The sequence below is a fragment of the Hirundo rustica genome, chromosome 4 (genome assembly GCF_015227805.2).
Source record: "Hirundo rustica isolate bHirRus1 chromosome 4, bHirRus1.pri.v3, whole genome shotgun sequence".
Lineage (NCBI taxonomy): Eukaryota > Metazoa > Chordata > Aves > Passeriformes > Hirundinidae > Hirundo > Hirundo rustica.
In genome coordinates this window covers 3,056,418-3,126,716 of record NC_053453.1, presented here as the reverse complement: position 1 = coordinate 3,126,716, position 70,299 = coordinate 3,056,418, and the positions used below count along the sequence as shown (strand labels likewise).

At 47.7% G+C, this 70,299-nt stretch overlaps 3 protein-coding genes across 3 annotated transcripts; all 3 read right to left on the bottom strand.

Moving 5' to 3' along the window:
• Positions 1-17,174: 17,174 nt before the first annotated feature.
• Positions 17,175-20,048, bottom strand: LOC120751377 (endonuclease domain-containing 1 protein-like). The gene is made up of 2 exons (XM_040061038.1): positions 19,764-20,048; positions 17,175-17,720 (listed from the first exon to the last, which is right to left on the bottom strand). The coding sequence occupies exons 1-2, from the start codon at positions 20,046-20,048 to the stop codon at positions 17,175-17,177; spliced, it is 831 nt and encodes a 276-aa protein (XP_039916972.1).
• Positions 20,049-36,663: 16,615 nt separating this feature from the next.
• Positions 36,664-38,841, bottom strand: LOC120751376 (endonuclease domain-containing 1 protein-like). The gene is made up of 2 exons (XM_040061037.1): positions 38,560-38,841; positions 36,664-37,203 (listed from the first exon to the last, which is right to left on the bottom strand). Exons 1-2 carry the CDS (start codon positions 38,839-38,841, stop codon positions 36,664-36,666), a joined length of 822 nt encoding a protein of 273 aa, XP_039916971.1.
• A 13,834-nt stretch (positions 38,842-52,675) lies between these two features.
• LOC120752467 (endonuclease domain-containing 1 protein-like) lies at positions 52,676-59,104 on the bottom strand. The gene is made up of 5 exons (XM_040063581.2): positions 58,820-59,104; positions 58,617-58,704; positions 58,139-58,238; positions 55,828-56,143; positions 52,676-54,488 (listed from the first exon to the last, which is right to left on the bottom strand). Exons 4-5 carry the CDS (start codon positions 56,107-56,109, stop codon positions 53,949-53,951), a joined length of 822 nt encoding a protein of 273 aa, XP_039919515.1. The 5' UTR covers positions 56,110-56,143; positions 58,139-58,238; positions 58,617-58,704; positions 58,820-59,104; the 3' UTR covers positions 52,676-53,948.
• Between the last annotated feature and the right edge of the window lie 11,195 nt (positions 59,105-70,299).

Here is a 70,299-nt window from a genome sequence, read left to right as displayed (position 1 = left end):
AGGCCTTGTCCTCTCATTGTCTCACTGCTTCCCTGGGGGAGAATGCTGACCCCCACCAGGCTACAGCCCCTTTTCAGGGAGCTGTAGAGAGAAATAATCTCTCAGAGCCCCCTCTTCTGGGCTAGAGAACCCCAGCGAATGGTGATCCAAGAGATGGGAATGATTGCTCAGATGCAAATAGTTGGTTTATTGATCACAAAGCTTTAGGATAGATACCTTTCCAGCTGTTGCTAAAAATTGCTGCTCACTTAAGCAATAATAACTGTAACAAGCCTATCTTATATTTCTTAATATCATTGCTTAACTATAGGCAAGCACAGACCCATACAAGCTTGTACGGGCTTACCGTTAAGCTAAGCATAATCAGCATATCATTATCTTCTGCTTCCCTCTTCAGGGTACAGTCTGCCACGTCTGTACGGCCTGCCAAGGGCCTACCAATGCTCACCTGTGCACTTCTGTGATGAGCTGAGCAGAACTCTCTGTCCTGCTCTATAGCTGCATCTTTACATCTCACCCTTCTTTTTCAACCACTCAAATGTCTTCTGTGGGCTTATCAATCTATCACTGAGTGTGCTGGAAAACACATGGCAAGCAAGTCATCATGAGAGACAGTGTGGCTAGTGCATAAATTCCTGTTTTGACTACAGGCTTATGCCAGCCGGTAATTCACCATGCTCCACATATATGTCCAAGCTAGTTGCTATCATCTACAACTCTTAATCTGGTAATACTTTCTCGAAGGGCCAGTATGCTAGCATAGATAGACTGGGAGTTTTCAGATAGGTTCATAAAGCAAAAGCCTTCAAAAGCATCATCACAATGTCCACGTGCCAAAAGCAAAAAATCTATTGCAGCTCTGTTGTGCATTTCAGCATGTCTCATATTATCTATGTCTGTTCATAAGCCTGTTAAAGCAGAGCTAATAGCATTAGCTTGTTCTGCAAGCCAACAGGCAAGGTGATTTGAAGATTTTACTGCATGTGCTGTGCCAATAGATGGAATGATTGAAGCAAATAATCGGGCTCCGAGGTCCCAAACATTGACATTATCATTACAACTGGGGCTATAAGTGTGTGTACTACATTTTGCTCACACTAACTCATGCAAAGGTGGTAAGTTTCGCCTAAAGAGTGGTTAGTCGGCCAAAAGTATAAGGACCTCCTGCAGCCCTTTCTGGTATTCCTTTCCAATCTCTGTTTCCACATATTAAAAGTATGTTGTCTAACAATCCAATATACTGATTCCCAGTATAACTGGTGCTGGCAAGGAATGATTACACCAGGCAGAAATGTTGGCTTCAGTTCCTGTACTTGAAATATTAAGGCCAAATCTTCTCTCATTATAGGGACTGGCAGTATAATTTAGAAAGAAATGAGCAAAAGACTGCATAGATCCAAAAATATCTAATTCTTGAGGCTGCATGGAAAGGGGTGGAAAGCTCCCAACCGCATTTACCCCAGAACCACCGTTGTTAGAAAAATACCATCCTGCTGGTTCATCTGCTTTTTTACGCTAACTTTGATTGCACCACCACGTAGGCTCAGTTTGACCTGGAGCAGTACTTCCCTTTTGAACTGTGAAGTTGTATAAAACATCCCATTCACTTTTCTGTAAAGGCATGGCTATTAAACAAGTTTAGAAAGAATCACTGGGGGGGTGGGGGGGGGGAGGGGGGGCAGGGCATGGATAGGCAGAATGTAGTTTCATTTAAAGTTTCAGCTAGCATAAGCCAAACATTATGATCTAGAAAGGGTGGCATTGCTACCACTTCTCCATTGCTGAGGCTGAGTCCTACCAAAAGGACTAGCTTGAAAAGGCAAATCTGACCCCCAGTAATGCCAATACGGGAGCCAGCCATACTCCTGCCCACACACAAATCATAAAACAATACGATCACCATACAAAGAGCATAAAGGATCACACTGCCGGCAGTTACAATGGCGGCGATTAGAGATGCAATACCATCGTTTGTGACACTATCAACACTGGCACAAAACCCACACTTGATGAGAATAGTCTCTGCAAATAAAGCAAGGAATAGGGTTGCTCTCAAGTTCAAGTCTCTCCTTAAACTTTTTCAACTGCTATTCATGAAGAGAGGCTTGTTCTGAAATGATGGCTTTTACTGTCTCTGGAGTGAGTTGGCCATGGAATTAAAAGAGCAGTGTAAAATCAGTGAGTCTTCTCGAGTCAAGTAGAAGTTGGCTGAGATGGCAGAGTGGCAGAGACAGCCTCAGGGAGTCTCTGGAACTGAGGCTACCGGTGCCTGGGATCACTGGTGTTGGAGTGCCAGGGAGATCAGGATTCTTAGGAGTGGTATTCTCAGAAAGGAGTTTCTGAAAGGTCTCACATTTTTGGCTTGGATCCACCTCAGACTGCTGTCTGTGGAAACACAAGCAAAATCTCTTCTCCATGTGACAAAGGGATAAGGACCCAAAGTCTCACTGGTTTCTGGGTCTCTAATAAGGACTGGAGCCCTCTGTTCAGCTTCTATCTGGGAGTTGTTGCTAAAGTGCCTTACAACTGGAGAATTAGTATCCATTAGGGAGCAATTAATAAAATTAAAAACATACAATGCCTTCTGTAATCACTCAGCTGGGGTAGCATTCCTCATTCCCCCTTTTTGTTGTAATAACAGATTTTTACATGAGCTGTGGGGACTTAAAATTTCCTGGTCTGTGGAGAAATGAGGAATCTTTGTTTTGTGTGTTACCCCCCTCAAAGGCAAGGAAATTAAAGACCCTTTGGGAAATGTATGCTAGGCCATTGTCAGTTGTGATTTGTGAGGGAATTCCCAGGACTGCAAAGGCACTTGCAAAATGATGGCAAATGTCTTTCGCTGAGTCGCCTGTGTGACCATAAGCAAACAAGGTACCTGAAAAAGTGTCTATAGAGAAGAGAATAAATTTAACTCTGCCAAATTCAGGAAAGTACAAAACATCGGCTTTCCAAACTTGAAGGCTTTGGAGTACTCTAAGGTTAACACCTCCAGCAACAGAGGGAAAGAAATTATTTTGATAGTCTGGGCACACAGACACCATGCTAGAGGCTTAGCAGTGATTCAAATCACAGGTACGTGCCAGCCCAGCGTGCTGGTGAAAAAAAAAAAAAAAAGAGTGACTAAGTTTGGCTTGAGAAAAACAATCAGGTAACACCTGCACAGGTAACGTTAGTAAATCTGCTTGTCGGTTCCCTTCTGCAATGAAAGCGGGTAAAGTTGTATGAGACCTAACAGGCATAACAAATGAGGTGTGTTTCCTGGCATCTAAAAGAAAAAGAAGTTGTTGTAACCTCTGAAATAATTCTTTGTTGGATGCATTTTTCAGTACAGCAGCTTCAGCCCTCTCAACAATTCCTGCAGCAAAAGCAGAGTCTGTTATTAGGTAGAAAGGGATAGAAAATGGCTGAAAGGCTCACACAGCAGCTGCCACTTCAGCAAACTGAGGAGAACCTGAAACAGTTGTTACATCTGAATCCCATCAGTTGTGATCTGCATTCCACCAGAGCATCACTGACTTGTGGCTGCGTCCAGATCCATCTGTAAAGACAGTTACAGCTTACAACACAATCTCTCTTCTTTTGGGCCACGTCAGGAGATTAAAATCACCTGCTATGAGCTTGTGCTTTGGGGGACGAATAGAAAGTTGTGCAGAAAAGTCAGTCAGGGCTATTTGAAATGCTTCAGATTGTTGTAATAGCCATTGGAAATAAACAGTAGTAACAGGTGAACAGATTGAACAGAAATCTACACCTGCAAGTGTAATTAACCTTTGTCTAGCTTTACAATAAGCAAAGCAATCTTTTCATGCTGGGTGCTTATAGTCTCAGACATATGGTGTGGACAAAATATCCACTCTATGATCAACAAAGGGTCTGGTGCATTAGTGTCCCACTGGTAAATTAAAGCATGGGGTTGTTTAGCTGGGTTCAAGATTATCAAAGAAAACGGTAGCTTAGGGGCCCATGTAGCCACTTGCTGATTTGAGATAGTATCAGCTACTTGTTGCAGTGCTTGGCAAGTTTCTGGTGTAAGCTTCCGGGGTGGTACAAGGTCTGGCTCAGCCTTTAACAGATGAAACAAAGGGCTTAGATCTGCATTTGAAATTCCTAGTAAGGAATGAAGCCAGTTAATGGTCCCTAAAACTTTTTGGGTGTTATGCAAGGCAGAAATGTCTGTTTGAATTTGCAAAGGCTGAGGTGAAATAGGCTGGGCGCTATTTCGCCAGCCAAGGTATTTCCAAGGGGGATTGACACTGGATTTTTTTCAGGAGCAAAAAGTTGCAATGCCACCCCTTCTAGTTTTAGGAGCAGAAGGTTTGAGAGCCCTCTTTGGGTTGCAGCAGCAATGACAAGGGCTCAGGCTTCCTCCATAACCTCTCATTTTGTTGCTGCAATCAAAATGTCATCCATGTAGTGATACAAAAGGACATCAGTCATTTTTTGGCAAATGGGACTGAGGACCCTTGCAACAAACCACTGACAAATAGTGGGTGAGATTTCATTCTTTGAGGTGGAACTACCCAGAGATACCTTTGCAAGGAAGCTTGCATATTAGTGCTTGGAACAGAAAAGGCAAATTTATGAACATCATCAGGATGCAGAGGGGTGTTGAAAAAAGTCTTTGAGGTCAATGACTGTTAAATGCCAGTTACGGAGGATCATGGTGGGAGATGGGAGACCTGGCTGAAGGGATCCTATGTCCTCTATTACTGTGCTGATTTTGCAGAGGTCTTGGAGCAAGCACCACTTGCCAGTTTGTTTTCGGATTATAAATACAGGAATTTCTGATTATAAATTCCAGGGACTGGTAGAGGGGATTATATGTCCCTTCTGAAGTTGTTCTTGGACACTTTCAGTGACCATGCTTAACATAACTAGCAGCAGGGGCCATTGGTCCACTGAGACAGATGTCTCAGTTTTTCAGGTTAATTTCAGGGTGTTGCATGCCACAATGGCCCCAAATGAAAATCCAATTGAATTTTGAAACCCCATCGAGGAAGTACATCTTGTTCCCGCAACATGTTAAGCACGGGCAAAACAAGCAGCTTTACAGAAGCTATGTGGCCTTCTGGTCCCATCACTTGAATGAGATGGTGACTTTGGTAACTGCGACTGCTTCCCCCAGTCCCAGTGAGGGCCAGGGGCACCTCTGTGAGGGCCCAGGTGGGGGGCCACTTGGCTTGAGTAAAAGACAGTCACCTCAGCTCCGATATCTAAAATGCCAGTGAGCATTATCTGTTGCCCATGTAACAACAGTTTACATTTGCAAGTGGGATGTTTGTCAGAAATTTCTTGCAACCATATAAGAAATTTCAAATCCCATATATTTGTGGTGTTCCTGTAGAGCCCAATCCTCCCACCCTCATGTTGCACTCATGTACAGGGATAATGAATCCTGTGGAAAAGGAATCAGCTGTGCAACATGGGTTTTTCCTACCCTGTACTGTTCCCTGGGGGACAGTACAGGGTGGAAAAGGGGTCCATGCCATGATTTTAATTTCATCATTAGAGTTTGAGTTTATGACTTCGGGGAGCACTAAAAGTCTGGAAGGGTAGTTGAAGATCTCCCTACAAGAAGGGCACTATTCTGGGGCCCTGGTTGTCCAAGAATTCCTGTAGGAAGTAGATGAACAGAAGAATCGACAAATGTTACTGTAATTGAGGTTGCCAAGTTCAATCTGGTGCTGCTTGCAATTGCTGGATGAAGACTTGAGGTGACCCTCCACTGGACACCTGAGGAGTTGGCATCTGTGGCAGCAGCAACTGCAGCTGCTGAGGCATTTGTGTCTGAGCACGGCACCTTCCCACGCTCCGGTTCTGGCTTCCCTGGATCTGGCAACCTTTAGAATCATATGTCAAGCGACACTGGTTGGAAAAATGAAGTCTCCTACGGCATCATGGGCACATGACTGTGGATTTGAGCTTTTCTTCTTTTCAAGCAGGGAAGTCTCTTTTTGAATGGCCCAGTTTATCACAGCCAAAACAAACTTCTGCAGTCCTCGAGGGACCTCTAATGGCTGCAAAAGCCATGGCCATGGCTTCATATTGATGTCCTAATGTGCCAATACGGTTACACGTTACAACCATTTCAATGAGGGTTGGGTCTTGGTTAGGAAAAGACTTAAAGTAGTTTTTACAGTCTGTGTTTGCATTTTCAATTGCAAATTTTAAAAGCAAAATTTCACAAGCCTCTGGGTTATAAATTTGATGTTCAAATGCTTGCTTAAGGCAGTCCATAAACTGCATATAGGGTACCTGGGGTCCCTGGACAATGGTTGTGAATGCTTTCTGAGGTGTTTCTGCATCAGGGACCTTAGAAAAGACAGACGAGCTGCATTCCGGACTTCCTCAAGGGCTTCCCTTGGGCAATTCTGAGCTTCGTGAGAGGGATCTGAGTACGGTCCCATTCCTATAAGTTGTCTAATTGTGAGACCTGCTAGGGTCGGATTAACATGACCCATATAGGAAGGTTCTGCAACCTTTTCTCCCACTCCTTTTCCCATCAAGCATATTGAGTCAGGCTTAGTGTCCTAGGGTAACTTTATGATGCTTGTATCCCCAATCGTCTGTTCTGTTTGTGCTGTATATTTAGTCCTGTGCCTTTAAGACTGGTTCTAAGAGCAAAGAGAAGCAAGGAGTCTGTTTTGAGAAAACTACCTGACTCCTCCACATTCTTCTGCAGACGGGGTGTTCGGCAGAGGCTTAGAGAAGCTGCAGGACAGAGATTTTTTTTGCTTTTAGTTAGTTTCAGCTAGCTAGGGCAGAGAAGTTCCCTAGACTGGTTTTTTTACTTTTTCTTGGAACTGTTTAAACCTGCTCTGGACTGAAAACCCAGGGGAGCACTGGGGGCTGCACCTGCGGCCCACCGGGGCCTGGACCTTGGCATTTTCCAGCAGCACCGGAGGGACTGGGACTGAGGAGAGACTGAGAAAGAGCCAAGCTACACCCACGGCAAGGACTTTCTCAATTTGCCATCTCACTTTAGGGGAAGTTTTATTGTTTCATATTATTCATTCTTTACACTTGTATGCACTTCATTTGTTTAGTAAAGTAGTTTTTTCCACTTTTCTCCAAAGAGGTTTTTTACCGGACCAGTTGGAGGGAAGGGCCACTTAGGATTGCTTCCTTAGAGGGATCCTATACAAGGGTTTTCTTACAAATTTGTCCCAAACCAGGACATACTTCTAACTGGCGCCCACTGCGGGGCTCGAGAGAGTAGAAAAAACTTGTATTGATATTATTAACTGCATTTTTTGTTGTCCTTTGGGTGGGGATTAAACAGTCAGTGATCATGTTGCTTCTTGAATTCCTAATGTCTCTTAGAATGGAGTCTTTTCTGCATTTCTCTTCCCTAGGCTTTTTTGAAGTCTTAATACCTTTCTGGTCTTTAGGTTTGTTTTCTTACCCAGAAATAGTTCCAATATTGTCCCTAACATACAGCTTTTACACTAGGGATGCACAAATTAGAATAGTTATTTTGCTGGTTTACAAGAAGCTTATAAAGATACTGGAATTTGTTCTGGGTATGTTCAGTTTATGGTTTTCTCGTCCTACCCTGCGTCCTAGTTCCAGCAGCAAGTTTTGGGGATTTATCAACAATTGCACCCAGTTTGTTAGAGGATGAGGCTCTTCAGCCTCTTCTTTCCTTCTTCTCTTTTGAGTCAGTTACATCACTTTTGGAGAATGTTCAGGGTCTCCTGAATGGAAAAGACACCACCTTCCTGGTATTTCACCTTGTGAGCTTCCTCTATATAATTTATAGCTTTTCTAAAATGAGTCATACACTGCTAAACACTGTAGGGCAGCTGTAAAGACAGGGGGTGTTAAGCAGTTAAATACCTTGCCTAGACTATCAGGGAACCCATCTGCTATAAGTCTTCTGAAAGTAAAAGAGCAACAAGTGCCAATTGCCACTTCAATAGTGCATCGCCGACAGTACAGAACAACTCGAGATGCTGTAATTCCCATCCACAAGATGATCCGTGAGCTAGAGACTCAAAGTGTAGTCAGCAAAACCCACTCACCCTTCAACAGCCCCATCTGGCCTGTGCGCAAGTCTGACGGAGAATGGAGATTGACTGTGGACTACCGTGACTGGAACGAAGTGACTCCACCATTGAGCGCTGCTGTGCCGGACCTGCTGGAACCCCAGTACGAGCTGGAGTCCAAAGCAGCAAAGTGGTACGCCACAATTGACATTGCTAATGCATTTTTCTCCATTCCTCTGGCTGCAGAATGCAGGCCTCAGTTTGCCTTCACATGGAGAGGAGTGCAGTACACCTAGAACCAATTGCCCCAGGGGTGAAAACACAGCCCCACCATCTGCCATGGACTAATCCAGGCTGTACTAGAAAGGAGTGAGGCTCCAGAACATCTACAGTACATCGATGACATCATTGTGTAGGGAAACACAGCAATGGAAGTGTTTAAGAAAAGAGAGAAGATCATCCAGATTCTCCTGAAAGCTGGCTTCGCTATCAAGAAGAGCAAAGTTAAGAGACCTGCTCGAGAAATCCAGTTTCTGGGAGTAAAGTAGCATGATGGAAGGCGTCAGATTCCCACTGAAGTCATCAACAAGATCACAGCAATGCATCCACCAACCAACAAAAAGGAAACACAAGCTTTCCTAGGTGCCATAGGTTTCTAGAAGATGCACATTCCTGAGTACAGCCAGATTGTGAGCCCTCTCTACCTAGTCACCCGCAAGAAAAATGATTTCTACTGAAGCCCTAAACTGCAACAAGCCTTTGCCCAGATCAAGCAGGAAATAGCTCATGCAGTGGCCCTTGGCCCAGTCAGGACGGGACCAGAAGTGAAGAACGTGCTCTACTCAGCAGCCGGGAACAATGGCCTGTCCTAGAGCCTTTGGCAAAAAGAGCCTGGGGAGACTCGGGGCCGACCACTGGGATTCTGGAGTCAAAGCTACCGAAAGTCTGAAACCAACTACACCCCAACAGAGAAAGAAATCTTAGCTGCCTATGAAGGAGTCCAAGCCGCCTCAGAAGTAGTAGGCACTGAAACACAACTCCTGCTGGCACCTCGACTACCAGCGCTAAGATAGATGTTCAAAGCAAAAGTTCCCTCTACCCACCATGCCACCAATGCCACATAGAGCAAATAGACTGCCCTCATCACTCAGCGCGCCCGCATTGAAAACCCAAATCGCCCTGAGATTTTAAAAATAATTACAAACTAGCCAGAAAGTGAAAACTTTAGTCTCATAGATGAAGAAGAGCAAGAACAAGTGACACGTGCTGAAGAAGCTCCACCATACAACCAACTGCCAGCAGAAGAAACACGCTATGCTCTTTCCACTGACAGTTCCTGCCACATCGTTAGAATGAAACGAAAGTAGAAAGCAGCTGTATAGAGTCGCACAAGACAGGCTGCACAAGCCACTGAAAGAGAAGGTGGGTCAAGCCAACTCACTGAGCTCAAAGCTGTTCAACTGGCCCTAGACATTGCTGAAAAAGAGAAGTAGCCAAAGCTCTACCTCTACACTGATTCGTGGATGGTAGCCAATGCTCTGTGAGGATAGCTAAAGAAGTAGAAAAAAGCCAACTGGCAGCGTAGGAGAAAACCTATCTGAGCTGTTGATGAGTGGAAAGACATTACCACTCAGGTAGAGAAGCTACCTGTCAAAGTCCGTCATGTAGATGCCCATGTCCCCAAGAGTCAGGCTAATGAGGAACATCGAAACAACGAGCAGGTAGATCAAGCTGCAAAGATAGAAGTGTCAAAGATAAACTTAGATTAGCAACACAAGGGAGAGTTGTTCCTAGCTCAATGAGCCCATGATGCCTCAGGCCATCAGGGCAGAGATGCCACCTATAAGTAGGCACGAGACCGAGGAGTGGATCTAACCATGGACAGTATTTCTCAGGTTATCCATGACTGTGAGACATGTGCTGCCATCAAGCAGGCCAAGCGGGTGAAGCCCCTAAGGTATGGAGGGCGATAGTCCAAGTATAAGTACGGGGAAGCCTGGCAGATTGACTACATCACCCTTCCCCAAACCTGCCAAGGCAAGCGCTATGTGCTCACAATAGTAGAAGCCACCACAAGATGGCTGGAAACCTACCCTGTGCCTCACGCTACGGCCTGTAACACCATTCTAGGCCTTGAAAAACAAGTTCTTTGAAAGCATAGTACCCCTGAGAAGATTGAGTCAGACAACAGAACTCATTTCAAGAACAGCCTCATGAACAACTAAGCTAGGGAACATAGCATTGAGTGGGTGTACCATATCCCCTATCATGCACCAGCTTCAGAGAAAGTAGAAAGATACAATAGACTGCTAAAAACCACCCTGAAAGCACTGGGTGGGGGATCATTCAAAAACTGAGAGCAGCATCTAGCAAAAGCCACCTGGTTAGTTAACACCCGAGGTTCCACCAACAGAGCAGGCCCTGCCCAATCTGAGCCCCTACATACAGTAGATGGAGAGAAAATCCCAGTAGTACGTGTAAGAAGTTTATTAAGGAAGACAATTTGGATCAATTCTGCTTCAAGTACAGAAGATCCCATCTGTGGGATTGTCTTTGCTCAGGGACCAGGCTGCACATGGTGGGTAATGCAGAAAGATGGAACCACACGATGCGTACCGCAGAGAGATCTGATTGTTGAGTGAGAACCGTGTGTAATTATCGCTGTGTGCTGAATAGTACTGCCACTGTAGGTAGCTGTATATTGCATATTGTTTTTATATAGATGTATGTGTGTGTAGAGCTAGAGTATATATTAGTTTTAGTAAATTGAAGATATAGGGATAAGGGGTGGAATGTCCTAGGGTAACTTTATGATGCTTGTATTCCCAATCGTCTGTTCTGTTTGTGCTGTATATTTAGTCCTGTGCCTTTAAGACTGGTTCTAAGAGCAAGGAGAGGCAAGGAGTCTGTTTTGAGAAAACTGCCTTACTCCTCCACATTCTTCTGCAGACGGGGTGTTCGGCAGAGGCTTAGAGAAATTGCAGGACAGAGATTTTTTTTTGCTTTTAGTTAGTTTCAGCTAGCTAGGGCAGAGAAGTTCCCTAGACTGGTTTTTTTCCTTTTTCTTAGAACTGTTTAAACCTGCTCTGGACTGAAAACCCAGGGGAGCACTGGGGGCTGCACCTGCGGCCCACCGGGGCCTGGACCTCGGCATTTTCCAGCAGCACCGGAGGGACTGGGACTGAGGAGAGACTGAGAAAGAGCCGAGCTACACCCACGGCAAGGACTTTCTCAATTTGCCGTCTCACTTCAGGAGAAGTTTTATTGTTTCATATTATTCATTCTTTACACTTGTATGCACTTCATTTGTTTAGTAAAATAGTTTTTTCCACTTTTCTCCAAAGAGGTTTTTTACCGGACCAGTTGGAGGGAAGGGCCACTTAGGATTGCTTCCTTAGAGGGATCCTATACAAGGGTTTTCTCCCAAATTTGTCCCAAACCAGGACACTTAGCTGCATGTGGGCTAGTGTTCTTAAATCATTCAGCATCATTATGTCAGCACCAAACACAGAATCTATCAAGCTCGTAAAATATCGTGAACTGACACCGTGCTCTGTGACTGCCTACCAGAGCTCTTTGAGCTCTTGGAAGGATTCTGTTCCCAATGGGCAGTTAGTTTTTGTGGTGGCAAATATATGACCAGTGCAACAATTCTTTGGACAGTGTCCAAGTCCCCTCCCTTAAGGCCTTACTGTTTCAGATGAAGCCAGGTGTGATTGGGATTGGGATCAGGGGGATAAAGGTCTGGCTCTTTTTCAGGGTTGACAGGTCCTGAGTCAAAAGGATCCCCTTCATTGTCTTCATTGTCATCTGAGCAGTAGCCAGCAGCAAATGCCCCTATGGATTTTGAGGAGTCCTTTGCCCTCTTAGTTACAAGAGGGGAGGCTAAAGGTTGTACCAGGAGAGACACAGTTTCTTCAGGTTGTAAAGAACTCTGAGGATGTGCTGCAGAGGGAAGGTAAGCAGCAGCCCCTTTATCTTTAGCATGGAATTTTTTGGGGGGCTTTTAAAGCCTCAAAAACACACTCCAGGAGGGGAGTAATTGTGCAGCTGTTTTATCTCCCTTCATTGTGGTCTTCCACGGATTATCTCCCATATTATCCCACAAATCTGCAGTAAAGATTGTGGACAAGGTAATTTTTGGGAGTTGAGATGCTATCCATTTGAGCATAGCTTTTAAATCTTGTGCAGGCAGAGAATAGCTGTGCTTGTCCAGCAGCTTTGTAGTAAGTTCAAATACATCTTTCTCATGGGCAGAAACCTCCTGCCCCATATTTCCCCACAGCTCACATCTCTTTCCACCGAGCTGACCATTGCCAGCCAGGTTTTCGCTTCCTCTCTGCAGTCACTGAAGCTCCTTGGAGCATTCCCACCTGGCATTCATGTTGAATGGCCCTCCTCACAGAGTGGGCACCAATTAAAGGGGATCCAAGAGACGGGACTGATTGCTCGGATGCAAAAAGTCGGTTTATTGATCACAAACATTCAGTATACCTTTTCAGCTGTTCCAAAAACATTGTTCTTCCCTTAAGCAATAATAACTGTGGGAAGCCTATTTTATGTTTCTTAATAACATTGCTTAACTATAGGCAAGCACAGACCCATACAATCATGTACAGGCTTACCGTTAAGCTAAGCATAATCAGCATATCATTATCTTCTGCTTCCCTCTTCAGGGTACGGTCTGCCATGGCTGCACTGCCTGCCAAGGGCCTACCAATGCTAACCTGTGCACTTCTGTGATGAGCTGAGCTGAACTCTCAGTCCTGCTCTCTGGCTGCATCTCTACACCCAGCTGCCTCAGCTGCTCCTCACAGGCCTTACCCTCCATGGCCTTCCCCAGCTTCATGGCCTTTCTCTGCACTGGCTGCAGAGGTGGCCTCGGCCCATGGATCCAGCCTGTCCAGATCCCTCTGCAGAGCCTTCCTGCCCTCCAGCAGGCTGAGTCTCCCACCAAAGCTGCTATCATCCGTGATCTTCCTGAGGGTTCACTGGATCCCCTCATCCAGATCATCAGTAAAGGTATTAAATGGGACTAGGCCCAACACTGATCCCTGGGGGCCACTGCTTGTGGCTGGATGGCAGCTGGATGTGGCACCATTCACCAACACACTCGCGGCCTGGACATCCAGACAGTTCCTGTCCCAGCCAAGAGAACACCTCTGCAAGCCGTGGGCTGATCGCTTTTCTGGGAGAATGCCATGGGAGACCGTGCCAAAAGCTTGGTTGAAGTCCAGGCAGACACTTGCACAGCCTCTCCCCTCATCCACTGGGCTGGTCATCTGGTCATTAAAGGAGATCAGGTTTGCTAGGCAGGACGTGCCTTTCCTAAAATTCTGCTGGCTGGGACTGATGCCTTGGCTATCCTGAATGTGCCATGTGATCACACTCAGGACAATCTGCTCCATAACCCTTCTGGGAAGCGAGGCCAGGTGGACACGCCTGTAGTTGCCCAGATTCTCCTTGCAGCCCTTCTTGTGGCTGGGTGTCACAATGGCCAAACTCCAAGCATCTGGGATGTCCCTAGTCAGCCAGCACTGATTAGAAGTGATGGAAAGCAACAGTGCTCATATCTGAAAGAAGGCAGAATCCAAGGTGATCCTTTTCTCTCTTGGGCTGCCCATGTATTTTGCAAGCTTGCTGTGGATGGCAGGGCATTTCTGATTCCTGCCAGTGGTCAAGGTCCTGGGACGAGCCTGGGAAGCTGATAGCGGTGGCACTAATGGGCTTGGTGAGTTAGTTTTGCACAGTTTGGTTTTTGGTTCCAGGGGTGCCACAAAGGTGCTTTCTGTGAGAAGCTGCTTGAAGCTTCCACCACATCTGGTAGATCCAGTGCCTGATGGCTCTGAAGACGGACATGCTGATGACCACAGCCGGGCCAATTAGCAATGTTGGTAACACCTCTGCAATAACATATTTAAGAAGGAAGTCAAAAGAAATTGTGGTGTGCAGTTTTAATTCCAGCCAGAGAAGAGGAGGGGTTGAGAGCATGTGAGGGGAACAGCATGGAGACACCAAGGTCAGTGGAGAAGGATGGGGAGGAGGTGCTCCAGGCACCAGAGCTGAGATTCCTCTGCAGGCCATGGTGATGATCATGGTGAAGCAACCATGCTCCTGCAGGCCATGGGGATCCAAAGGGGATGCCCAAATCCACCCACAGCCCGTGGGGATCCATGGGTGGTGCAGAGATCCACCTGCAGTCCATTAGGGTGGTGCCCACTCAGGAGCACGTGGATGCCTGGAGAATTTCATGATGCAGTGGGAGACTGGGTGGAGAGAGGGATCCCCTGCTCCGAGGCTGGAGCAGCCTCTCCATGGAGGACTCCACCTTTTGGAAGAATGACCCATGCCACAGCACAATTGGGAGCACTGTGTGCCTGTGGCAGGGACTCATGTTGCAGTGGTTTTGGTTGGACTGCTGCTTCTGAGAATGGAGCCATGCTGGAAAAGTTCAGTTTCCCATGAGGGAGTCCCCACAGTGCAGCTGGGGAGGGACTCCTCTACCTGAGAATCAGAAGAAACCATTGGATGATGAACTGACCAAATGTCACACACTCCATCTCCCTGTGCTGTTTGTGGGAAGGAGGGAAGGGCTGCACAAAGAAAAGTGTTTTTAAGGGCTATTTTACTTCTCATTATCCTCCTCTGAATTTGCGAGTGATAAAAGTCCCTTTCTATCTCTAAGCAGAACATATTTTCCAATGGGAGAATTTTCTCCCAGTCCCTATCTCAACTCACGGACCTTTCTTTATTTTTTTTCTCTCTTTTCTGTCCTGCTGTGGCAGGGAAGGCTGAGTGTACAGCTTTTGTGGGTGGCTGGTGTCTGGCCAATGCCAAACCTTGACAGTTGGCCAAGCAGCCAGTGGTTCCAGAGCCTGGAAAGTGATGGCATGGGATGAGGAGTGCTGAGGATGAGTGTGGTCTCTAGCCCCAGCTGGTTTCATGAAGTGGGTGAGCAAGTCAGAGGGAGTCCACTGAGATACAGTGGAGATGTCTGGAGATGTGCCTCAGCCTGAAATCACACTGATATTTTCATCTGATCAAGACCTGTGTCAGCGTTTGATCCCAGGAAAATAAATCCAACCAGGCAGAGTGCCTGGGGTCACAGGAGCTGTCCAGACAAGTGGGTGAGAATGATGTCCTCACTCTGTACTCCTAAAAAGCATATTCTTCTCCTAGGTGTCTGTGCAGCCCAGCTGGCACAAAGAAGGGCTCTTGCTGCTCTGGCAGTGGGAGCTGACAGGAACAGAACTCCAGGGTGCTCCCAGGCAGTGCCCCGTGTCTGTACTGGGATCTGGTTCCCTCTGCTCAGGTGTGCATAGCCCCCAGAGCTGCCCCTGGGGAATGGGCCTGGCCTGTGGCTGCTGGCCCAGGTGGGGCTGGGTGTTGTTCAGGATTCTGCAGCACATCAGGCAGCCCCAGTGGGGCTCTCCAAACCTCAGGGCAGCTGCAGTGGCCCAGGCTGCATCACTTTATACAGCTGAGGCCGGCCTGGAGCTCTGCTGCCTGAGGTCAGAGCTGGGACCCCAGCACAGCTGGAGACACCTGCATGGGGCTGCCTCCCTCTGCACCTCCACCAGAACCTATGTTTAGTGCAGCTCCCAAACAGGTTGGTCCTGAGACCCCGTAGGACAATGAGCAACAGCTCCTGAGCTGAGAAGTCCAGTCCCAAGCTGGCACCTCTGGAAGTGGCACAGCTTGCATGAGCTGTTGGCACCCTGGCCCACTTCATTCATGCCCATTCCCTGGAGAATAACTGGTGTCTGATGCTGACACTTGTGGCATCTTTAGATTGCATTTGGCCAATCAATGTCCTGCAAGGGTGCTGTGGGCACTGGGACATTACTGGTGGTGATAGAAATTTCAGTGAGACACAACTTGGGGTCTATATAAGACATGACACTTCAATCCAGCACTGCAGCAGATAACTTTTATTGTAAGCTCTTGCAGACTCAATGATGTGGCACACATTGATCTTTTACAACCATTGAATACATTGGCCCAAATCAGTTTCCCCTAAATCTGCAGAACAGCTTCAGAAGCAGAGCAGAGAATGAAGATATCCAGACAGTGCATCCCAGGAATTGAGCTTTGGCTGCTCAAACTTTCTGTATATCTGATGCCAAAGCCTGCCTGTCTGATACATCAGGTGCTGCTCTCAAGATGCAGTTTCCAAAGCAAGCAAACAAAAGCATGTCCCATGATCACAGAATCACTGAATTGTTGTGTTTTGGAGGAACTTCTCAAGATCTTCTAGTCCAGACTCCAGTCTCAAGCAAGATCAGCTCAAGCAGGTTGTCCAGAATCATGTATTATTGGGGTTTGGGTATATCCAGACACAGAGCTGTACAGACAAGATCTCTGGGCAATATGAGGCACCCTGGTCCCACAGCCTTCCTAAGGAGGTGAGGGACAAGTCAGGTGCACACTCTCGGGGACAGCTAAGGAGGACAGGACTCATTGCTGAGAGCTGTCTCCTGAGATGGGCAGCAAAGCAAAGCAGCTGGAGACTGTGCCCACATCTTTTTGCCTTTGAGCAGAGGAGGAGGTGCCCTGAGGGACAGAACTGGAAACACACCAGAGAAGGAAGCAGCACAGACGCTGCAGAGGACATTTGTCCCTCTCTGCTCTGCTCTGCTGAGACCTCACCTGCAATGCTGCCTCCAGCTCTCGGGCCCCCAGCAGAAGAAGGATACAAAGCTGTTGTAGTGGAGTCCACAAGAAACCGTGAAGGTGCTCCGAGGTCTGGATCATGTCTGGTGTGGAGAGAGAGTGAGAGAGTTGGAGATGTTCAGCCTGGAGAAGACTCCTGGGAATCCAGTGCCTAAAGGATCCCTAAGAGGGCTGGAGAGGGTCTTTGGACAAGGCTATGGAGTGATAGCATAAGAGGGAATCGTTTCACACTGATGGAGGACAGGGTGAGATGGGATCTTCTAAAGATGTAAATTCCCATGAGCAGGCTGTGGTTTGAGCAAAAGTTATCATGGAAACATTAAAGGCCAGGCTGGGGAGGGCTTGGAACAACCTGCTGTAATGGAAGGTGTCCCTGTCCATGGCAGGCAGGTCAGAATGAGATGATCTATAAGGCTTTAAGGTCCCATCAAAACCAACCAATTCTGTGATTCTGTGATTCTATGACATATGGCAAAAGCCCCATAGCCTTTTCCATCCAGGTTGTGAGGCTTATTTCCGGGGACAGGCTTTGCTGAACAGAGTAACTCTTTCCCCCTCGTAGATCTCAGTCAACCTGGCCTCCAGCTCCCCCAGGCTGAGGATCCGGATTTGGTCGTGGTCATTCTCAGCGATGGCTCCCCAGGCCTTTGTGGGATGTGTGCCCACCAAGCAGCAGGCAGCTGACCAGATGTGGCTGGGTCTGTTAACCCTCCCTTGAGCGACATAGCTGTTCCCAGGCACAGCACCCGTGATGACGTAGGTGGTTGTACAGCCCTTGCTCTTTTCTGGCATCCTCGTAAACTCGTAGTGTTTCCACTGACCAATGTACAAACTGCTGTCCTGGGGCACTATGTTGGTGAGGGTGAAGGTAGCCTTCCTGCTGTCTCTGCTATCATGATGGCCACTGGGGTTCAAATAGCCACGTTCCAAACCAAGCAGTTGATTGTAGTCTTCAAGAACAGCCTGGCTTGCTTTGATTTGGTCTGAAGTGAAATTGTAGCGTTCTATAAGGACCAACTCAGTTTCCATGTCTTTAAGATCGTTGTCACCTATCAGCTGGACAGGGAAAGAGAAAGAGGTGTTAGAATGGGGAATGGGAGTAATGGAGAAGACTGCCCTGGAGCAGAAGACTCTGGTGGTCAAGATCCCATTTTTTGTCATCTCAGTGTACCAAAATGTATGAATCTGAGAGAAATCATACACATGCCCCTCCTGAATGCTCCACAACAGCTTTAAAGAGAAAGCAGCTCAGAATCTGACTGCTCTCCTTTTGACTTGTGCCCTTTGTGATCCAGCCTGTAGCCTGTGCTGGGAGCATGGATGGATGCATGAGACAAGGAGCATTTTCCACCTCTAGGATTGAAAGGTGACTTTGGTGAGAAATCTCCCCTGCCAAATCTGCTTCCCTTTCCTCCTGTCTCCATGGCCCAAATCTGCTCAGAGCTCTCTCTGGATCCCCTCATGCCATGCTGTGATTCTGTGACTCTCTTGTGTTGTTGCTACACACAGAAATCTATCCCACTGCTGGAACACCAGAGGTTGCCTCCCCTAATCCCATACACAGGGAGATGTGTCTGGAAATCATTCCTGGAGCTGAGGATTCACTGGGAGGGCTACAGTTTGTTCAAGGATGAACATTTTTGCTCAGGAAGCAAAAAGATCTCAATGTAAGTCGAATCTGTTACAGCAAGGCTAAGAATGTGTCTCAGAGCTAATCTGGGCCAGGGAGCGTCTTCTGCAGCATCACTGAAAAGAAGTTACAAATGATCAGCCTCTGAGAGTGGCCTGCAAACTCAAAAGAGTCCTGGGGAAATGAAACCTTCCAAAAAGGCCTCTGGAGAGTTAACAAAATCCAAGATTTTTGGGGGTGGCCAGAATCCAAGGTCCAGGAGGAAAATGCCAGGTTGGATAGGGCTTAGAGCATGCTGGGTCTAGTGGCAAGTGGCCTGGAACATGCAGGGGAGCTGGATTAAGATGGTCTTTAAGGTTCCTTCAACACAAACCATTCTATGACTCTACAAAAAGAGAGAAGATTTTAATCCCTCACTTTTGTGGAGGCTGTAGTGGTGCAAGACCAGATTAGTTGCTTGAGATCCTGTGTCTAATGAGATGAAATGCATATTTCTTTCATAACATCAACATCTTTTTGTTGATCTTTAGGGAAACATATTTAGCCTTCCTCTGGAGTAGGGCATGTGGCTTCCTTCTCTGGATCACCTTCCCCCAAATGCCTCCCTGCTACTCTGTCCTTAGCAATGCCAGGAATTGCCTCTTTCTCACATCTGCAATTGGCCTGGCCTGGTCTACTGAAGTTTGTCTGAGAGACATTTGGGAGGGCTCTATAGCTTGTAGAGTTCTGTCTGTCAGCTGGATCCTTCTGGACCAAGCCTGAGCCAGAGGTGCTCAGGGGTCACTGCCCATGGACGGAGATCACGGCCTTCCGACTGGACTGACACGGATGTTCCTCACTTTTCACTGCCTGAAATGTCACTCCAGAAATCTCTCCGCAGTTAACCTGACCCTTGCATCTTCAGTGCCTTTTCCCCCAAGCCTTTGTTCCTGGGCCATCTCACCCCATTCTGCGTTTCACCTGACAACTCATACACCACTCACAAAGGTTGTTTGACTCTTCACTGGGAGCGGATAAGCTCTGTCAGAGATACAAAACAGGTCAGGGCAAAGTGGGGATCAGCTCCCAGCAGGACTCTTGGGCCCTCAGGTGCAGCCTCTCTTGGATGCCTTTCCCCCATCACTTGGTCACCCAGCACAGCACAGGGCAGAGGGATGGGAATCATTGGGCTTTGTCATGTAATGCCAAGCAATTGGATTTGCTGTTCCTGTCAGGCCAAGACAGAAAACTGGGCACCTTTGGGATGTGATTCATCTCATTCTCCTGCTGATGTCTGAGATGCAGAAGAGGAACCATGTGGTGTAGGTGTTTGAAGTACAAGGAGAAAATTCCCATCCAGTGTGTGTCCATTTGCATGTGTGTATTGGGGAATAGAAGTGGTAATTGAAAAGCTGCAGCTCATCTCTGAGGGGCTGGAGGGTGATGTGCTGTAATGTGATGAGATGTGCTGTGATGTGAGAGACACTCACCTGGGGCTCAACAAACCATGATGAATCATGTATCTTTTCACTTAAAGGCCGGTAGATGTAAGCAGAGTATACTGGAATTCTCCTCTCTCGGTCGTACAGGGTGGCATAGTGATAGGAGCTGCTGTAGCGCTGACAGATCCAGGCTGGGTTCTGTGGATTCAGGGCATCATTTGGGCTGGTTTCCTCATAGAAAAACTGAGGACAATCTTCAAAGGATGTCACCACCTCACTGTGTCCCAGCCAGAGGCTGCTGGCCAACACCTGCAGAAGCAGCAGCCACAGCATCGTGGCAGGATTTCAGTGAAGGGCTCTCGCTCCCCTGGAAGGCAAATGCAGAGGGACACTCAGCTTGGAGAGAGCTGGTCAAGGCCTAGAGCGTTTGTGTGCAGAGGAGCAGAGCTGTCAGAGGAGGGGATCAGGAGAGACCAGAAAAGCAGTCATTTCTGTTCTCCAGGATATGGAAAAATCGTGAGGGCAATAAGGGTGAAACCTAAACCAGGGTTTAGGTGCCCTGAGCAGGCAACAGTGGGACAAGTCAGCCTGTAGGAGGAAGGGGCCAAACCCACCAGGAATGTCATCAGCTCTCACATTAATGTTAACTTGCAACAGAGGTACAGCGCTGGGACAAGCTCACCTTTTCCCACCTCCCACTTGCATGACCCACTCCATGAGATTAAAATCTATCCACCTAACTTAATATCCAACTTAATAGACATAGAGAAAACACCTACCGAGAGAAAGAGCAGCACAAAATTCTGTCCGCAGGCCCAGTGTGCCAGAGGACCCTCAAAATGCCTCTGCTGGAGTCTCAGATTCTCTGGGTTTATATGCTCTGCAGGAGGAGACCGTTGTTCGATTTCCCAAGCAGAGATTAGAGTGCTGACCACACTTCTGGTTTTCTAGAGGGTTTTGCAAGGTCATGGGTGGAGGTTTGGTACTCAATAATTTCCTGCTTCCTTCTTTTTAAACAGTTTGATGTTGATTTTCCAGTGAGCTGGCTTGAGTTTCATTCCCAAACCATTCCTTCTTTCCTTGCTGTCCTGACTGATGGAAAATACCCAGTTATAAATTTGCCTCTTCCCATAAACAGGGAATTCCACATAAAAAAATAAGTTTTCTGGGTTGTTTTTAAGGAGTTTGTTCATATCTTCCCTGAAATTGATTGACTGTTTTTTCATAGTTTCTGCAATATTTCTCCAAAATTTGCAGACTTGGAGCAAGGTGTATCAGGATCAGTTAACGGGGTCTAGTGACTTCCTTGATCATTTCATCAATGCCACCAGCTGCAGCTGCTGCTGCTCCAGCACCTACATGTGTTTCTATTCCCAACAGAACAGCTCTGGTGACATTAGATGGACTGGCCTGTCTTTGACAACACTCAGATATTCACAGGTTGCTCTTCTGCAGCCTCCCATTGCACCATTCCTATGGCCAGGCTACAAATCTTCTCCTGCCTGAATGCCATGGCTTTGTAACAGCTTCATCCCAGCAGCCTGGGAAGGAAAAGGCTCTGGGGATAGCTCAGAGCACCTGCTGGTGCTTCAGGAGTCTGCAGGAGAGCTGGAGAGAGAGACTTTGGACAAGGGCATGGAGTTGATCGGTGTGCTGGGTACAGAGTTAATTTTCTCCACAGTGGCAGGTTGCGGGCTGTGTTTGGAGTTGTGCTGAACACAGAGCTGATAACACAGAGATGTTTTTGTTACTGCACAGAGCCAAGGCCTTTTCTGCCTTTTGTACTGCCAGTCTGGCAAGGAGGCAAGGTGGTTGGGAGGAGACCCAGCCAGGATGGGTGACCCCAGCTGGCCACAGGGATATTCCAGACCATGTGACATCATGCTGAGCATATCAGGTGAGGGGAAGAAGGAGGAAGGATAGGACATCTGGAGTGGTGAGTTTTGTTTTCCCAGGTAACTGTTAGTGGGATGGGACCCTGCTGTCCTGGCGGTGGCTGAACACCTTTCTATCCATGGGAAATGGTGAAAGAATTCCTTGTTGTGCTTTGCTTGTGTGCAGAGCTTTTGCTGTCCCTGTTAAATTGTCTTTATCTCTCCCCACAAATTTTCTGGCTTTTACCCTTCCAATTCTCCTCCTCATCCCAACAGCAGGGGAGTGAGGGAGCGGCAGCGTGGGGTGTTTGTGCTGGCTGGGGTTAAACCACGACAATAGGACAAGGTTAAAGGGCTTGAAATGGAAGGAGTGAAGGTTTAGATTGGGTATTTGGAAGATATTCATTGCTGTTGGGGAAGGGAAGCCCCAGGAGCAGTTGCTCACCGAATGCAATCCCTGAAAGTGTCCAAGGCGAAGTTGAATGTTGCTTGGAGATGCCTGGGATAATGTAAAGTACCCCTTGTGCAAGGAAGAGTGTGGAATTAGCTGGTCATTAAGGTCCTTTCCAGCTGAGAATGTTATGTTATTCAATGATCCTTCATTCACTCAAAACTAAAATGGACTCATTTTCTTCTATTTCCAAAAGTCCAGCAATGTTAGAAAAATATGTTGTTTGTTACAACCAGAAATATACAGAAAATTCTGTTAGACTAAAGTTTGTTTAAACAAACTGGTTGAGTCCTGTGGTTTCTTTCATCTTTGTTAAATTGGGACTGATGCCTTAAAGCAAGTGGGGTTTAGCCAGGATCAGGGAGAAGGCCAAGAAGAAGCAGATCTGGTGGAGGTGGGGCAAATTCCTCCTTTCTGATGAGGCCCAACTGACATAACAAAGCAGGGCCCAATGGTGATCACATCATTTGAAGAGGCCATAAACCATCAAAGAGCCTCCAAATGCTCCCCTATTACACAGTGCTGCATGACACAGTGTAAAAGCCATCCCAAGGGAAAAGTGGGGCAATCCCACATAATCCGGAATGCACAGAACCCATTGAACTCTTTCTTGTGCCAGTCCCCACCCCCAAAGGATGAAGAGTGAGGACATCAAAGTTGCAAGTCCCACTGCTGGAGCCATGGGGATATCTTGTATGAGCTGTTGGCCCCCTGGCCCACTCCGTTCATGCCCATTCCCAGGAGAATAACTGCTGTGTGATGCTGACACTTGTGTGGGTGTTATGGCATCCTCAGATTGCATTTGGCCTCCCAATGTCCTGCAAGGGTGCTGTGGGCACTGTGACATTACTGGCAGTGGTAGAAATTTCAGTGAAAAGTGACTTGTGATTTCTGTAAGACATGACCCGGCAATCCAGCACTGCGGCAATTAACTTTTGATGTAAGCTATGGAAATCTAAATGATGCGGCACAAATTGATCTCTTATGACCATTGAATACATTTGCCCAAATAAATGTCCCATACATCTGCAGAAAAGCTTCAGAAGAAGAACAGAGAATGAAGGTATCCAAGCAGTGCATCCTAGGGATTGAGCTTTGGCTGCTCAAAACTTTCTGTATATCTGATGCCAAAGCCTGCCTGTCTGATACAGCAGGTGCTGCTCTCAAGATGCAGTTTCCAAAGCAAGCAAACGAAAGCATGTCCCAGGATCACAGAATCACTGAATTGTTGTGCTTTGGAGGGACTTGTGAAGATCTTCTAGCAGAGATGCAAGGATAAGGTAGAGCAGGTTGTCCTGAATATTCTCGGCTGCATCTTCAGGTGTGTAGCACACTTGAAGTGTTTTGTCAGCAGCATTCCTGGACACCTCCTCACCTGACTCCCTACAGCAAGGGGCATTTTGCCCAGGTAGAGCAAGTGAGAAACCTCAGTGCAGGACATGAAACAGAAAAACCCACCCAGCACAACAGAGAAGAGGTTCCTCAGAAATCAGAGGTGTCCGCTCACCATGTAACCTTATCAAAGTTGCCTGAGAGGAAGGTTTGGCTCCTGGATGGACCAAAGATGCTCCCAGGCTGCGCTCTCAAGCAGGGGCCTGAAGATGTCACTGTCTTGATTCTTCTGTTTTTCTTTTGGGACAGCACATGGCAACATGCTGAGTCCACAGAATGTGAACCCTTGGTGTTACTGGAAAGGACTAGACAACTACATGGCCAAGACACTTTGCAGTGAAGTGGCCTTAGGTCTCAGTGTCTCCTCACAGCTCCCGGCAAAAATAATTTTTCCTTCGTGTCTAAAATCCCTGTGACACACTGGGGCCCAGAACTCTCCACAAAAATAGACTGACATAAAAGTGCAAAATTACCCCCCCATGTCAATGCAACTGCATCTTCCCAGGGAACAGAAGTGCTTCCCACCCTACCAAGGGCATGGACAAGCTCTGGGCTCAGCAAAGGGCTGAATGTCTGTTCCCCATTCACATTAGGCTCAGCAGAAAACAGAGGCAATCCCAGGTGAAGGTGCCTGGCAGCATGCTTGTGGAGCTGAGGCAGCCCTCTGCACAGCTCCAAGCTGGGCTCCTGTGAGAAGCACAGAATCATTTCTGTTGGAAAAGGCCTCTGAGATCATGGAGTCCAACCTTGGACCAATCCCCACCTGGTCGACTGGAACTTGGCACTGACTGCCACCACTTCCACTCTCCAGGGACTGGGATTCCACCACATCCTCAGGCAGTCCATTCCAATGTTGAATCACCCTTTCTGTGAAGAAATTCCTCCTGATGTCCCACCAGAATCTCCCCTGGTGCAGGTTGAGGCCTTGTCCTCTCATTGTCTCACTGCTTCCCTGGGGGAGAATGCTGACCCCCACCAGGCTACAGCCCCTTTCCAGGGAGCTGTAGAGAGAAATAATCTCTCAGAGCCCCCTCTTCTGGGCTAGAGAACCCCAGCGAATGGTGATCCAAGAGATGGGAATGATTGCTCAGATGCAAATAGTTGGTTTATTGATCACAAAGCTTTAGGATGTATACCTTTTCAGTTGTTACTAAAAATTGCTGCTCACTGAAGCAATAATAACTGTAGCAAGCCTATCTTATATTTCTTAATATCATTGCTTAACTATAGGCAAGCACAGACCCATACAAGCTTGTACGGGCTTACCGTTAAGCTAAGCATAATCAGCATATCATTATCTTCTGCTTCCCTCTTCAGGGTACGGTCTGCCACGTCTGTACAGCCTGCCAAGGGCCTACCAATGCTAACCTGTGCACTTCTGTGATGAGCTGAGCAGAACTCTCAGTCCTGCTCTATAGCTGCGTCTTTACATCTCACCCTTCTTTTTCAACCACTCAAATGTCTTCTGTGGGCTTATCAATCTATCACTGAGTGTGTTGGAAACCACATGGCAAGCAAGTCATCATAATAGATAGTGTGGCTAATGCATAAATTCCTGTTTTGTCTAAGGGCTTATGCCAGCCGGTAATTCACCATGCTCCACATATATGTCCAAGCTAGTTACTATCATCTACAACTCTTAATTTGGTAATACTTTCTCGAAGGGCCAGTATGCTAGCATAGATAGACTGGGAGTTTTCAGATAGGTTCATAAAGCAATAGCCTTCAAAAGCATCATCACAATGTCCATGTGCCAAAAGCAAAAAATCTATTGCAGCTCTGTTGTGCATTTCAGCATGTCTCATACTATCTATGTCTGTTCATAAGCCTGTTAAAGCAGAGCTAATAGCATTAGCTTGTTCTGCAAGCCAAGAGCCAAGGTGATTTAAAGATTTTACTGCATGTGCTGTGCCAATAGATGGAATGATTGAAGAAAATAGTGGGGCTCCGAGGTCCCAAACATTGACATTATCATTACAACTGGGGCTATAAGTGTGTGTACTACATTTTGCTCACACTAACTCATGCAAAGGTGGTAAGTTTCACCTAAAGAGTGGTTAGTCGGCCAAAAGTATAAGGACCTCCTGCAGCCCTTTCTGGTATTCCTTTCCAATCTCTGTTTCCACATATTAAAAGTATGTTGTCTAACAATCCAATAGCACTGATTCCCAGTATAACTGGTGCTGGCAAGGAATGATTACACCAGGCAGAAACGTTGGCTTCAGTTCCTGTACTTGAAATATTAAGGCCAAATCTTCTCTCATTATAGGGACTGGCAGTATAATTTAGAAAGAAATGAGCAAAAGACTGCATAGATCCAAAAATATCTAATTCTTGAGGCTGCATGGAAAGGGGTGGAAAGCTCCCAACCGTATTTACCCCAGAACCACCGTTGTTAGAAAAATACCATCCTGCTGGTTCATCTGCTTTTTTACGCTAACTTTGATTGCACCACCACGTAGGCTTAGTTTGACCTGGAGCAGTACTTCCCTTTTGAACTGTGAAGTCCTATAAAACATCCCATTCACTTTTCTGTAAAGGCATGGCTATTAAACAAGTTTAGAAAGAATCACCGGGGGGGTGGGGCATGGATAGGCAGAATGTAGTTTCATTTAAAGTTTCAGCTAGCATAAGCCAAACATTATGATCTAGAAAGGGTGGCATTGCTACCACTCCTCCATGGTTAAGGCTGAGTCCTACCAAAAGGACTAGCTTGAAAAGGCAAACCAGAAGCCCAGTTATGCCAGTGCGGGAGCCAGGCGTACTCATGCTCACACACAAATCATAAAACAATAAGATCACCATACAAAGAGCATAAAGGATCACACTGCCGGCAGTTACAATGGCGGCGATTTGAGATGCAATACCATCGTTTGTGACACTATCAACACTGGCACAAAACCCACGCTTGATGAGAATAGTCTCTGCAAATAAAGCAAGGAATAGGGTTGCTCTCAAGTTCAAGTCTCTCCTTAAACCGTTTCAACTGCTGTTCATGAAGAGAGGCTTGTTCTACAATGATGGCTTTTACTGTCTCTGGAATGAGTTTTCCGTGGAATTAAAAGAGCAGTGTAAATTCAGTGAGTCTTCTCAAATCAAGTAGAAGTGGGCTGAGATGGCAGAGTGGCAGAGACAGCCCCAGGGGGTCTCTGGAACTGAGGCTACCGGTGCCTGGGATTGCTGGTGTTGGAGTGCCAAGGTGATCAGGATTCTCAGGAGTGGGGTACTCAGAAAGGAGTTTCTGAAAGGTCTCACATTTTTGGCTGGGATCCACCTCAGACTGCTGTCTGTGGAAACACAAGCAAAACCTCTTCTCCATGTGACAAGGGGATAAGGACCCAAAGTCTTACTGGTTTCTAGGTCTCTAATAAGGACTGGGGCCCTCTGTTCAGCATCTGTCTGGGAGTTGTTGCTAAAGTGCCTTACAATTGGAGGATTAGGATCCATAGGGGAGCAATTAAAAAAATTAAAAACATACAATGCCATCTGTAATCGCTCAGCTGGGGTAGCATTCCTCATTCCCCCTTTTTGTTGTAATAACGGATTTTTACATGAGCTGTGGGGACTTAAAATTTCCTGGTCTGTGGAGAAATGAGGAATCCTTGTTTTGTGTGTTACCCCCCTCGAAGGCAAGGAAATTAAAGACCCTTTGGGAAATGTACGCTAGGCCATTGTCAGTTTTGATTTGTGAGGGAATTCCCAGGACTGCAAAGGCACTTGCAAAATGATGGCAAATGTCTTTCGCTGAGTCGCCTGTGTGACCATAAGCAAACAAGGTACCTGAAAAAGTGTCTATAGAGAAGAGAATAAATTTAACTCTGCCAAATTCAGGAAAGTACAAAACATCGGCTTTCCAAACTTGAAGGCTTTGGAGTACTCTAAGGTTAACACCTCCAGCAACAGAGGGAAAGAAGTTACTTTGATAGTCTGGGCACACAGACACCATGCTAGAGGCTTAGCAGTGATTCAAATCACAGGTACGTGCCAGCCCAGCGTGCTGGTGAAAAAAAAAAAAAAAAGAGTGACTAAGTTTGGCTTGAGAAAAACAATCAGGTAACACCTGCACAGGTAATGTTAGTAAATCTGCTTGTCGGTTCCCTTCTGCAATGAAAGCGGGTAAAGTTGTATGAGACCTAACAGGCATAACAAATGAGGTGTGTTTCCTGGCATCTAAAAGAAGAAGAAGTTGTTGTAACCTCTGAAATAATTCTTTGTTGGATGCATTTTTCAGTACAGCAGCTTCAGCCCTCTCAACAATTCCTGCAGCAAAAGCAGAGTCTGTTATTAGGTAGAAAGGGATAGAAAATGGCTGAAAGGCTCACACAGCAGCTGCCACTTTAGCAAACTGAGGAGAATCTGAAACAGTTGTTACATCTGAATCCCATCAGTTGTGATCTGCATTCCACCAGAGCATCACTGATTTGTCAGTGTGGCCAGATCCATCTGTAAAGACAGTTACAGCTTACAACACAATCTCTCTTCTTTTGGGCCACGTCAGGAGATTAAAATCAGCTGCTAAGAGTTTGTGCTTTGGGAGATGAATAGAAAGTTGTGCAGAAAAGTCAGTCAGGGGTATTTGAAATGCTTCAGATTGTTGTAATAGCCATTGGAAATAAACAGTAGTAACAGGTGAACAAATTGAACAGAAATCTACACTTGCAAGTGTGATTAACCTTTGTCTAGCTTTACAATAAGCGAAGCAATCTTTTCATGCTAGGTGCTTATAGTTTCAGGTATCTGGTGTGGACAAAATATCCACTCTATGATTAACAAAAGGTCTGGTGCATTAGGGTCCCACTGGCAAATTAAAGCATGGGGTTGTTTAGCTGGGTTCAAGATTATCAAAGAAAACGGTAGCTCAGGGGCCCATGTAGCCACTTGCTGATTTGAGATAGTATCAGCTACTTGTTGCAGTGCTTGGCAAGTTTCTGGTGTAAGCTTCCGGGGTGACACAAGGTCTGGCTCAGCCTTTAAGAGATGAAACAAAGGGCTTAGATCTGCATTTGAAATTCCTAGTAAGGAATGAAGCCAGTTAATGGTCCCTAAAACTTTTTGGGTGTTATGCAAGGCAGAAATGTCTGTTTGAATTTGCAAAGGCTGAGGAGAAATAGACTGGGTCCTATTTCGCCATACAAGATATTTCCAAGGGGGATTGACACTGAATTTTTTTCAGGAGCAAAAAGTTGCAATGCCACCCCTTCTAGTTTTAGGAGCAGAAGGTTTGAGAGCCCTCTTTGGGTTGCAGCAGCAATGACAAGGGCTCAGGCTTCCTCCATAACCTCTCATTTTGTTGCTGCAATCAAAATGTTATCCATGTAGTGATACAAAAGGACATCAGTCATTTTTTGGCAAATGGGACTGAGGACCCTTGCAACAAACCACTGACAAATAGTGGGTGAGATTTCATTCTTTGAGGTAGAACTACCCAGAGATACCTTTGCAAGGAAGCTTGCATATTAGTGCTTGGAACAGAAAAGGCAAATTTAGGAACATCATCAGGATGCAGAGGGGTGTTGAAAAAAGTCCTTGAGGTCAATGACTGTTAAATGCCAGTTACGGAGGATCATGGTGGGAGATGGGAGACCTGGCTGAAGGGATCCTATGTCCTCTATTACTGTGCTGATTTTGCAGAGGTCTTGGAGCAAGCACCACTTGCCAGTTTGTTTTCTGATTGCAAATACAGGGATTTCTGATTATAAATTCCAGGGACTGGTACAGGGTACTATATGTCCCTTCTGAAGTTGTTCCTTGACACTTTCAGTGACCATGCTTATTATAACTAGCAGCGGGGGCCATTGGTCCACTGAGACAGATGTCTCCATTTTTCAGGTTAATTTCAGGGTGTTGCACGCCACAATGGCCCCAAATGAAAATCCAATTGAATTTTGAAACCCCATCGAGGAAGTACATCTTGTTCCCGCAACATGTTAAGCACGGGCAAAACAAGCGGCTTTACAGAAGCTATGTGGCCTTCTGGTCCCATCACTTGAATGAGATGGTGACTTTGGTAACTGCGACCGCTTCCCCCAGTCCCAGTGAGGACCAGGGGCGCCTCTGTGAGGGCCCAGGTGGGGGGCACTTGGCTTGAGTAAAAGACCTCAGCTCCGATATCTAAAATGCCAGTGAGCATTATCTGTTGCCCATGTAATGACAGTTTACATTTGCAAGTGGGATGTTTGTCAGAAATTTCTTGCAACCATATAAGAAATTTCTAATCCCATATATTTGTGGTGTTCCCGTAGAGCCCAATCCTCCCACCCTCATGTTGCACTCATGTACAGGGATAATGAATCCTGTGGAAAAGGAATCAGCTGTGCAACATGGGTTTTTTTCTACCCTGTACTGTCCCCCAGGGAACAGTACTGTCCCCCAGGGTGGAAAAGGGGTCCATGCCATGATTTTAATTTCATCATTAGAGTCTGAGTTTATGACTCCAGAGAGTACAAAAAGTCTGGAAGGGTAGTTGAAGACCTCCCTAAAAGAAGGGCACTGTTCCGGGGCCCTGGTTGTCCAAGAATTCCTGTAGGAAGTAGATGAACAGAAGAATCAACAAATGTTACTGTAATTGAGGTTGCCAAGTTCAATCTGGTGCTGCTAGCAATTGCGGGATGAAGACTTGAGGTGACCCTCCACTGGGCACCTGAGGAGCCGGCATCTGTGGCAGCAGCATCTGCAGCTGCTGAGGCATTTGTGTCTGAGCACGGCACCTTCCCACGCTCCGGTTCTGGCTTCCCTGGATCTGGCAACCTTTAGAATCATACGTCAAGCGACACTGGTTGGAGAATGAAGTCCCTACAGCATCATGGGCACATGACTGTGGATTTGAGCTTTTCTTCTTTTCAAGCAGGGAAGTCTCTTTTTGAATGGCCCAGTTTATCACAGCCAAAACAAACTTCTGCAGTCCTCGAGGGACCTCTAATGGCTGCAAAAGCCATGGCCATGGCTTCATATTGATGTCCTAATGTGCCAATACGGTTACACGTTACAACCATTTCAATGAGGATTGGGTCTTGGTTAGGAAAAGACTTCAGGAGTTCTTTACAGTCTGTGTTTGCATTTTCAGTTGCAAATTTTAAAAGCAAAATTTCACAAGCCTCTGGGTTATAAATTTGATGTACAAATGCTTGCTTAAGGCAGTCCATAAACTGCATATAGGGTACCTGGGGTCCCTGGACAATGGTTGTGAATGCTTTCTGAGGTGTTTCTGCATCAGGGACCTTAGAAAAGACAGACGAGCTGCATCCCAGACTTCCTCGAGGGCTTCCCTTGGGCAATTCTGAGCTTTGTGAGAGGGATTTGAGTATGGTCCCATTCCTATAAGCTGTCTAAGTGTGAGACCTTCCAGGGTTGGATTAACATGACCCATATAGGAAGGTTCTGCAACCTTTTCCCCCACTCCGTTTCCCATCAAGCATATTGAGTCAGGCTTAGCTTCATGTCGGCTAGTGTTCTTAAATCATTCAGCATCATTATGTTAGCAGCAAACACAGAATCTATCAAGCTCGTAAAATATCGTGAACTGACACCGTGCTCTGTGACTGCCTGCCAGAGCTCCTTGAGCTCTTGGAAGGATTCTGTTCCCAATGGGCAGTTAGTTTTTGTGGTGGCAAATATATGACCAGTGCAACAATTCTTTGGGCAGTGTCCAAGTCCCCTCCCTTAAGGGCTTACTGTTTCAGGTGAACCCAGGTGTGATTGGGATTGGGATCAGGGGGATAAAGGTCTGGCTCTTTTTCAGGGTTGACAGGTCCTGAGTCAAAAGGATCCCCTTCATTGTCCTCATTGTCATCTGGGCAGTAGCCAGCAGTAAATGCCCCTATGGATTTTGAGGAGTCCTTTGCCCTCTTAGTTACAAGAGGGGAGGCTAAAGGTTGTACCAGGAGAGACACAGTTTCTTCAGGTTGTAAAGAGCTCTGAGGATGTGCTGCAGAGGGAAAGTAAGCAGCAGCCCCTTTACCTTTAGCATGGAACTTTTCTTGGGCTTTGAAAGCCTCAAAAAACACACTCCAGGAGGGGAGTAATTGTGCAGCTGTTTTATCTCCCTTCATTGTGGTCTTCCGCAGATTATCTCCCATATTATCCCACAAATCTGCAGTAAAGATTGTTGACAAGGTAATTTCTGGGAGTTGAGATGCTGTCCATTTGAGCATAGCTTTTAAATCTTGTGCAGGCAGAGAATAGCTGTGCTTGTCCAGCAGCTTTGTAGTAAGTTCAAACCCATCTTTCTCATGGGCAGAAACCTCCTGCCCCATATTTCCCCACAGCTCACTTCTCTTTCCATTGAGCTGACCATTGCCAGCCGGGTTTCCGCTTTCTCTCTGCAGTCACTGAAGCTCCTTGGAGCATTCCCACCTGGCATTCATGTTGAATGGCCCTCCTCACAGAGTGGGCACCAATTAAAGGGGATCCAAGAGACAGGACTGATTGCTCGGATGCAAAAAGTCGGTTTATTGATCAAAAAACTTCAGTATACCTTTTCAGCTGTTCCAAAAACATTGCTCTTCCCTTAAGCAATAATAACTGTAGGAAGCCTATCTTATGTTTCTTAATAACATTGCTTAACTATAGGCAAGCACAGACCCATACAATCATGTACAGGCTTACCGTTAAGCTAAGCATAATCAGCATATCATTATCTTCTGCTTCCCTCTTCAGGGTACGGTCTGCCATGGCTGCACTGCCTGCCAAGGGCCTACCAATGCTAACCTGTGCACTTCTGTGATGAGCTGAGCTGAACTCTCAGTCCTGCTCTCTGGCTGCATCTCTACACCCAGCTGCCTCAGCTGCTCCTCACAGGCCTTACCCTCCATGGCCTTCCCCAGCTTCATGGCCTTTCTCTGCACTGGCTGCAGAGGTGACCTCGGCCCATGGATCCAGCCTGTCCAGATCCCTCTGCAGAGCCTTCCTGCCCTCCAGCAGGCTGAGTCTCCCACCAAAGCTGCTATCATCCGTGATCTTCCTGAGGGTTCACTGGATCCCCTCATCCAGATCATCAGTAAAGATATTAAATGGGACTAGTCCTAACACTGATCCCTGGGGGCCACTGCTCATGGCTGGATGGCAGCTGGATGTGGCACCATTCACCAACACTCTCTGGGCCTGGACATCCAGACAGTTCCTGTCCCAGCCAAGAGAACACCTCTGCAAGCCATAGGCTGATGGCTTTTCCATGAGAATGCCTTGGGAGACTGTGCCAAAGGATTTGTTGAAGTCCAGGCAGACATTTGCACAACCTCTCCCCTCATCCACTGGGCCGGTCATCTGGTCATCAAAGGAGATCAGGTTCTCTAGGCAGGACGTGCCTTTCCTAAATCTCTGCTGGCTGGGACTCATGCCTTGGTTATCCTGTATGTGCCATGTGATCACACTCAGGACAATCTGCTCCATAACCCTTCTGGGAAGCGAGGCCAGGTGGACACACCTGTAGTTGCCCAGATTCTCTTCGCAGCCCTTCTTGTGGCTGGGTGTCACAATGGCCAAACTCCAGGCATCTGGGACATCTCCAATCACCCAGCACTGATTAGAAGTGATGGAAAGCAACAGTGCTCATATCTGAAAGAAGGCAGAATCCAAGGTGATCCTTTTCTCTCTTGGGCTGCCAATGTATTTCATAAGCTTGCTGTGGATGGCGGGGCATTTCTGATTCCTGCCAGTGGTCAAGGTCCTGGAAGGAGCTTGGGAAGTTTATAGAGGTGGCACTGATGGGCTTGGTGAGTTAGTTTTGCACAGCCTGGTTTTTAGTAGCAGGGATGCTACAGAGGTGGTTTCTTTGAGAAGCTGCTTGAAGCTTCCACCACATCTGGCAGATCCAGTGCCTGATGGCTCTGAAGATGGACACGCTGATGACCACAGCTAGGCCAATTAGCAATGTTGGTAACACCTCTGCAATAACATATTTAAGAAGGAAGTCAAAAGAAATTGTGGTGTGCAGTTTTAATTCCAGCCAGAGAAGAGGAGGGGTTGAGAGCCTGTGAGGGGAACAGCATGGAGACACCAAGGTCAGTGGAGAAGGATGGGGAGGAGGTGCTCCAGGCACCAGAGCTGAGATTCCTCTGCAGGCCATGGTGATGATCATGGTGAAGCAACCATGCTCCTGCAGGCCATGGGGACTCAAAGGGTATGCCCAGATGCACCCACAGCCCATGGGGATCCATGGGTGATGCAGAGATCCACCTGCAGACCATTAGGGTGGTGCCCACTCAGGAGCACGTGGATGCCTGGAGAATTTCATGATGCAGTGGGAGACTGGGTGGAGAGAGGGATCCCCTGCTCTGAGGCTGCAGCAGCCTCTCCATGGAGGACTCCACCTTTTGGAAGAATGACCCATGCCACAGCACAATTGGGAGCACTGTGTGCCTGTGGCAGGGACTCATGTTGCAGTGGTTTTGGTTGGACTGCTGCTTCTGAGAATGGAGTCATGCTGGAGAAGTTCAGTTTCTCATGAGGGAGTCCCCACAGTGCAGCAGGGGAGGGACTCCTCTCCCTGAGAATCAGAAGAAACCATTGGATGATGAACTGACCAAATGTCACACACTCCATCTCCCTGTGCTGTTGGTGGGAAGGAGGGAAGGGCTGCACAAAGAAAAGGTGTTTTTAAGGCTTATTTTACTTCTTATTATCCTCCTCTGAATTTGCGAGTGATAAAAGTCCCTTTCTATCTCTAAGCAGAACATATTTTCCAATGGGAGAATTTTCTCCCAGTCCCTATCTCAACTCACAGACCTTTCTTTATTTTTTTTCTCTCTTTTCTGTCCTGCTGTGGCAGGGAAGGCTGAGTGTGCAGCTTTTGTGGGTAGCTGGTGTCTGGCCAATGCCAAACCTTGACAGTTGGCCAAGCAGCCAGTGGTTCCAGAGCCTGGAAAGTGATGGCATGGGATGAGGAGTGCTGAGGATGAGTGTGGTCTCTAGCCCCAGCTGGTTTCATGAAGTGGGTGAGCAAGTCAGAGGGAGTCCACTGAGATACAGTGGAGGTGTCTGGAGATGTGCCTCAGCCTGAAATCACACTGATATTTTTATCTGATCAAGACCTGTGTCAGCGTTTGATCCCAGGAAAATAAATCCAACCAGGCAGAGGGCCTGGGATTGCAGGAGCTGTCCAGACAAGGGGCTGAGAATGATGTCCTCACTTTGTACTCCTAAAAAGCAAACTCTCCTCCTAGGTGCCTGGGCAGCCCAGCTGGCACAAGGCAGGGCTCTTGCTGCTCTGGCAGTGGGAGTTGACAGGAGCAGAACTCCAGGGTGCTCCCAGGCAGTGTCCCGTGTCTGTGCTGGGATCTGGTTCCCTCTGCTCAGGTGTGCAGAGCCCACGGAGCTACCTCTGGGGAATGGGCCTGGCCTGTGGCTGCTGGCCCAGGTGGGGCTGGGTGTTGTTCAGGATCCTGCAGCACATCAGGCAGCCCCAGTGAAGTTCTCCACACCTCAGGGCAGCTGCAGTGGCCCAGGGTACATTTCTTTATGCAGCTGAGGCAGGCCTGGAGCTCTGCTGGCTGAGGTCAGAGCTGGGACCCCAGCACAGCTGGAGACACCTGCATGGGGCTGCCTCACTCTGCACCTCCACCAGAACCTATGTTTAGTGCAGCCCCCAAACAGGTTGGTCCTGGCTGAGCAATGAGACCCCGTAGGACAATGAGCAACAGCTCCTGGGCTGAGAAGTCCAGTCCCAAGCTGGCACCTCTGGAAGTGGCACAGCTTGCATGAGCTGTTGGCACCCTGGCTCACTTTGTTCATGCCCATTCCCAGGAGAATAACTAGTGTCTGGTGTTGACACTTGTGTGGGTGTTATCAGACTGTATTACCATATTGTCTTATGGTTTATCCTCAGATTGTATATGGCCACCCAATGTCCTGCAAGGGTGCACTTTGACATTACTGGTGGTGGTAGAAATTTCAGTGAGAAGCGACTTGTGGTTTCTGTAAGACATGACACTTCAATCCAGCACTGCAGCAAATAACTTTTATTGTAAGCCCTTGCAGACTCAATGACGTGGCACACATTGATCTTTTACAACCATTGAATACATTGGCCCAAATCAGTTTCCCCTAAATCTGCAGAACAGCTTCAGAAGCAGAGCAGAGCATGAAGGTGTCCAAGCAGTGCATCCCAGGAACCGAGCTTTGGCTGCTCAAAGCTTTCTGTATATCTGATGCCAAAGCCTGCCTGTCTGATACAGCAGGTGCTGCTCTCAAGATGCAGTTTCCAAAGCAAGCAAACAAAAGCATGTTCCAGGATCACAGAATCACTGAATTGTTGTGTTTTGGAGGGACTTCTCAAGATCTTCTAGTCCAGACTCAAGGCTAAACCAGGATCAGCTGAAGCAAGCTGTCCAGAATCATGTATTGTTGGGGTTTGGGTATCTCCAGACACAGATGTGCAGACAAGATCTCTGGGCAACGTGAGGTGCCCTGGTCCCACAGCCTTCCTAAGGAGGTGAGGGACAAGTCAGCTGCACACTCTCGGGGACAGCTAAGGAGGACAGGACTCATTGCTGAGAGCTCTCTCCTGAGATGGGCAGCAAAGCAAAGCAGCTGGAGGCTGTTTCCACACCTTTGTGCCTTTGAGCAGGGGAGGAGGTGCCCTGAGGGACAGAGCTGGAAACACACCAGAGAAGGAAGCAGCACAGACGCTGCACAGGACATTTGTCCCCCTCTGCTCTGCTGAGACCCCACCTGCAGTGCTGCCTCCAGCTCTGGGATCCCCAGCAGAAGAAGGATACAAAACTGTTGGAGTGGAGTCCAGCGGGGGCTGTGAAGGTGATCCGAGGTCTGGAGCATGTCTGGTGTGGAGAGAGAGTGAGGGAGCTGGGGATGTTCAGCCTGGAGAAGACTCCTGGGAATCCAGTACCTAAAGGATCTGTAGGAGGGCTGGAGAGGGGCTCTGGACAAGGCTATGGAGTAATAGGACATGAGGGAATGGTTTTACACTAATGAGGGGCCGGGTGAGCTGAAATATTACAAAGAAGCAAATTACCAAAGTGAGTAGGTTGTGGTAAAAGTAAAAGTTATCCCAAGATATTTTGACTGCCCCATCCCTGGAAGCATTCAAGGCCAGGCTGGGGAAGGCTTGGAACAACCAGCTGTAATGGAAGGTGTCTCTGCCCATGGCATGCAGGTCAGGATGAGATGATCTTTAAGGCTTTAAGGTCCCATCAAAACCCACCCATTCTCTGATTCTGTCATCCCATGACATGCGGGAAAAGCAGCCAAGCCTTTTCCATCCAGGATGTGAGGTTTGTTAGCGGGGACAGGCACTGTCGAAGAGAGAGACCTTTCCCTTCCCATAGAGCTGGGTCAAGCTGGTCTCCAGCTGGGCCAGTGTGAGGTTCTGGACCAGGTTCCTGTTGTTTTCAGCAATGACCGCCCAAGTCTTCATGGTTGTTTTGGTCTGGCAGCAGGCAGCTGACCAGATGTGGCTGGGTACATTAACCCTGTTATTGGAGATGTAGGTGTTCCCAGGCACAGCACCCACAATGACATAAGTGATATTACAGCCCTTGGTCTGGAAGGCCATTGTCTTGGTCTCATAGTCATTCCAGGTACCCTGGTTAAGTGTGCTGTTCTGGGGCACTATGTTGGTGAGGGTGAAGGTAGACCACTTGCTGTTGTTTCCACTTTGGTGGCAGCTGGGGCTCAAGTGACCACGGTTCAAGTCCTTGAGGTTGTTGTAGTCTTGGTTGATAGCCTGACTCTGGCCAATTTGCTGTGGAGTAATGTTGTACTTATTTTGAAGGAAATACTCTGTACTCATATTCTTGGGATAAGTTGGGTTGATCAGCTGGACAGAGTAAGAAGAGGAAAAGATGTCAGTACTGAGGATTGATGTAATGACACAGATTCCCCTGGAGCAGACATCTCTGATGGTCAAGATCTCATTTACATCATCTCAGTGTTGGAAAATGTATGAATCTGTGAGCAATCATACACATGCCCCTCCTACATGAACACAAAAGCTTTAAATAGAAAGCAGCTCAGAATCTGGCTGCTCTCATTTTGACTTGCGCCCTTTGTGATCCAGCCTGCAGCCTGTGCTGGGAGCATGGATGGATACATGAGACAAAGAGCATTTTCCACTCCTAGGATTGAAAGATGATGTTGGTGAGAAAGCTCCCTTGCCAAAAATGCTTCCCTTTTCTCCTGTCTTGACAGTCCAAATCTGCCCAGGGCTCTCCCTGGATCCCCTCACACTACACTGTGATTCTGTGATTCTATGATTCTGTGATTCCTTTAGGTTGCTGCTAGAATGATCCCCAGTCCTGGAAAACCAGAGGTTGACACCTCTAGCCCCATACACAGGGAGATGTGTCAGGAAATCAGTCCTGGAGCTGAGGCTTCCCTGGGAGGGCTACACATTGTACAGGGATGAATATTTTTGCTCAGGAAGCAAAAAGATCTCAATGTAAATTCGAATCTGCTATAGAAGGGCTAAGAATATTTCTGAGAGCAGATCTGGGCCATGCAGCATCTTCTGCAGCATCACTGATAAAAAGTTACAAATGATCAGCCTCTGAGAGGGACCTGTAACTTCAAGAGTGCTGGGGAAACTAAACCTTCCAAAAAGAGCTCTGGAGAAAGTTAACACAATCAAAGATTTTTTTGGCTTTGTCCCTGGGTCATCTCACTCCCTTCTGAGTTTCTCCTCACTTCCCTCATGCCACTCACAAAGCCTGTTTGACTTTTCACTGGGAGCAGATCAGCTCTGTCAGGGATCAAAAATCAGCTCCGGGCAAAGTGGGGATCAGATCCCAGCAGGACTCTTGGGCCCTCAAGTGCAGCCTCTCTTGGATGCCTTTCCCCCATCACTTGGTCACCCAGCACAGCACAGGGCATAGGGATGGGAATCCTTGGACTTTGTCATATAATGCCAAGTAATCAGATTTGCTGTTCCTGTCAGGTCAAGACAGAAAACTGGGCACCTTTGGGATGTGATTCATCTCATTCTCCTGCTGATGTCTCAGATGCATCAGAAGAACCATGTTGTGTAGGTGTATGAAGTTCAATGGGAAAATTCCTGTCAAGTGTGTGCCCATTTGCATGTGTGTAGTGGGATGGAATGAAATAGAAAAGTTGGGTTAAATGCTGTAGTTCATCATTTAATGACTGAAGTGTGATGTGCTGTAAGAGAGACACTCACCTGAGGCTCAACAAACCACGATTTAGATCTGGCACCAGGTCCGGGCTTGTATATGTAAGCAGAGTAGGCTGGAATTCTCATGCCTTTGTTGTAGAGGGTGGCATAGTGATAGGAGTTGTTGTAGATCTGACAGATCCAGGCTGGGTTCTGCGGCTCCAGGACATTATTCGGTGGGGTCCCCGCATAGAAAAACTGAGAACAACTTGCAAAGGATGTCACCACCTCACTGTGTCCCAGCCAGAGGCAGCTGGCAAATACCTGCAGCGGCAGCAGCCACAGCATTGTGGCAGGATTTCAGTGAAGGACTCTTGCTCCCCTGGAAGGCAAATGCAGAGGGACACTCAGCTTAGAGAGAGCTGTTCATGGCCTGGAGCGTTTTTGTGCAGGGGGAGAAGAGCTGTCAGAGGAGGGGATCAGGAGAGACCAGAAAAGCAGTCATTTCTGTTCTCCAGGATATGGAAAAATCAGGAGGGCAATAAGGGTGAAACCTAAACCAGGGTTTAGGTGCCCTGAGGAGGCAGCAGTGGGAGAAGTCAGCCTGTAGGACGAAGGAGCCAAACCCACCAGGAGTGTAATCAGCTCTCACATTAATGTTAGCTTGCAAGAGAGGCACAGCCCTGGGACAAGGTCATCTTTTCCCACCTCCCTCCTGCTCTGAGCACCTTCCCACAGCAGACACCTGCACCTGGGCAGGGACTCTGCTCAGCCCCCTGCAGTGCCCAGCTGGCCTTTCATCTCATGGGGCATTGGGCAGGGAAGAAACAGCAATGCTGCACTTCCTGCACGTCTCTGGCCCCATCCAGGTTCACAGAGACACATAGCTCTTCCAGTCAGAGCCAATACTGAACCCCAAATGATCCACTTGGGGTTCTGCCTCTCAGCTGACATTGGGCAATGAGGGTCCTGCTGCCCACCTTGCATTTCCACAGTATCCAACCCCAGACTCTGAACTTGCAGAGACATGGAGAGAGAAAATGAAGGGGCCAAGCAGATGGTAGCAGCAAGCATGGGGGATAACACCTCTGTCTTCTCAGCACAGTGGTAATTCTGCAATGCAAGCACTGAGGGGCACATCTTCCTCTGGTTGCTTGGGATTCCTGCTGATGCCCATCTCAAACTTTGATGCTTCATTTTCCGGTACAGTGAGAGGCACCATTGACAGAATTTCTGTTTCTTGGACAGCCACTCGTCCTCATTTGTCCTTCTCAGTGCTTATATGATTTTCAGCAGGCAGCAAGATCATTCCTCTATGAGAAAACTGCTGAAAAGCTCCCTGGGATGCTGGCAGCCAAGCAAGGGGCTCTGTCTCCTCTCAGAAGCAGCCCAGGTTTGGGATAGCAGGGCTGCTTCCATTTGCATTGCCAGACACTCAGTGGAATGATTTCATATCATCAGCATCTGGAATAAGGCAGCTGGGACAGGCAGTTCAAAGGGCTCCTGGGAGAGAAAGCTGCCACAGCCTGTGCAGCATAAAGCCCACCTTTGGCTGGGAAGGGTCTGTGCTGAGGACTGCTGAAGGCTTGACACGTCACTTTGCACATTTGCTCTTTTCTTCTTCTCCTCCCTGACCCTCATCTCTCCCTTTGCATTGCATTCAGGATGTTGAGCTGCACACAGCCCTGCTCTGACCCAAGCTCTGTGGTCCTTTCTCTCTTTTTCAGCCCTGGATCAGGAAGGTGGTGACCAATGAGCTGGAAACTGAGAACATGAACTGCAAGTAGAGACTTTTTACAGTACTGGGCAGAGCATGCCCATCGCTGCCCCAAACCAAGGAGAGACGTGTCTGAAAAGTCCTTCTGCATGACCCAGTCCATGAGATTAAAATGTGTGTAACTAACTTAATATCTGACTTAATATATTGAGAGAAAGGACCTACCGTGAGAAAGAGCAGCACAGGATTCTGCCCGCAGCCCCAAAGTGGCAGAGAACTCTCAAATGCCTCTGCTGACACCTCAGAATGTCTGGGTTTATATATTCTGTCGGAAGAGACAGTTGATAGATTTCCCAAGCAGAGATTAGAGTTCAGACCACACTTCTGTTTTTCTAGATGTTTCTTGCAAGGTCCTGGGTGAAATTTCGGTACTCAATAATCTCTCGTTTCCTTCTTTTTCAACAGTTTGATGTGAATTTTCAGGTGAGCTGGCTTGAGTTTTGTTCCCAAATTATTCCTTCTGCCCTTGCCCTCCTGAGTGACAGAACATACTGAAGTGCTGCAAAATTCAGTGCATGCATAAGCTCCGATTGCCCCTTGAAGCTCTACAACTCCTGCCTAGGCTTTGTCCATATATATTTATTCCAAAGCTCAGGAGAGACTTTGAATATTGGAGTCAACGGTGAGGAAGGAGCAAGAGCTTACCTTCAAGCAGTGTCTCAGAAGTGGCAGCCGAACCATTCCTTCTGTCTTCTCCCTGGAGAAAGGACTGTTGGAATCCTCAGGAGTGCCACTGTAATATATAGCCAGCCAAAATTTTGCCTCTTCTTATTAACTAAATATTCCACACACAAGAGGAGTTTTCTGTTTTTAGTTTGGGGAGTTTGTTCATACCCACCGTGAAATGTGTTGACAGTTGTTTGTCATCGTTTCCTCAGGATTTCTCCCAGATTTGCTGACTTGCAGCATGGTGTGTCAGGATCTGTCAACAGGGTCTGGTGACTTCCTTGATCATTTCATCAAACCCACCAGCTGCAGCTGCTGCTGCTCCAGTACCTACATGTGTTTCTGTTCTCAACAGAACAGCTCTGGTGACATTAGATGGACTGGCCTGTCTTTGACAACACTCAGATATTCACAGGCTGCTCTTCTGCAGCCTCCCATTGCACCATTCCTATGGCCAGGCTACAAATCTTCTCCTGCCTGATTGCCATGGCTTTGTAAGAGCTTCATCCCAGCAGCCTGGGAAGGAGAAGTGTTGTAGTGCATTATTTGAGTTTATATTACATTTCATTTTATATTGGGTTTTGTAATGGTTTCTTCTCTACCTCCTGTTCTCATGGAAAATGTATCATGAGGTTTGTCCCTGCTCCTTCTCCTCACCCATCCTCCCATGCTGGAATGTAATCCAACTCTGTTCCACTCCCACCTTATCCCTGATTGAGTAGTGGCTTGTCTCTGCGTCTAGCCCCTTCCCTCCCAGATGAAAGCCTTGGGACAATGTGGAAATCTCTTGAACTCTTGGGACCAGGACAGCAATGGGAACTGTGCTGGGCTCCTGACTCTGTGGAGGCAGGAGCAGAGATTGAATAAAGTCGTGACTCCCCCTGAACCAAGGGTAGACTCTTTTCTTTTGCCATCGACGGATGCCTGCTCTCTCTAAAGGAAAAGGTTTCCAGCCTCTCTGGGACAAGGGCGTGGAGGTGATCAGTGTGCTGGGTACAGAGTTAATTTTCTTGACAATGGCAGTTTAGGGTGCTGGCTGTTTTTGGAGTTGTTCTGAACATAGGGTTGATAACAGAGTGATGTTTTTTGTTATTGCTGAGCAGAGCTTGCACAGAGCCGAGGCCTTTTCTGCCTTTTGTACTGCCAGTCTGGCAAGGAGACTGGGGTACTTGGGAGGTTGGGAGCAGACACAGCCAGGATGGGTGACCCCAGCTAACCACAGGGATATTCCAGATCATGTGACATCATGCTGAGCATATCAAGTGAGAGATGAAGGAGAAAGGAGGGGCCATTTGGAGTGGTGAGTTTTGTTTTCCCAGGTAACTGTTAGGTGGGATGGGGCCCTGCTGTCCTGGTGGTGGCTGAACACCTTTCTATCCATGGGAAATGGTGAAAGAATTCCTTGTTGTGCTTTGCTTGTGTGCAGAGCTTTTGCTGTCCCTGCTAAACTGTCTTTATCTCGACCCACGAGTTTTCCAGCTTTTACCCTTCCAATTCTCTCCTTGATCCCATTGGTCTGTAAATGAGGGAGCGCCTGAGTGGGGCGTGGCTGCTGGCTGGGGTTAAACCAAGATATTAGTGCAAGTCACAACAGCTTGAAATGGAAGGAGTGAAGGTTTAGAGTGGGTATTCAGAAGATTTTTGTTACTGTATGGGTGGTGGAACCTCAGCAGTGGTTGCTCACAGAGTCTGAGACTGCCCCATCCCTGGGAGTGTCCACGGCCGGGTTGAACGGGGCTTGGAGTGACCCAGGATAGTGGAAGGCATCCCTGCCCATGGGAGGGCACAGAACCAGTTGGTCATTAAGGTCCTGCCCAGCCAAGAATTTTCTGTGATTCAATGATCATTCATTCACTTAAAATTAAAATGGACTAATTTTCTTCTATGTCTGGAAGTCCAGGAATATTTGAAAAAATATGTTGTTTGTTAAAACCAGAAATATACAGAAAAGTGTGTTAGATCAATTTTGTTTGAACAAACTGGTTGGGTTCTGTGGTTTCTTTTGTCTTTGTTGATGTGTGACTGATGCCTTAAGGCAAGTGAAGATTAGCCAGGATGAGGGAGAAGGCCAAGAAGAAGCAGATCTGGTGGAGGTGGGGCAAATTCCTCCTTTCTGATGAGGCCCAACTGACATGACAAAGCAGGGTCCAATGGCGATCACATCATTGGAAGAGGCCATAAACCATCAAAGAGCCCCAAAATGTGCCCCAATTCCACAGTGCTGCGTGACAGAGTGGAAAAGCCATCCCAAGGGAAAAGTGGGGCAATGCCAAATAATCCTGAATGCACAGAACCCGTTGAAGTCTTTGTTGTTCAGGCCCTCACCCCCAAAGGATCAAGAGTGAGGACATCAAAGTTGCAAGTCCCACTGCTGGAGCCATGGGGATGTCTTGTGTGAGCCGTTGACACCCTGGCCCACTCTGCTCATGCCCATTCTCAGGAGAATAACTGATGTCTGATGCTGACACTTGTGTGGGTGTTATGGCATCCTCAGATTGCATTTCGACACCCAATGTCCTGCAAGGGTGCTATGGGCACTGTGACATTACTGGTGGTGGTAGATATTTCAGTGAGAAGCGACTTGTGGTTTCTGTAAGACATGACACTGCAATCCAGCACTGCAGCAAATAACTTTTATTGTAAGCTCTTGCAAACTCCATGCTGTGGCACACATTGATCTTTTACAACCATTGAATCAGTTTCCCCTAATCAGTTTCCCCTAAATCTGCAGAACAGCTTCAGAAGCAGAGCAGAGCATGAAGGTATCCTAGCAGTGCATCCCAGGAGCTGAGCTTTGGCTGCTCAAAGCTTTCTGTGTATTTGATGCCAAAGCCTGCCTGTCTGATACATCAGGTGCCGCTCTCAAGATGCAGTTTCCAAAGTAAGCAAACAAAAGCATATCTCAGGATCACAGAATCACTGAATTGTTGTGTTTTGGAGGGACTTGTCAAGATCTTCTAGTCCAGACTCCAGGCAGGATCAGCTCAAGCAGGTTGTCCACAATGAGCTTGGCTGCATTTGTAGTTGTGTGGCACTCTTGAAGTGCTCGGTCAGCAGCATTCCTGAATGCCTCCTCACCTGACTCCCAACAGCAAGGGGCATTTTTTCTAGGCACGGCAAGTGAAGTGAGACCATCAGTGCAGGGAGTGTAACAGACACCCACCCAGATTCACTACAGATAAACAGTTCCTCAAGAATCAGAGGTGTCACCTTACAATGTGACCTCATTAAAGTTGCCTAAAAACTAACATAGGAAAGTTTCGCTCCTGGGTGGATCTTTGCCAACTGCTCTCTCAAGCAGAGTCGAGAAGATGCCACTGCTTGATTTTCTTGTCTCCTTCTCTTTTGGGACAGCACATGGCAACATCTCCAGTCCACAGAATATGAACCCTTGGCGTGATTGGAAAAGGACTAAGCAAGGTGCATGGCACAAGCCACTTTGAAGTGAAGTGGCCTTAGGTCGCAGTGTCTCCTCACAGCTCCTGGCAAAAATAATTTTTCCTTATGCTGTGTGTCTGAAGTCCCTGTGATGCACTGGAGTCCAGAGCTCTCCCCAAAGATGGACAGACACAGAGCAAACTGCAAAATTACCCTCTCATGTCAGTGCAGCTGCATCTTCCCAGGGAACAGAGGTGCTTCCCACCCTACCATGGGCATGGACAAGCTCTGGGCTCAGCAAAGGGCTGAATGTCTGTTCCCCATTCACATCAGGCTCAGCAGAAAACAGAGGCAATCCCAGATGAAAGGTGCCTGGCAGCATGCTTGTGGAGCTGGGGCAGCCCTCTGCACAGCTCCAAGCTGGGCTCCTGTGAGAAGCACAGAATCATTTCTGTTGGAAAAGGCCTCTGAGATCGTGGAGTCCAACCTTGAACCAATCCCCACCTGGTCAACTGGACCATGGCCCTGACTGCCACCATATCCACTCTCCATGGACTGGGATTCCACCACATCCTCAGGCAGTCCATTCCAATGTTGAATCACCCTTCATGTGAAGAAATTCCTCCTGATATTCCACCAGAATCTCCCCTGGTGCAGGTTGAAGCCTTGTCCTCTCATTGTCTCACTGCTTCCCTGGGGGAGAATGCTGACCCCCACCAGGCTACAACCCCTTTTGTCCTAGGGTGACTGTGTATCCCCCAGTCATCTATTGGGTGCAAAGGGGAGGGGAAGTGCGGTTTGCTTTTCCCCAGGAAAACTCTGCTCCTCAGAGTGACCTTGAAGCGGGGGAGTTTGAACATTGCAAGACGAAAGAAGCTCTGTTTTTTTCATTTTTTTTCCCCGGGAGTTAGTTAGTTAGTTTAGTGCTAGCGTAGTTAGACCCTGTAAAATAGGTGTAGTTTTTTCCCTTTTTTTCCTTTTTTTTCCCTTTTTTTCCCATTTTTTCCCTTTTTTTCCCTTTTTTTTCCCCTTTTTTTCCCTTTTTTTTCCCTCTCCTCGGAGCTGTTCCAATCTCTCCGGACTAATGACCTGGGAGAAGCACCGGGGGCCTCCACAGGGGACCCACCCCACCAAGACCAGCCCTGCACATCTCCTTTTCTGCCAGCGCCAGCGGAGATAGAGCAATGGAACACAGTGACTATCTTTAAGAGGAGACCTTCTCTTTTTGAGTTTGTTATCCCTCTGTAAGTGGCACGAAGCTCTTGTCATCCGGTATTGTGCTGGGAGTGCTTTGCCTGTTTAATAAACAGGTTTTTTCCACTTCCCTCTGAGGAAGTCTTTTCCCGAAATGTTTTGGGGGAGGGGAGGGGGTCCCGTGGGAGGGTTTCTCCCAAATCTGCCTGAAACCAGAAGACCTTTTCAGGGAGCTTTAGAGAGAAATAATCTCTCAGAGCCCCCTCTTCTGTGTTAAAGAACCCCAGTGTACGGCAATCCAAGAGATGGGACTGATTGCTCAGATGCAAAAAGTTGGTTTATTGATCACAAAGCTTCAGGATATATATCTTTTCAGGTATTACTAAAAATTGCTGCTCACTTAAGCAATAATAACTGAATGAAGCCTATCTTATGTTTCTTAATAATATTGCTTAACTAATGGGCAAGGGCAGACCCATACAAGCATGTACAGGCTTACCGCTAAGCTAAACATAATCAGCATATCATTATCTTCTGCTTCCCTCTTCAGGGTACAGTCTGCCATGGCTGCACTGCCTGCCAAGGGCCTACCAATGCTAACCTGTGCACTTCTGTGATGAGCTGAGCTGAACTCTCAGTCCTGCTCTCTGGCTGCATCTCTACACCCAGCTGCCTCAGCTGCTCCTCACAGGCCTTACCCTCCATGGCCTTCCCCAGCGTCATGGCTGTTCTCTGCACTGGCTGCAGAGGTGACCTCGGCCCATGGATCCAGCCTGTCCAGATCCCTCTGCAGAGCCTTCCTGCCCTCCAGCAGGCTGAGTCTCCCACCAAAGCTGCTATCATCCGTGATCTTCCTGAGGGTTCACTGGATCCCCTCATCCAGATCATCAGTAAAGATATTAAATGGGACTAGTCCTAACACTGATCCCTGGGGGCCACCGCTTGTGGCTGGATGGCAGCTGGATGTGGCACCATTCACCAACATTCTCTGGGCCTGGACATCCAGAGAGTTCCTGTCCCAGCCAAGAGAGCACCTCTGCAAGCCATAGGCTGATGGCTTTTCCATGAGAATGCCATGGGAGACTGTGCCAAAGGCTTTGTGGAAGTCCAGGCAGACATTTGCACAACCTCTCCCCTCATCCACTGGGCCTGTCATCTGATCATCACAGGAGATCAGGTTCTCTAGGCAAGACTTGCCTTTCCTAAATCTCTGCTGGCTGGGACTGATGCCTTGGCTATCCTGTATGTGCCATGTGATCACACTCAGGACAATCTGCTCCATAACCCTTCTGGGAAGCGAGGCCAGGTGGACACGCCTGTAGTCGCACAGATTCTCCTTGCCGCCCTTCTTGTGGCTGGATGTCACAATGGCCAAACTCCAGGCTTCTGGGACGTCCCCAATCACCCAGCACTGATTAGAAGTGATGGAAAGCAACAGTGCTCATATCTGAAAGAAGGCAGAATCCAAGGTGATCCTTTTCTCTCTTGCGCTCCTATGTATGTCACAAGCTTGCTGTGGATGGCAGGGCATTTCTAATTACTGAACAAGGTAGAAGTCCTGGGAAAACCCTGGGAATTTGATAGAGGTGGCACTGATGGGCTTGGGGAGTTGGTTCTGCACAGCCTGGTTTTCAGTAGTGGGGGTGCCACAAAGGTGGTTTCTGTGAGATGTTGCTAGAAGCTTCCGCCACGTCTAGCAGAACCAGTCCCTGAAGGCTCTGAAGATGGACAGGCTGATGACCACAGCCGGGCCAATTAGAGATGTTGGTAACACCTCTGCAATAACATATTTAAGAAGGAAGTCAAAACAAATTGGGTTGTTGTGGGAGATTAGGGACAGGCGGTCGGAAGATACCGCGCTGTACGGGCAGACAGAACTCCTCCCTCAACTCTTAGTTGGTTAGTGTCCTTGATAAGGTAAGCAATACCTAACTTGTAACGTAAGCAGACGGATGTGATGTAGCAAACAGAGGTTTTATAACTCCATGTAACCAGTTAATAAACGCCATTAGCCGTCCACCACACTGGTGTCTGTGAGCTGATGGACCGAGCAGCCTGGGTGTGGCTGCCGTGTCGTTCCTGAACCAGGTCGCTACACCTCAGCAGAGGTAGCAAGTGGTGCCGAAAACCCCGGGAGTCGCCCGGGAGAACGGGAGTCGCCTGGACGGGTGAACGACGGCCGAGCGGCTGGTCCAGCTCGGCGGGAGGGACGCCTCCGGACCCACGCAGAGGATGGAAGCTCTCGTGAAGGTCGTTTCTCAGATTCATAAGCAGTGGGGAATTGATTGTAAAGCAAAAGATTTTACCCTCGCAGTGATGAGGCTTTTGCAACTTAGTATTATTGATCGTCCGGTGGATATCCTCCACCCAGATGTTTGGGATCAATGTACTAAAGCTCTTGCCGAAGACACAATGTCTTCCAGCTCAGGGAAAAATCTTAAAGCATGGGGAAGGGTCGTAAAATCATTACAGAAAGCGTTGCAGGAACAAGACACCTGGAGAGCTGCGCGAAATTGTTTAAAGGTTTCCCCCCAATTAGGTATCGCAGCAGCAACGCAAACTTTCTCAGAGGGAACTGTTGTTGAGAATTTTCAGAATGTAAAAGAACATACTCTGAATGTTAGTGATAATGCTCAGAGTGTTAATGAAGTCGGTTTGGCTGAATGTATGGGCTCGGGCTCAGAAGGTCAAGAGCTTGCTTCGAGGCCCCCGGGCTCAAGGCCGCTCACTGAAGAGATAAAACAGATGCAGTCATTTTACAACGGTCTAGCTGAAGAAGCTAGGAATGCTGAAAAAGTGGGGGAGGGACCTCCACCTTATGCGCCTCAAGATAGCGCTGAAAACAAAGAGAGCTCGTTTGCGAATGCGGGGGCGCGCGAGCAGAAAAAGGGAGGAGAGCGCAAAGAAAGAGCTGAAGCTAATCTTTGCCAAAAAGCGCGTTTTTCTAAGGCAAGAAGCTCCCACAGCAGGAGGCGGGGGGAGCGCAGGTGCAGGAGGCCCAGGGGGAAGGAGTGGCCCAGCCCTGAGGGAAAGGGGCGGGGGCCAAGAGGGAAGGGACGGCCCAGTCCTGAGGGAAAGGGGCGGGGGCCCAGAGGGAAGGGACGGCCCAGTCCTGAGGGAAAGGGGCGGGGGCCCAGAGGGAAGGGACGGCCCAGTCCTGAGGGAAAGGGGCCGGGTCGGAGCCCGACCAAAAGGCTCCAGAGCCCGGAAGCAGCCAGTCAGTCGACTTCCGGCTCTGAACCGGACTTCAGCTGGGACTGGGACAGCCAGTCCTCTGCTGCCGGCTCTGACTCCGGCTCTGACAAAGAAGAAATAACAGTATATAAAATTAGTAACAACAATGTTTCTACTTGGGCTGAGGGGAAGTCAGAACAAACTCCCCTCACAGACTGGAAGAAGATAAAAATGGCATGCTTTAAATGCAGCCAGGCATTTAAATTGGGCAAACGTGCAAATTATTAGACTCCCACCTTCAGTGCCCCAGTCATTCAAACCCTATCAGAATCTCGCAGCACGCAGACAAAAGAGGGAAGCCACATCTGGCACCTCCTCCTCATCCCGTCCTTTAGCTATCTACCAAAAACCTAAGTCAGATCCTTACAATTTGTTTCTTAGTGTGTTAAATGCTACCTTTTTGTCATTGAACCAATCCAATCCGAACTTTACAAAATCATGCTGGTTATGTTATAATGCAGAACCTCCTTTTTATGAGGGTGTCGCCCTTGATGCTCCTTTTGAATACTCTGTAGCAAACAATCCACACAACTGTAAGTGGGACACACCCCGGAGAGAAATTACCCTGAGTCAAGTCACAGGCCGAGGCAAATGCTTTGGCAGTGTAACCGTAGCAAAGCAGATGGGAAATATCTGTACTGAGTTCATCCAACCTAGCCAAAAGACTGATAAGTGGGCAGTTCCGTTCCTATCAGGAATGTGGGTCTGTCAACAAATTGGAATAACTCCCTGTGTATACCTTAACAAATTCAATAACCTTGCTGACTTTTGTGTCCAAGTTCTGATTGTTCCTAGAGTCCTGTATCACCAAGAAGAAGAAATGTATCTCTTTTTAGAAGAAACCATCCTGCTCCGCAAAAGAGAAGTAATAACAGGTATAACCATTGCAATGCTCCTTGGCCTAGGAGCCACTGGCACAGCCACAGGTGTTTCAGCTCTCGTGACCCAACATCAAAGACTTTCTCAGCTGCAAATGACAATTGACGAAGACTTACTGAGAATTGAAAAATCCATCTCCTCTCTGGAAAGATCTATCTCCTCGCTTTCAGAAGTCGTCCTGCAAAACAGGCGAGGACTGGACCTCTTGCTCATGCAGCAAGGAGGCCTGTGTGCTGCCTTGAGAGAAGAATGCTGTTTTTATGCAGACCACACCGGAGTCGTGCGAGACTCCATGGCCGAACTGAGAGGAAGACTGGCCCAGAGAAAGAGAGAGAGAGAGGCCCAACAAGGATGGTTCGAGTCATGGTTCAATCAGTCCCCATGGCTGGCCACCCTTGTTCCCACATTAATAGGCCCTCTCACCATGATACTCCTGACATTGATTTTTGGGCCTTGCATTTTGAACAAGTTAGTGTAGTTTCTTAGAAGATGTTTAGAGAAAGACGTCATCCTATTTGTCGAACGCATGCAATTATCGTGAAGTGTGTTTGTTACTAACATTTTATATTATTTTTGTATTCTATTATACTAACTTTAACAGCTTTTGTATTTTTATGACATTTATACTTTTATGACATTTATACTTTTATAACATTTATACTTTTATAACATTTATACTTTTATACTTTTTTATTTAGTCATGGGGGGGGGGGGAAATGTGGGAGATTAGGGACAGGTGGTCGGAAGATATCACGCTGTACGGGCAGACAGAACCCCTCCCTCAACTCTTAGTTGGTTAGTGTCCTTGATAAGGTAAGCAATACCTAACTTGTAACGTAAGCAGACGGATGTGATGTAGCAAACAGAGGTTTTATAACTCCATGTAACCAGTTAATAAACGCCATTAGCCGTCCACCACACTGGTGTCTGTGAGCTGATGGACCGAGCAGCCTGGGTGTGGCTGCCGTGTCGTTCCTGAACCAGGTCGCTACACCTCAGCGGAGGTAGCAGGTTGTGCAGTTTTAATTCCCGCCAGCGAAGAGAAGGGGTTGAGAACATGTGTGAGGAACAACATGGGGACACCAAGGTCAGTGGAGAAGGAAGGGGAGGAGGTGCTCCAGGTGCCAGAACTGAGATTCCTCTGCAGGCCATGGGGATTATCATGGTGAAGCAGCCGTGCCCCTGCAGGTCATGGGGATCCAAAGGGGATGCCCAGATCCACCCTCAGCCCATGGGGATCCATGGGTGGTGCAGAGATCCACCTGTGGACCATTAGGGTGGTGCCCATGCAGGAGCACGTGGATGCCTGGAGAATTTCATGATGCAGTGGGAGACTGGGTGGGGAGAGTGATCCCCTGCTCCGAGGCTGGAGCAGCCTCTCCATGGAGGACTCCACCTTTTGGAAAAATGACCCATGCCACAGCACAATTGGGAGCACTGTGTGCCTGTGGCAGGGACTCATGTTGCAGTGGTTTTGGTTGGACTGCTGCTTCTGAGAATGGAGTCATGCTGGAGAAGTTCAGTTTCCCATGAGGGAGTCCCCACAGTGCAGCAGGGGAGGGACTCCTCTACCTGAGCATCGGAAGAAACCATTGGATAATGAACTGACCAAACCTCACACTCTGTCTCCCTGTGCTGTTGGTGGGAAGGAGGGAAGGGCTGCACAAAGAAAAGTGTTTTTAAGGGATATTTTACTTCTCATTATCCTGCTCTGAATTTATGTGTACTAAAATCCCTTTCTATCTCTAGGTAGAACCTGTTTTGCAATGGGAGAATTTTCTCCCAGTCCTTAACTCATGAACCCTTCTTTGTTTTTTTCTCTCTCTTCTGTCCTGCTGTGGCAGGGAAGGCTGAGTGTACAGCTTTTGTGGGTGGCTGGTGTCTGACCAAAGCCAAACCTTGACAGTTGGTCAAGCAGCCAGTGGTTCCAGAGCCTGGAAAGCGATGGCATGGGATGAGGAGTGCTGAGGATGAGTGTGGTCTCTAGGCCCAGCCGGTTTCATGAAGTGGGTGAGAGACTCAGAGGGAGCCCACTGAGATACAGTGGAGGTGTCTGGAGAGGTGCCTCAGCCTGAAATCACACTGATACTTTCATCCGATCAAGACCTGTGTCAGCATTTGATCCCGGGAAAATAAATCCAACCAGGCAGAGGGCCTGGGATTGCAGGAGCTATCCAGAAAAGGGGCTGAGAATGATGTCCTCACTTTGTACTCCTAAAAAGCAAATTCTTCTCCTTGGTGTCTGGGCAGCCCAGCTGGCACAAAGAAGGGCTCTTGCTGCTCTGGCAGTGGGAACTGACAGGAACAGAACGCCAGGGTGCTCCCAGGCAGTGTCCCGTGTCTGTGCTGGGATCTGGTTCCCTCTGCTCAGGTGTGCAGAGGCCCCAGAGCTGCCCCTGGGGAATGGGCCTGGCCTGTGGCTGCTGGCCCAGGTGGGGCTGGGTGTTGTCCAGGATCCTGCAGCACATCAGGCAGCCCCAGTGGGGCTCTCCAAACCTCAGGGCAGCTGCAGTGGCCCAGGCTGCATTTCTTTATGCAGCTGAGGCAGGCCTGGAGCTCTGCTGGCTGCAGTCAGAGCTGGGACCCCAGCACAGCTGGAGACACCTGCATGGGGCTGCCTTACTCTGCACCTCCACCAGAACCTATGTTTAGTGCAGCTCCCAAACAGGTTGGTCCTGGCTGAGCAATGAGACCCAGTAGGACAATGAGCATCAGCTCCTGAGCTGGGAAGTCCAGTCCCAAGCTGGCACCTCTGGAAGTGGCACAGCTTGCATGAGCTGTTGGCACCCTTGCCCACTTTGTTCATGCCCATTCCCAGGAGAATAACTGATGTCTGATGCTGACACTTGTGTGGGTGTTATGAGATTGTATTATCAGATTGTGTTATGTGTTATCATCAGATTGCATCTGGCCACCCAATGTCCTGCAAGGGTGCTGTGGACACTGTGACATTACTGGTGGTGATAGATATGTCAGTGAGATGCGACTTGTGGTTTCTATAAGACATGACACTGCAATCCAGCACTGCAGCAAATAACTTTTATTGTAAGCTCTTGCAAACTCCATGCTGTGGAACACATTGATCTTTTACAACCATTGAATACATTGGCCCAAATTAGTTTCCCCTAAATCTGCAGAACAGCTTCAGAAGCAGAGCAGAGCATGAAGGTGTCCAAGCAGTGCATCCCAGGAACCGAGCTTTGGCTGCTCAAAGCTTTCTGTATATCTGATGCCAAAGCCTGCCTGTCTGATACAGCAGGTGCTGCTCTCAAGATGCAGTTTCCAAAGCAAGCAAACAAAAGCATGTCCCAGGATCACAGAATCACTGAATTGTTGTGTTTTGGAGGGACTTCTCAACATCTTCTAGTCTAGACTCCAGGCTCAAGCAGGATCAGTTCGAGCAGGTTGTCCAGGATCATGTATTGTTGGGGTTTGGGTATCTCCAGACACAGAGATGTCCAGACAAGATCTCTGGGCAACGTGAGGTGCCCTGGTCCCACAGCCTTCCTAAGGAGGTGAAGGACAAGTCACCTGCACACTCTCGGGGACAGCTAAGGAGGACAGGACTCATTGCTGAGAGCTCTCTCCTGAGATGGGCAGCAAACAAAGCAGCTGGAGACTGTGCCCACATCTTTGTGCCTTTGAGCAGAGGAGGAGGTGCCCTGAGGGACAGAGCTGGAAACACACCAGAGAAGGAAGCAGCACAGACGCTGCACAGGACATTTGTCCCCCTCTGCTCTTCTCTGCTCTGCCAGGACCCCACCTGCAGTGCTGCCTCCAGCTCTGGGACCTGCAGCACAAGAATGTTACGAAACTGTTGGAGTAGAGTTCAGAGGAGGCCATGAAGATGCTCCGAGGGCTGGAGCATATCCACTCTGGAAAGAGAGTGAGAGAGCTGGGGATGTTCAGCCTGGAGAAGATTCCTGAAAGTCCAGTACCTCAAGGATCTCTAAGAGGGCTGGAGAGGGTCTCTGGACAAGGCTACGGAGTGACAGGACAAGATGGATGGTTTCACACTGATGAGGGGCAGGGTTGAGATGGAATATTCTAAAGAAGTAAATTACCAAAGTGAGCTGGCTGTGGCAGAAGTAAAACTACCCTGAGATGATTTCACTGTCCCATCCCTGGAAGCATTCAAGGCCACTCTGGGGAGGGCTTGGAACAACCTGCTGTAGTGGAAGGTGTCCCTGGCAATGGCTGGCAGGTCAGGATGATATGATCTTTCAGGCTTGAAGGTCCCATCAAAACCCACCCATTCTCTGATTCTGTCATCCCATGACATGTGGGAAAAGCAGCCAAGCCTTTTCCATCCAGGATGTGAGGTTTGTTAGCGGGGACAGGCACTGTCGAACAGAGAGACCTTTCCCTTCCCATAGAGCTCTGTCAGCTTCTCCTCCAGCTGGGCCAGTGTGAGATTCTCGACCTGGCTGTCGCTGTTTTCAGCAATGACCGCCCAAGTCTTCATGGTTGTTTTGGTCTGGCAGCAGGCAGCTGACCAGATGTGGCTGGGTACATTAACCCTGTTATTGGAGACACTGGTGTTCCCAGGCACAGCACCCACGATGACGTAAGTGGTTTTACAGCCTTGGGTCTGTTGGTCCATTGTCTTGCTCTGATAGTTTTTCCAGGCACCCTGGTTAAGTCTGCTGTTCTGGGGCACTATGTTGGTGAGGGTGGAGGTAGATGACTTGCTCTTGGTTCCACTTTGGTGGCCACTGGGGCTCAAGCGACCATGCTCCAAACCCTCAAGGTTTTTGTAGTCTTGGTCAATAGCCTGACTCTGGCCAACTTGCTCTGCAGTGATCTTGTGTTTCTTTTCAATGGTATACTCAGTATCCATATCCTTGGAATAACTTGGGCTGATCAGCTGGACAGTGTAAGAAAAACGAAAGGTGTCAGTATTGAGGATGGATGTAATGAAACACATTACTCTGGAGCAGACATATCTGTTGTTCAAAAGGCCATTTATGTCATGTCAGTGCAGGAAAATGTATGAATATGAGAGAAATCATACACGTGCCCCTCCCTCACAAACACAAAACTTTAAATAGAAAATAGCTCAGAATCTGACTGCTCTCATTTTGACTTGTGTCCTTTGTGATCCAGCCTGCAGCCTGTGCTGGGAGCATGGATGGGTGAATGAAACCAGGAGGGTTTTCCACTCCTAGGATTGAAAAATGACTTTGGTGAGTAAACTCCCCTGCCAAATCTGCTTCCCCTTTCTCCTGTCTCCACAGCCCAAATATGCCCAGGGCTCTCCCTGGATCCCCTCACACCACATTGTGATTCTGTGATTCCTTTATGTTGCTGCTAGAATGATCCCCAGTCCTGGAAAAACAGAGGTTGACACCGCTAACCCCATACACAGGGAGATGTGTCAGGAAATCAGTCCTGGAGCTGAGGCTTCCCTGGGAGGGCTACACATTGTACAGGGATGAACATTTTTGTTCAGGAAGCAAAAAGATCTCAATGTAAATGAAATCTGTTACAGCAGAGCTAAGAATGTGTCTCAGAGCAGATCTGAGCCAGGCAGCATCTTCTGCAGCATCACTGAAAAGAAGTTACAAATGATCAGCCTCTGAGAGGGACCTGTAACTTCAAGAGTGCTGGGGAAACTAAACCTTCCAAAAAGAGCTCTGGAGAAAGTTAACACAATCAAAGATTTTTTTGGCTTTGTCCCTGGGTCATCTCACTCCCTTCTGAGTTTCTCCTCACTTCCCTCATGCCACTCACAAAGGCTGTTTGACTTTTCACTGGGAGCAGACAAGCTCTGTCAGGGATCAAAAAAACAGCTCCGGGCAAAGTGGGGATCAGCTCCCAGCAGGACTGTTGGGCCCTCAAGTGCAGCCTCTCTTGGATGCCTTTCCCCCATCACTTGGTCACCCAGCACAGCACAGGGCACAGGGATGGGAATCATTGGGCTTTGTCATGTAATGCCAAGCAATTGGATTTGCTGTTCCTGTCAGGTCAAAACAGAAAACTGGGCACCTTTGGGATGTGATTCATCTCATTCTCCTGCTGATGTCTCAGATGCATTAGAGGAACCATATGGTGCAGATGTTTGAAGTCCAAGGAGAAAATTCCCATCCAGTGTGTGTCCATTTGCATGTGTGTAGGGGCAAGGGAGGAAATGGAAAACTTGGGTTAAATGCTTCAGTTCATATTTTAATGACTGGAGGGTGATGTGCTGTAAGAGAGACACTCACCTGAGGTTCAATAAAGAACGATTTTGATTTGTCACCAGATCCAGGCTTGTATACGTAAGCAGAGTAGACTGGAATTCTTCTGTCTCTGTCGTACAGGGTGGCAAAGTGATAGGAGTTGCTGTAGCGCTGACAGATCCAGGCTGGGTTCTGTGGATTCAGGGCACTATTTGGGGGAGTCTTTGCATGGAGAAACTGAGAACAATCTTCAAAGGGCGAAATCACCTTGCTGTGTCCCAGCCAGAGGCAGCTGGCCAACACCTGCAGCAGCAGCAGCCGCAGCATCGTGGCAGGATTTCAGTGAAGGGCTCTCGCTCCCCTGGAAGGCAAATGCAGAGGGACACTCAGCTTGGAGAGAGCTGGTCATGGAATAGAGTGTTTGTGTGCAGGGGTGCAGAGCTGTCAGAGGAGGGGATCAGGAGAGACCAGGAAAGGAGTAATTTCTGTCCTCCAGCATATGGAAAAATCATGAGGGCAATAAGGGTGAAACCTAAACCAGGGTTTAGGTGCCCTGAGGAGGCTGCAGTGGGAGAAGTCAGCCTGTAGGAGGAAGGAGCCAAACCCAGCAGGAGTGTAATCAGCTCTCACATTAATGTTAGCTTGCAAGAGAGGCACAGCCCTGGGACAAGGTCACCTTTTCCCACCTCTCTCCTGCTCTGGGCACCTTCCCACAGCAATACCTGCAGCTGGGCAGGGACTCTGCTCAGCCCCCTGCAGTGCCCAGCTGGCCTTTCATCTCATGGGGCATTGGGCAGGGAAGAAATAGCAATGCTGCACTTCTTGCACATCTCTGGCCCCATCCAGGTTCACAGAGACACACAGCTCTTGCAGTCAGAGCCAATACTGAACCCCAAATGATCCATTTGGGGTTCTGCCTCTAAGCTGACATTGGGGCAATGGGGGTCCTGCTGCCCACCTTGCATTTCCACAGTATCCAACCCCAGACTCTGAACTTGCAGAGACATGGAGAGAGAAAATGAAGGGGCCAAGCAGATGGTAGCAGCAAGCATGGGGGATAACACCTCTATCTTCTCAGCACAGCAGCAATTCTGCAATGCAGGCACTGAGCGGCACATCTTCCTCTGGATGCTTGGGATTCCTGCTGGTGTCCGTCTTAAGCTTTGATGCTTGATCTTCCTGTACATTCAAAGGCACCATTGTTGGAGAACATGGGAGATCGTGCTGGGGGCACTCTTGCCCCTGATGTGTTGCAGCTGTGTTAGTTAACAAAGAGTGGGAACAGCCTTTCCCTCACAGCAATGGGTGATAAAAGAGTGAGTTTGTTGATGGAGTGGTCAGTCAGTTGGAGTCTACTGGCCATGCTGAGAGGAGGAAGGGACAGGAGGTTTTGTGAGGGGCAGAAAGGGTAAGACATCGTAAAAGGGACAGACAGGTTTAGGTGGCCGTTTGAGGACAAGAAGCAACAAGCTGAAACTACAGAGGAAAGAGTCAGAGCTGTGTGGGGTTGCTCATGGGACTGCAATGTAGAAAGAGTATGAAAGACGTTTTAGATAACAAGGTACTAATATTTGAGGTCCCCTGAAGTTTTTAAAGGAGCACTCTTGAGTACTGTGGCCATCTTGACAGCAATGATGACGCAGCGTTGCCAGAATTTCTATTTCTTGGACAGCCACTTGTCCTCATTTGTCCTTCTCAGTGCTTATATGATTTTCAGCAGTCAGCAAGATCATTCCTCTATGAGAAAACTGCTGAAAAGCTCCCTGGGATGCTGGCAGCCAAGCGAGGGGCTCTGTCTCCTTTCAGAGGCAGCCCAGGTTTGGGATAGCAGCGATGCTTCCATTTGCATTGCCAGACACTCAGTGGAATGATTTCATATCATCAGCATCTGGAATAAGGCAGCTGGGACAGGCAGTTCAAAGGGCTCCTGGGAGAGAAATCTGCCACAGCCTGTGCAGCACAAAGCCCACCTTTGCCTGGGAAGGGTCTGTGCTGAGGTCAGCTGAAGGCTTGACACGTCAATTTGCACATTCGCTCTTTTCTTCTTCTCCTCCCTGACCCTCATCTCTCCCTTTGCATTGCATTCAGGATGTTGAGCTGCACAAAGCCCTGATCTGACCCAAGCTTTCTCTCTTTTTCAGCCCTGGATCAGGAAGGTGCTGACCAATGAGCTGGAAACTGAGAACATGAACTGCAAGTAGAGACTTTTTACAGTACTAGGCAGAGCATGCCCATAGCTGCCCCAAACCAAGGAGAGAAGTGTCTGAAAAGTTCTTCTGCATGACCCAGTCCATGAGATTAAAATGTATGTAACTAACTTAATATCTAAGTTAATATATAGAGAGAAAACACCTACCGTGAGAAAGAGCAGCACAGGGTTCTGCCCGCAGCCCCAAAGTGGCAGAGGACTCTCAAAGACCTCTCCTGCAGCCTCAAAATGTCTGGGTTTATATGCTCTGCAGGAGGAGACCGTTGTTAGATTTCCCAAGCAGAGATTAGAGTTCAGACCACACTTCTGTATTCTAGAGCTTTCTTTCAAGGTCATGGGTAGAGGTTTGCTACTCAATCATTTCCTGCTTCCTTTTTATTCAACAGTTTGATGTGAATTTCCAGGCGAGCTGCCTTGAGTTACATTCCCAAATCATTCCTTCTGTCCTTGCCGTCCTGACAGACTGAAAATACTGAAGTGCTGCAAAATTCAGTGCATGCATAAGCTCAGATTGCCCCTTGGAGCTCTGCAACTCCCGCCTAGGCTTTGTTTATATATATTTTTCCAAAGTTCAGGAAAGACTTTGAATATTGGAGTCAGTGGTGAGGAAGGAGCAAGAGCTTACCTTGAAGCAGTGTTTCAAAACTGGCAGCGGAACCATTCCTTCTGTCTTCTCCCTGGAGAAAGGACTGTTGGAATCCTCAGGAGTGCCACTGAAATGAATAATATTGTATTTTCTAATAGTCCTGCATTTGTTTCTTCTTATTTACAAGATATTCCACACAAAAGAGGAGTTTTCTGTTTTTATTTTGGGGAGTTTGCTCTTACCTATCCTTAAATGTGATGACAGTTCTTTGTTAGAGTTTCCTCAGAATTTCTCCCAGATTTGCTGACTTGCAGCATGGTATGTCAGGATCAGTTAATGTGGTCTGGTGACTTCCTTGATCCTTTCATCAATCCCAAGCAGCTGCAGCTGTTCCTGCACCTACACGTTTCTGTTCCCAACAGAACAGCTCTGGTGACATCAGAGGGACTGGCCGTTCTCTGAGAACACTCAGATATTCACAGGCTGCTCTTCTGTAGCCTCCCATTACATCATTCCTATGGCCAGGCTACAAATCTTCTCCTGCCTGATTGCCATGGCTTTGTAACAGCTTCATCCCAGCAGCCTGGGAAGGAGAAGGCTCTAGGGATAGCTCAGAGCACCTGTCAGTGCTTAAGGAGTCTGCAGGAGAGCTGGAGAGAGAGACTTTGGACAAGGGCATGGAGTTGATCGGTGTGCTGGGTTCAGAGTTAATTTTCTCCACAGTGGCAGGTAGGGGGCTGGCTGTGTTTGGAGTTGTGCTGAACACAGAGTTGATAACACAGAGGTATTTGTGTTATTGCTGGGCAGAGTTTTCCCAGAGCCAAGGCTTTTTCTGCTTGTTGTTCTGCCAGGCTGGCAAGGAGGCTGGGAGTGCTTGGGAGTTTGGGAGCAGACACAGCCAGGATGGGTGACCCCAGCTGACCACAGGGATATTCCAGAGCATGTGACATCATGCTGAGCATATCAAGTGAGGGGAAGAAGGAGGAAGGATAGGACATTTGGAGTGGTGAGTTTTGTTTTCCCAGGTAACTGTTAGGTGAGATGGGGCCCTGCTGTCCTGGAGGTGCCTGAACACCTTTCAATCCATGGGAAATGGTGAAATAATTCCTTGTTGTGCTTTGCTTGTGTGCCAAGCTTTTGCTCTCCCTGTTAAACTGTCTTTATCTCCAACTGTGAGTTTTCCAGTTTTCACCCTTTCAATTCTCTCCCTGATACCAGTGGTCAAAATTACCTTCCCAAGTCAGTGCTGCTGCATCTTTCCAGGGAACAGAGGTGTTTCCCACCACACCGTGGGCATGAACCAGCTCTGTGTTCAGCAAGGGGCTGCATCCCTATTCCCCATTCACATCAGGCTCAGCAGAAAACAGAAGCAATCCCAGATGAATGGTGCCTGGCAGCATGCTTGTGGAGCTGGAGCAGCCCTCTGCACTGCTCCAAGCTGGGCTTCTGTGAGAAGCACAGAATCATTTCTGTTGGAAAAGGCCTCTGAGATCGTGGAGTCCAACCTTGAACCAATCCCCACCTGGTCAACTGGACCATGGCCCTGACTGCCACCATATCCACTCTCCATGGACTGGGATTCCACCACATCCTCAGGCAGTCCATTCCAATGTTGAATCACCCTTCATGTGAAGAAATTCCTCCTGATATTCCACCAGAATCTCCCCTGGTGCAGGTTGAGGCCTTGTCCTCTCATCGTCTCACTGCTTGCCTGGGAGAGAATGCTGACCCCCACCAGGCTACAGCTCCTTTTCCGCGAGCGGTAGTGGGAAATAATCTCTCAGAGCCCCCTCTTCTGGGTTAAGGAACCCCAGCAATCCAAGAGATGGGACTGATTGCTCGGATGCAAAAAGTCGGTTTATTGATCACAAAGCTTTAGGATGTATACCTTTTCAGTTGTTACTAAAAATTGCTGCTCACTTAAGCAATAATAACTGTAGCAAGCCTATCTTATGTTTCTTAATAACATTGCTTAACTATAGGCAAGCACAGACCCATACAAGCTTGTACGGGCTTACCGTTAAGCTAAGCATAATCAGCATATCATTATCTTCTGCTTCCCTCTTCAGGCTACGGTCTGCCACGTCTGTACAGCCTGCCAAGGGCCTACCAATGCTAACCTGTGCACTACTGTGATGAGCTGAGCTGAACTCTCAGTCCTGCTCTGTAGCTGCATCTTTACATCTCACTCTTCTTTTTCAACCACTCAAATGTTTTCTGTGGGCTTATCAATCTATCACTGAGTGTGTTGGAAAACACATGGCAAGCGAGTCATCATAATAGATAGTGTGGCTAGTGCATAAATTCCTGTTTTGTCTAAGGGCTTAAGCCAGCCCTTAATTCCCCATGCTCCAAGTATATGTCCGAGCTAGTTGTTATCACCTAAAACTCTTAATTTGGTAACACTCTTTTGAAGGGCCTGTATTCTAGCATGGGCAGACTGAGGGTTTTCAGATAGGTTCATAAATCAAAAGCCTTCAAAATCATCACAACCATGTCCATGTGCCAAAAGCAAAAAATTATTTGATGCTTTACTGCATAGCGTGTCTCACGCTGTCTACATCTGTTCATAAGCCTGTTAAAGCAGAGCTAGTAGCATTAGTTTGTTTTGCAAGCCAATAGCCAAGGTGATTTCAAGATTTTGGTACATGTGCTGTGCCAATAGATGGAATGATTGAGGCAAATACTCGAGCTGTGATATCCCAAACTTTGATATTATCATTACAATTGAAGGCTATATGTGTGTGTACTACATTTTGCTCAGAGTAACTCATGCAAAGGTGGTAGGTTTTCTCGTAAAGAGTGGTTAGTCACCCAAAAGTACGAGGACCTCCTGCAGCCATTCCTGGTATTCTTTTCCAAGCTCTGTTTACACATACTGAAAATATGCTGCCTAATAATCTAATAGCACTGCTTCCAGGTCTAACTGGTGCCAGAAAGGAATGATTACACCAGGCAGAAATGTTAGCTTAAATTCCTGTACCTGAAACATCAAGGCCAAATCTACTCTCGTTAAAGAGGCTGGCAGTATAACTTAGAAAGAAACAAGCAAAAGACGGTGTGGATCCAAAAATGTCTGACTATGAATGCTGCATGGAAAGGGAAGGATCCTTAAACAACGGTTGTTAGAAAAATACCATCCAGCTGGTTCATCTCTTTTTTATGCCACCTTTCATTGCACCACCACGCGGGCTCAGTTCAACCTGGAGCAGTGCATTCTGTTTGAACTGTGAAGTTTTATAAAGCATCCCATTCAATGTTCTCTAAAAGCATGGCTATTAAACAAGTTTAGAAAGAGTCACCAGGGGAGGTCATGGATAGGCACAGTGTAGTTTCATTTAAAGTTTCAGCTAGCATAAGCCAAACATTATGATCTGGAAGGGGTGGCATTGCTACCACTCCTCCATGGTTGAGGCTGAGTCCCACCAAAAGGACTAGCTTGAAAAGGCAAATCAGAAGCCCAGTTATGCCAGTGTAGGAGCCAGCCATACTCATGCCCACACACAAATCTTAAAACAATACGATCAACATGCAAAGAACATTAAGGATCACACTGCCGGCAGTTACAATGGCGGCGATTTGAGATGCAATACCACCATTTGTGACACTATCAACACTGGCACAAAACCCACACTTGATGAGAATAGTCTCTGCAAATAAAGCAAGGAATAGGGTTGTTCTCAAGTTCAAGTCTCTCCTTAAACTGTTTCAACTGCTGTTCATGAAGAGAGGCTTGTTCTACAATGATGGCTTTTACTGTCTCTGGAATGAGTTTTCCATGGAATTCAAAGAGCAGTGTAAAATCAGTGAGTCTTCTCAAATCAAGTAGAAGTGGGCTGAGATGGCAGAGTGGCAGAGACAGCCTCAGCGGTCTCTAGAACTGAGGCTGCAGTGCCTGGGATCGCCGGTGATGGAGTGCCAGGGAGGTCAGGATTCTCAGGAGAGGTATTCTCAGAGGGGAATCTCTGAAGGGTCTCACGTTTTTGGCTGGGATCCACCTCAGACTGCTGTCTGTGGAAACACATGCAAAACCTCTTCTCCATGTGACGAGGGGATAAGGACCCAAAATATTACTGGCTTCTGGTTCCCAAATAAGGGCTTGGGCCTTCTGTTTAGTTTCTAACTGGGAGTTGCTGCTAAAGTGCCTTACAATTGGAGGATTAGGATCCATAAGGGGGCAATTAAAAAAATTAAAAACATACAATGCCATCTGTAATCGCTCAGCTGGGGTAGCGTTCCTCATTCCCCCTTTTTGTTGTAATAACAGATTTTTAAGTGAACTGTGGGGACTCAATAATTTCCTGGTCTGTGGAGAAATGGGGAGTCCCTGTTTTGGGTGTTACCCACCTCGAAGGCAAGGAAATTAAACACCCTTTGGGAAATGTACACTAGGCCATTGTCAGCTTTGATTTGTGAGGGAATTCCCAGGATTGCAAAGGCACTTGCAAAGGGATGGCAAATGTCTTTCGCTGAGTCGCCTGTGTGACCATAAGCAAACAAGGTACCTGAAAAAGTGTCTATAGAGAAGAGAATAAATTTAACTCTGCCAAATTCAGCAAAGTGCATACCATTGATTTGCCAGATTTGAAGGGTTTAAAGTACTCTAAGGTAAACATCTCCAGCAACAAAGGGAAAGGAATAGCTTTGATAGTCTGGGCACACAGACACCATGCTAGAGGCTTGGCAGCGATTCAAATCACAGGTACGTGCCAGCCCTGAAGCATTCTGGTGCAAAAAAAGAGTGACTAAATTTTGCTTGAGAAAAACAATCAGGTAACACTTGCAGAGGCAATGTTAGTAAATCTGCTTGTCAGTTCCCTTCTGCAATGAAACCGGATAAAGTATGAGACCTAACATGCATAACAAAGGAGGTGTGTTTCCTGGCATCTAAAAGAAGAAGAAGTTGTTGTAACCTCTGAAATAATTCTTTGTTGGATGCATTTTTCAGTACAGCAGCTTCAGCTCTCTCAACAATTCCTGCAGCAAAAGCAGAGTCTGTTATTAGGTAGAAAGGGATAGAAAATGGCTGAAAGGCTCACACAGCAGCTGCCACTTCAGCAAACTGAGGAGAACCTGAAACAGTTGTTACATCTGAATCCCATCAGTTGTGATCTGCATTCCACCAGAGCATCACTGATTTGTCAGTGTGGCCAGATCCATCTATAAAGACAGTTACAGCTTACAACACAATCTCTCTTCTTTTGGGCCACATCAGGAGATTAAAATCAGCTGCTAAGAGTTTGTGCTTTGGGAGATGAATAGAAAGTTGTGCAGAAAAGTCAGTCAAGGCTATTTGAAATGCTTCAGATTGTTGTAATAGCCATTGGAAATAAACAGTAGTAACAGGTGAACAGATTGAACAGAAATCTACACCTGCAAGTGTGATTAACCTTTGTCTAGCTTTTACCATAAGCAAAGCAATCTTTTCATGCTGGGTGCTTATAGTTTCAGGTATCTGGTGTGGACAAAATATCCACTCTATGATCAACAAAGGGTCTGGTGCATTAGGGTCCCACCGGTAAATTAAAGCATGGGGTTGTTTAGCTGGGTTCAAGATTATCAAAGAAAACGGTAGCTTAGGGGCCCATGTAGCCACTTGCTGATTTGAGATAGTATCAGCTACTTGTTGCAGTGCTTGGCAAGTTTCTGGTGTAAGCTTCCGGGGTGACACAAGGTCTGGCTCAGCCTTTAAGAGATGAAACAAAGGGCTTAGATCTGCATTTGAAATTCCTAGTAAGGAATGAAGCCAGTTAATGGTCCCTAAAACTTTTTGGGTGTTATGCAAGGCAGAAATGTCTGTTTGAATTTGCAAAGGCTGAGGAGAAATAGACTGGGCCCTATTTCGCCATACAAGGTATTTCCAAGGGGGATTGACACTGGATTTTTTTCAGGAGTAAAAAGTTGCAATGCCACCCCTTCTAGTTTTAGGAGCAGAAGGTTTGAGAGCCCTCTTTGGGTTGCAGCAGCAATGACAAGGGCTCAGGCTTCCTCCATAACCTCTCATTTTGTTGCTGCAATCAAAATGTCATCCATGTAGTTATACAAAAGGACATCAGTCATTTTTTGGCAAATGGGACTGAGGACCCTTGCAACAAACCACTGACAAATAGTGGGTGAGATTTCATTCTTTGAGGTGGAACTACCCAGAGATACCTTTGCAAGGAAGCTTGCATATTAGTGCTTGGAACAGAAAAGGCAAATTTAGGAACATCATCAGGATGCAGAGGGGTGTTGAAAAAAGTCTTTGAGGTCAATGACTGCCAAATGCCAGTTACGGAGGATCATGGTGTGGGATGGGAGACCTGGCTGAAGAGATCCTATGTCCTCTATTACTGTGCTGATTTTGCAGAGGTCTTGGAGCAAGCACCACTTGCCAGTTTGTTTTCTGATTGCAAATACAGGGATTTCTGATTATAAATTCCAGGGACTGGTACAGGGTAGTATATGTCCCTTCTGAAGTTGTTCTTTGACACTTTCAATGACCATGTTTATTATAACTAGCAGCGGGGGCCATTGGTCCACCGAGACAGGTGTCTCAGTCTGTCAGGTTATTTTCAGGCTGTTGCACACCACAATGGCCCCAAATGAAAATCCAATTGAATTTTGAAACCCCATCGAGGAAGTACATCTTGTTCCCGCAACATGTTAAGCACGGGCAAAACAAGCGGCTTTACAGAAGCTATGTGGCCTTCTGGTCCCATCACTTGAATGAGATGGTGACTTTGGTAACTGCGACCGCTTCCCCCAGTCCCAGTGAGGACCAGGGGCGCCTCTGTGAGGGCCCAGGTGGGGGGCCACTTGGCTTGAGTAAAAGACAGTCACCGCAGCTCCGATATCTAAAATGCCAGTGAGCATTATCTGTTGCCCATGTAACAACAGTTTACATTTGCAAGTGGGATGTTTGTCAGAAATTTCTTGCAACCATATAAGAAATTTCCAATCCCATATATTTGTGGTGTTCCTGTAGAGCCCAATCCTCCCACCCTCATGTTGCACTCATGTACAGGGATAATGAATCCTGTGGAAAAGGAATCAGCTGTGCAACATGGGTTTTTCCTACCCTGTACTGTTCCCTGGGGGACAGTACAGGGTGGAAAAGGGGTCCATGCCATGATTTTAATTTCATCATTAGAATTTGAGTTTATGGCTTCGGGAAGCACAAAAAGTCTGGAAGGGTAGTTGAAGATCTCCCTAAAAGAAGGGCACTATTCTGGGGCCCTGGTTGTCCAAGAATTCCTGTAGGAAGTAGATGAACAGAAGAATCGACAAATGTTACTGTAATTGAGGTTGCCAAGTTCAATCTGGTGCTGCTTGCAATTGCTGGATGAAGACTTGAGGTGACCCTCCACTGGGCACCTGAGGAGCCGGCATCTGTGGCAGCAGCATCTGCAGCTGCTGAGGCATTTGTGTCTGAGCACGGCACCTTCCCACGCTCCGGTTCTGGCTTCCCTGGATCTGGCAACCTTTAGAATCATATGTCAAGCAACACTGGTTGGAAAAATGAAGTCTCCTACGGCATCATGGGCACATGACTGTGGATTTGAGCTTTTCTTCTTTTCAAGCAGGGAAGTCTCTTTTTGAATGGCCCAGTTTATCACAGCCAAAACAAACTTCTGCAGTCCTCGAGGGACCTCTAATGGCTGCAAAAGCCATGGCCATGGCTTCATATTGATGTCCTAATGTGCCAATACGGTTACACGTTACAACCATTTCAATGAGGGTTGGGTCTTGGTTAGGAGAAGACTTAAAGTGGTTTTTACAGTCTGTGTTTGCATTTTCAGTTGCAAATTTTAAAAGCAAAATTTCACAAGCCTCTGGGTTATAAATTTGATGTTCAAATGCTTGCTTATGGCAGTCCATAAACTGCATATAGGGTACCTGGGGTCCCTGGACAATGGTTGTGAATGCTTTCTGAGGTGTTTCTGCATCAGGGACCTTAGGAAAGACAGACGAGCTGCATCCTGGACTTCCTCGAGGGCTTCCCTTGGGCAATTCTGAGCTTCATGAGAGGGATTTGAGTATGGTCCCATTCCTATAAGCTGTCTAAGTGTGAGACCTTCCAGGGTTGGATTAACATGACCCATATAGGAAGGTTCTGCAACCTTTTCCCCCACTCCGTTTCCCATCAAGCATATTGAGTCAGGCTTAGCTGCATGTGGGCTAGTGTTCTTAAATCATTCAGCCTCATTATGTCAGCAGCAAACACAGAATCTATCAGGCTCGTAAAATATCGTGAACTGACACCGTGCTCTGTGACTGCCTACCAGAGCTCCTTGAGCTCTTGGAAGGATTCTGTTCCCAATGGGCAGTTAGTTTTTGTGGTGGCAAATATATGACCAGTGCAACAATTCTTTGGGCAGTGTCCAAGTTCCCTCCCTTAAGGCCTTACTGTTTCAGGTGAACCCAGGTGTGATTGGGATTGGGATCAGGGGGATAAAGGTCTGGCTCTTTTTCAGGGTTGACAGGTCCTGAATCAAAAGGATCCCCTTCATTGTCTTCATTGTCATCTGGGCAGTAGCTAGCAGCAAATGCCCCTATGGATTTTGAGGAGTCCTTTGCCCTCTTAGTTACAAGAGGGGAGGCTAAAGGTTGTGCCAGGAGAGACACAGTTTCTTCAGGTTGTAAAGAGCTCTGAGGATGTGCTGCAGAGGGAAAGTAAGCAGCAGCCCCTTTACCTTTAGCATGGAACTTTTCTTGGGCTTTGAAAGCCTCAAGAAACACACTCCAGGAGGGGAGTAATTGTGCAGCTGTTTTATCTCCCTTCATTGTGGTCTTCCACAGATTATCTCCCATATTATCCCACAAATCTGCAGTAAAGATTGTGGACAAGGTAATTTCTGGGAGTTGAGATGCTGTCCATTTGAGCATAGCTTTTAAATCTTGTGCAGGCAGAGAATAGCTGTGCTTGTCCAGCAGCTTTGTAGTAAGTTCAAACACATCTTTCTCATGGGCAGAAACCTCCTGCCCCATATTTCCCCACAGCTCACATCTCTTTCCACCAAGCTGACCATTGCCAGCCAGGTTTTCGCTTCTTCTCTGCAGTCACTGAAGCTCCGTGGAGCATTCCCACCTGGCATTCATGTTGAATGGCCCTCCTCACAGAGTGGGCACCAATTAAAGGGGATCCAAGAGACAGGACTGATTGCTCGGATGCAAAAAGTCGGTTTATTGATCACAAAACTTCAGTATACCTTTTCAGCTGTTCCAAAAACATTGTTCTTCCCTTAAGCAATAACTGTAGGAAGCCTATCTTATGTTTCTTAATAACATTGCTTAACTATAGGCAAGCACAGACCCATACAATCATGTACAGGCTTACCGTTAAGCTAAGAATAATCAGCATATCATTATCTTCTGCTTCCCTCTTCAGGGTACGGTCTGCCATGGCTGCACTGCCTGCCAAGGGCCTACCAATGCTAACCTATGCACTTCTGTGATGAGCTGAGCTGAACTCTCAGTCCTGCTCTCTGGCTGCATCTCTACACCCAGCTGCCTCAGCTGCTCCTCACAGGCCTTACCCTCCATGGCCTTCCCCAGCTTCATGGCCTTTCTCTGCACTGGCTGCAGAGGTGACCTCGGCCCATGGATCCAGCCTGTCCAGATCCCTCTGCAGAGCCTTCCTGCCCTCCAGCAGGCTGAGTCTCCCACCAAAGCTGCTATCAACTGTGATCTTCCTGAGGGTTCACTGGATCCCTTCATCCAGATCATCTGTAAAGACATGAAATGGGACTAGGCCCAACACTGATCCCTGGGGGTAACCGCTTGTGGCTGGATGGCAGCTGGATGTGGCATCGTTCACCAACACTCTCTGGGCCTGGACATCCAGAGAGTTCCTGTCCCAGCCAAGAGAGAACTTCTGCAAGCCATGGGCTGACCGCTTTTCCATGAGAATGCCATGGGAGACTGTGCCAAAGGACTTGTTGAAGTCCAGGCAGACACTTGCACAGCCTCTCCCCTCATCCACTGGGCTGGTCAGCTGGTCATTAAAGGAGATCAGGTTTGCTAGGCAGGACGTGCCTTTCCTAAATCCCTGCAGGCTGGGACAGATGCCTTGGCTATCCTGTATGTGCCATGTGACCATACTCAGGACAATCTGCTCCATAACCCTCCTGGGAAGCGAGGCTAGGTGGACATGCTTGTAGTTTCCCAGATTCTCCTTGCAGCCCTTCTTGTGGCTGGATGTCACAATGGCCAAACTCCAAGCATCTGGGATGTCCCCAGTCAGCCAGCACTGATTAGAAGTGATGGAAAGCAACAGTGCTCATATCTGAAAGAAGGCAGAATCCAAGGTGATCCTTTTCTCTCTTGGGCTGCCCATGTATTTCACAAGCTTGCTGTGGATGGCAGGGCATTTCTGATTCCTGCCAGTGGTCAAGGTCCTGGGAAGAGCTTGGGAAGTTGATAGAGGTGGCACTGATGGGCTTGGTGAGTTTGTTTTGCACAGCCTGGTTTTTGGTTGCAGGGGTGCCACAAAGGTGCTTTCTGTGAGAAGCTGCTAGAAGCTTCTACCATATCTGGTAGATCCAGTGCCTGATGGCTCTGAAGACGGACATGCTGATGACCACAGCCGGGCCAATTAGCAATGTTGGTAACACCTCTGCAATAACATATTTAAGAAGGAAGTCAAAAGAAATTGTGGTGTGCAGTTTTAATTCCAGCCAGAGAAGAGGAGGGGTTGAGAGCATGTGAGGGGAACAGCATGGAGACACCAAGGTCAGTGGAGAAGGATGGGGAGGAGGTGCTCTAGGTGCCTGAGCTGAGATTCCTCTGCAGGCCATGGTGATGATCATGGTGAAGCAACAATGCTCCTGCAGGCCATGGGGACTCAAAGGGTATGCCCAGATGCACCCTCAGCCCATGGGGATCCATGGGTGATGCAGAGATCCACCTGCAGACCATTAGGGTGGTGCCCACGCAGGAGCACGTGGATGCCTGGAGAATTTCATGATGCAGTGGGAGACTGGGTGGAGAGAGGGATCCCCTGCTCCGAGGCTGGAGCAGCCTCTCCATGGAGGACTCCACCTTTTGGAAAAATGACCCATGCCACAGCACAATTGGGAGCACTGTGTGCCTGTGGCAGGGACTCATGTTGCAGTGGTTTTGGTTGGACTGCTGCTTCTGAGAATGGAGCCATGCTAGAAAAGTTCAGTTTCTCATGAGGGGGTCCCCACAGTGCAGCTGGGGAGGGACTCCTCTACCTGAGAATCAGAAGAAACGATTGGATGATGAACTGACCAAATGTCACACACTCCATCTCCCTGTGCTGTTTGTGGGAAGGAGGGAAGGGCTGCACAAAGAAAAGTGTTTTTAAGGCTTATTTTACTTCCCATTATCCTCCTCTGAATTTGCGAGTGATAAAAGTCCCTTTCTATCTCTAAGCAGAACATATTTTGCAATGGAAGAATTTTCTCCCAGTCCCTATCTCAACTCACGGACCTTTCTCTTTTTTTTTTTTCTCTCTTTTCTGTCCTGCTGTGGCAGGGAAGGCTGAGTGTACAGCTTTTGTGGGTGGCTGGTGTCTGGCCAATGCCAAACCTTGACAGTTGGCCAAGCAGCCAGCGGTTCCAGAGCCTGGAAAGTGATGGCATGGGATGAGGAGTGCTGAGGATGAGTGTGGTCTCTAGCCCCAGCCGGTTTCATGAAGTGGGTGAGCAAGTCAGAGGGAGCCCGCTGAGATACAGTGGAGTTGTCTGGAGAGGTGCCTCAGCCTGAAATCACACTG

Bases quoted from the DNA above. Each gene is read 5' to 3' on its own strand.
- LOC120751376 (XM_040061037.1), bottom strand. From the start codon at position 38,841: ATGCTGTGGCTGCTGCCGCTGCAGGTATTTGCCAGCTGCCTCTGGCTG. The intron at 37,204-38,559 runs GTGAGTGTCTCT...TACTCTGTCCAG, and splicing joins CGTGGTTTGTTGAGCCTCAG to CTGATCAACCCAACTTATCC.
- LOC120752467 (XM_040063581.2), bottom strand. From the start codon at position 56,109: ATGCTGCGGCTGCTGCTGCTGCAGGTGTTGGCCAGCTGCCTCTGGCTG. The intron at 54,489-55,827 runs GTGAGTGTCTCT...TACACTGTCCAG, and splicing joins CGTTCTTTATTGAACCTCAG to CTGATCAGCCCAAGTTATTC.
- LOC120751377 (XM_040061038.1), bottom strand. From the start codon at position 20,048: ATGCTGTGGCTGCTGCTTCTGCAGGTGTTGGCCAGCAGCCTCTGGCTG. The intron at 17,721-19,763 runs GTGAGTGTCTCT...TTCCCTGTCCAG, and splicing joins CATGGTTTGTTGAGCCCCAG to CTGATAGGTGACAACGATCT.